The sequence below is a fragment of the Zingiber officinale genome, chromosome 6B, assembly GCF_018446385.1.
Source record: "Zingiber officinale cultivar Zhangliang chromosome 6B, Zo_v1.1, whole genome shotgun sequence".
In the NCBI taxonomy this organism is placed as follows: Eukaryota; Viridiplantae; Streptophyta; class Magnoliopsida; order Zingiberales; family Zingiberaceae; genus Zingiber; species Zingiber officinale.
Window position 1 is genome coordinate 126,518,932 of NC_055996.1, and position 72,089 is coordinate 126,591,020.

Genomic DNA, 72,089 nt, shown 5'->3' on the forward strand with positions numbered 1-72,089 from the left:
TAAAAAAATGGGGATTAAGATGAATCTTATACAAATGAAACAGTATTACCACCCCGTATAGTAGCCTAAAGGAGTTGGGTACTAGTTGATGTAATGAAATGTGGAAGTATCTACAGACTTCGGAGAAAAATGGGTGGATTGGGAAGTGGAGACCAGCATACAATTTGTCCTTAAAGAAAGTTAGGAAACCCTTAGGAGGGGTGTGGGGATGATTGTAAGCATAAGAAATGGCGAGTTTATGGTCAGAGGGAATATGGTATGTGAGGCTCATCTGATCAATCTCGTCACCATTGAAGTCCGACGAGATTGAGGTGTACCATAGGCCTGGTATGGCAGCAGGAGGAGAAGGAGAGCGTGCCATACGGAGGAGAAGACGAAAGATGGAGATCGAAGATTAAAAGTGGAAAGGAGATGGAACTTATTGGATGTGAATCGCCGGCGATAAGAAATAGAAAGCAAAGAGCAAAGAAGTTGATGAAAACGAAGACGAAGGCGATATAGTACAGAGAGAAACAATGACCTTAAAAACCATATCGTTGGCTATTCAGAGCCGCCCGATCAAGAGTTTAGAAAAATGAGACTTAATCTGAGTTGTCAAAATTGGAAAATAGTTGTCACATTGAATCCCAACAGTCGCCTGTCACATTAAATGTTTGGCGGCACGAAAGCGTGACATGTGATAGTCAATCACAAGGTGCATTAATGAGGAATGGGGATTATCAATAGGCGCATGGTGATAAAACATGCTCGGCATGCTTTGCATTAATGACAAAGGATTTAATCGATTTCCAAGATATCAGGATAACATTAGCAACAATTAAAAGTCACTATGAGTATGGGAGATAGCTAGAGAGAAAGATGAGAAAAGAAATAACAAATAGCTAAGTGTCACCAACATTCGATCCGAGCAGTGTCACTCTTGGAGTCGTCCGACCAGAAAGAAAAGAGTTCCCTTAGGATCTGTAAATAAGTCAGTAATCATTTAAGTCGAGTGGCGGCCCAGATAGTAAAGTGCCCAGTTGAAAAGAATAGATGCAAAAAAAACTAAGTGTTCAGTCAGTCGGACTTATAGCCTCCTTCAACTAGACTTAAGAGAAAGACTTGTGATATAATGATAAAAATGGGCCCCTCGAAAAGTGGGTCAAAGCAGCGAGCTGAGGATCGGCTAATGTGGAGGTCAAAGTCGTAGAGTCAGACGAACCCGGAGACTGCTGATCGGGCAAGGTTGGCTGAGTGGGCTAGCAGCGCCAGTCGAACGTGAAGGGCTGGACAGACCGTATGAACAACCATCCTCCGCAACTTACAAGCAAAGTTTAGAGCTAAGTACTAATTTACCCGACCAACCTGTTGGTCCGGGTTGGCTGACTAGAGAGGGTTGAGTTGCCTGAAACACTTAAAATAATATCTTCTCGATTTTTCAACTCAGGTTAGCAGCAATATCAAATAAAATTTTAACAGAAATAATAACTTAAATAAAATCAGTAAAATGCACTAGAATTTACTTGTTTATAACCTAGCTAGTTGTTAATCCAAGACAAATGACAGCTCTTCAGAATCTCTTTTACTGAAGGCGGAGAAGCCTTTTACACTCGTTAATAGCTTAGATTATTGCTAGGAAATCAATACAGAAGTTGTTACTTCTTTCCTAGGTCCAGGGTTTTTTTTATAGCCCCTGGAAAATCTTATTCTCAGGCTGAAAGTGTCTTCCATAGAGCTAGAAGGTGCCTCCAACGAAGCAAAGGATAAAACTTTATCCTTTCCGGCAACGACCAGATTGCCTGATCTAAGGCACCTTCCATAGTCATGGAAGGCGCCTTCCATGGCTAGTTGAAGGTGCCTTCTGCCTGAAGGTCGCAGAGGCACCTTCAACTCCTGTTGAAGGCGCCTCTAGCAACTCCATAACTACATTCTAGCTCTTCCGCTGCTCCAATCACCTGGGTGATTTCGGCCAACAGAATAGGGCTCACCCGAACCCAATTTCCGACCTTCTCCTCGAGCAGGCTTCCGCTCCGACTTCTCGTCCCTCGAACATCGTGAACGCCCTTCTCGTCCACCGGCGTACTCTTCCGCAGCGTCTCATCCCTCAGATGCACCGAGCCCGTTGGCTCTCTCCCGTGCCGTCATTCTCACTAGCTGTGTTTTCTGCTCGACTTCCTGTGCTGCTAAACTCTTGCATACTTTGACACAGGGATCAAAATATAACAGGACCTAACTTAACTTGTTTGATCACATCAAAATAACCTTGGGGTTCCAACACAACCATTCTTGTCGATCGGACCTAAGGGCCGATCAGAAACACCGCGCCTCGCCGACAACGTGAAAGTCGAGTGAGGAACAGGTCGGTTGCTGCATTCTACACAGCCGAGCTAGTGATATACTGGCTGAGTGACTGTCGGTCGGCCTACGGCGAGACCTAGCTACCTATCATATATTACTCATTTAGAAGTTTGGACCATAAAGAATAGAGAATATCCCATCGAAAAATCGTCCTTTAGAAAATTCCAGCCTGTTAAGTCAGAGATTGATGGGCTCGTTTAAGGAAAGGTGTCAAAAGCACTTTATGACCTATCCTTTCTTAGAAAAGCTTGTGGAAATGTGCTAATGCTTTGAGATACGTGCATAACGCAACAATGCCACTATAAAAGGGGGTCTCCATCTACAGATAGTGGTATGTGATGATTCTTATTTGCACACGCTATTTGTTACAGTTCGCAACTACTACTTTCTTCTTCAGAACTGAGCACTGACTTAAACGTCAGAGGGTCAATACCGAGGACCCCTTCCCTGGTCCGACACTAATATTCCTTGTGTTGCAGAACAGCGTGGAGTTTTTGACGAGTCAACAGCAGAATCACATTCTCAGCTCACCATTTTCACCGATTTCAAATAGGATCAATGTTATGGATTCAATCAAATAATTAGTTTAGATATTAATGTATTTTTTAAATCATGGTTTATTTTGAAAAAAAAAAAAAAGAAAAGAGAAGAATGCATGAATGACTAAATGCTATCATTTTTGTAAGTTAAAATGCTTTTAAATATAATAAAAACCTATGAGAACTCCATACATGAGACATAATTTTGTAAGTACTCATTGTGACTTAAACACATATAGAAGAATAAAAAGATCAAAATGTGTTGTTGTATGTTTTTATTTATAATTTACTAGAAAGAGATTTCAACTCATGGAAAGACGTGCATAAGAAAAAAAATAATGCATGAAATGAAAGTCCCACGGCCAACAGACTGCGTCTACATAGTGCATGCCATCAAGCCCTAATTAAGTACAACCTAATTTTTTATCTGAGCCAGTTGCTAAAATTAATTAACGATCGAAGAGACAAGAAAAGCAATGGCAGGTGCAAAGGACCGGCCACATCCGACAGTGTGGGAAAGAAAGTTCATCGAGTATGACAATTCTGGGTGGGTTTTGGTCTATAATTCCACACACTACGCTGCGTCTTGTCTGTGGCCGTGTTTTGTGCTGCAGCAGATTTAATCTCTGAAGGAAAAGAAAAGAAAAAGATTATGGAAGAGTTTCCTAGCAAGTCCCGAGTGGCCAATTAAGGATGATTCCATGGGGTACCAGAGCCCCAAACGTTCTTTTCAAATCAAGCTGATTGAAATTTTACTGTATGAGTTGTGATGATGGAGCCCTGTGATGATGGAGCCCTGGACTATAGTGCAACGGTATAAGAAGAAGAAGAATAAAAAGAGGATAAAAGTTAAAAGAAAATCGGAATAATAATAAATTTTATTATTCATTAATATTTATCCTAAGAACAGTATAACATATATAATATTTAAGAAGTATTTGATCAATTGATAAATTAATAAATAATATAATTATTCTAATAATTATAATAGAATTATCCTAATACTAATTTGATTTGATTTATTAATTTGATCCGGTCAATCTTGTTGATTCTCTTTTATTCTCCCTTGCCGACAAATTTAACGGGAGATCTTTGACGTTGAGTTTACTTGTTAACTTGTTGAAACATTGTCTAGATAATAGCTTAGTAAAGATATCAACAATTTAATTTTCAGCATAAATATAAGAGACAGATTACTGTTAAGTTGTCACAAGTTCACGAGCAAAATGAAAATCAATTTTCATATATTTTATATGAGCATGAAAGATTAGATTAGCTATAAGATATGTTGCTCTAATATTGTCGCACCAAATTTTTAGTGCAATATTTGATGCAAGATGAAATTTAGAAAGAAGTAATTGAAGCTATTTAATTTCAGATGTTGTATTGGTTATAGATTTATATTCAGCCTCAGTGCTTGAACGAGATACCGTAGATTACTTTTTCGAATTTCATGAGATAAAATTTCATCGAAAAAATATTGTATATCCACTTTTAAATCGTCTGTCTTTAGGAGAGTTTGGCCAATTCACATCGCTATATGTATGTAAATCTTGAGACGATTGACGATATAAAAGAAGATCATGTAAAATAGTATCTTTGAAATAGCGAAGTATTCTTTTTAGAATTATCCCAATTTTGCTCAGTTGGTGTTGGTTGCTACTCGGAATATCGTACCGGTTCCTCTGTACAAAAATTTTGTACAAGTCCTGAACCATTCCTAACAACCTATTGTGTTCTTTAGAAATTAAATTCAAACTCGCAAACAGAACTTAACATTATTGATTCCAAATTTAACTTATCTGTTCTTAGAAGTTTAGACTTGGATCGCAAACGATGCTTAACATTATTAATCCAAGTTCACCCATGTTACAAAGTTGATTAAATATTTATTTCTAAAATTGGCTTCCAGGTTAAACATGGCGAGGCACTAGGCCTTCTTGGTTATGGGATCATCCACAACTTCCTTGACAAAGTCTTTTAAAGAAATTCAATATTCAATCTCCTTATAGTAACCCTAGGTTTAACTAATAAGAACAATCGAACCACAAGATCAAAAAAGAAAAGAAATACAAAGTTGAAACATAAATTCGAAACCTAGAATCATTAGCCTCTTGTGTTTGGTATTTCAAGATCAAAACCAAAGAACATGAACTAACTAACATGATGCGGAAACAATTAGTTAGTTATACCTTTCTTTGTAGCTTATGACCTCTTGATCTTCTATTGTATTCTTCTGCTTCTCTTGGACGTCGTGTGGGCGACGATCTTCCAAGATGAAATCTACCCAAGCCTCCTTCTTTCTCCCAAGTTTCGGGCACACCAAGGGATGCAAAATAGAAAACCTTCCTCTCTTTCCCTTCTTCTCCAAGTATGCCGCCGGCCCCTTGAGTTCTTCTCTTCCAAGCTTAGATTCGGCCACCAAGCAAGATAAGAGGAGGAAGATCTAAAATATGGTCGGCCCTAGGAGAATAAGCAAAGGAAAATCTAGAGAGGGATGACCGGCCACAAGGATTAAAAGAGGAGGAATAGAAGAGGTTGTGTCACCTATGAAGGCACCCTCTCCCCCTCTTTTATAATCCTTGGTGAATCCAAAAAAGGAAAGTTTTATAATAAAAATAAAACTTCCTTTTATTTCTCTATCATGGCTAAAAAGGAAAAATTAATACTCCTTTTATACCATGACATGGCCGACCCTCTATTATGCACAAACAAGGAAAAAGATTTCAATCAAAAATTAAAATCTTCTCTTTTAAAATCCTTTTTATGGAAAGCTATAAAAGATATTAAAATCTCTCTCTTTTAAATCATTTTATGGATATCTATAAAAGAAAAGATTTTAATAAATAAAACTTCTCTTTTAAATCATGGTTTCAAAAAAGGAAAGTTTTATCCAAAAATTAAAATCTTTCTTTCACAATATAGATAACTACAAATAAGGAAATATTTCAAATCTTTCTTTTAATCCTTTGTAAAAAATTTATATAAGGAAAGATTTTAAATTTTAAAACTCTCTTTTAAAACCATGTGGAAGTTATAAAAAGAAAGTTTTCACAAATTGAAAACTCCTTTTATTTCCTTTTGTGACCGTTAAAAAAAAGGAAAGTTTTATAATTTAAAATCTCTCTTTTAAATCCTTTTATGGATGTCTGTAAAAGGAAAGATTTTTAAAAATAAAACTTCCTTTCATACCCTTGTGTAGTCGGCCCCATCTTGGACACCAAGATGTGCTTGAGCCGGTCCTAACTTGGACTCCAAGCAACTCATGTGGCCGGCCACATCTTGGACACCAAGATGGGCTAGGTCGGCCCCTTTACTTGGGTAAGAAGTTGGGTTTAGGTGGATACTAGGCTTTATATAAGAGGCTACAATAGGGACCGAGAGGAGGAATTGATTTTGGTCTCCCGATGAGCTTGAGCTTCCCGTGTTCGTCCTGAACACCCAACTTAAGTTCATCAATAATAACTCATACCACTAAAGAGTTATTATTGAACTTCATCAATAATAACTCATACCACTAAAGAGTTATTATTGAACTACCGCACCAATCCCAAATTACATTTTGGGCTCCTTCTTATCATAAGTGTGTTAATCTCCCTGTGTTCAAGATATATAATGTCCACTAATTAAATGAGTTACTAACAACTCACTTAATTAATATCTATCTCCAAGAGTAGTACCACTCAACCTTATTGTCATGTCAAACTAAGTCCACCTGCAGAGTTTACATGGCAATCCTTATGAGCTCCTCTTGGGAACATCATCAACTTAGATTCCTAGGACACAGTTTCCTTTTATAATTAACAACACACACTATAAATAATATCACTTCCCAACTTATCGGGCATTTTGATTTATCGAGCTAAATCTCACCCTTTGATAAGTCAAAGAAATAAATACTAGATATATGAGTTTTTTATTATATCAGGATTAAGAGCACACACTTCCATGATAACAAAGGTCTTGTTCTTTTATTCAGTCAGTATAACAAGAACTTACCTTAAATGGTCCAGCTCAATACACTCTGAGTGTACTAGTGTAATTTTATAGTCAAGATAAACTATTACCAAATTATACTACGACTATTCCAATGGTTTGTTCCTATCCATTTTAGTCGTGAGCAACTGTTTATAATTTATAAAGAACTGATAATATGATCTTCTGTGTGTGACACCACACACCATGTTATCTACAATATAAATTAATTGAACAACTACACTTAGCTTATAAATGTAGATATTTGACCAATATGATTATTATTTCTAAGTAAATGTTTATACAAAAAGTTAGAATTTTAGTATACATTCCAACAGTTGGAGAATGCATAAATTGACATTCATGATTTACTGCAAAGGTAATATCAGGTCGTGTAATAGTGATATATTGTAAGACTCCAACAATACTTCGATAAATCTGTGGATCAGACATAGCAGGAGAGGATGAAGTTGTAGAGTTGTTTATAGCAATTATGTAGAAACTGGACGTGCTCCATCATTTTGGCTCTTTGGAGAAGCCCAGTAATATATTTGCTATGAGAGAGAAGATAGCTTTCCTCATGTGAAATAAGTTCAATACTAAGAAAAAAATAAGTATTACCCAAATCTCGAGTAGGAAATTCTTGATTGCGAAAATTTAATAAAGTTGTGATACCCTTGTGTTCATTATCGATTATTAGGATATCATCCACATAAATAAGGAAAAATATCATAGATCCATCATTATATTTGTGGAATAGAGACGAGTCAGTCTTTGATCCAGAAAATCCTTGAGCTTGTAACCAATTAAATCATCAATGAAACCATGCATGAGGAGCTTGTCAAAGACTATATAAGGATTTTTTGAGTTGACAAACATGAGATGGAAATTATGGATGAATGAACCTAGGTGGTTTCTTCATAAATATAGCTTCCTCAAGATGACCATGAATAAATACATTTAAAATGTCTAATTATCATACAGGTCAATTATAACTAACAACTACCGATAATAAAAGTCTGACAGATGTAATTTTGATGACTAGGCTAAAAGTGTTGGTCCCGGTAGGCCGACAAGAGGGGGGTGAATTATCTGTTAAAAAAAAATTAAACCTTTCCTGAATTTCAACTTAGACTAATAGCAATAGTATAATTACAACAAATAAATTAAACAACTACAAAATGAAAGAAGAGACAAGGAATTTTACTTGATTACAACCTAGGTGGTTGTTAATCCAAGATAAATGAAATGCATTAAAAGTCTCCTACAATGAAGGCAGAGAAGCCTCTTACACTGGTTGAACGCTCAGACAGTTGCTAGAAAATAAATACAAGAGTTGATATCTATATCCTAGTTCCATGGGTCTTTTTATAGCCCCTGAAAAATTCTATACAGGGTTGGAAGGTGCCTCTAACTGTTAGAGTGTATACTAAAAGTCGATCTTTTGTAAACATTTATTTTTGAAATAAAAGAATCACATTGGTCAAATGTCTACATTTATTTGTTAAGTGTAGTTGTTCAATTAATTTATATTGTAGATAACATGGTGTGTGGTGTCACACACAGAAGATCATGTTATCAGTTCTTTATAAATTATAAACAGTTGCTCACGACTAAGATGAAAAGGAACAAACCATTGGAATAGTCATAGTGTAATTAGGTATTAGTTTATCTTGACTAATAAATTACACTAATACAATCTAAGTGTATTGAGTAGGACTATTTTAGGTAAGTTCTTTTTATACTGACTTAATAAAAGAACTAGACCTTAGTTATTATGGAAGTGTGTGCTCTTAATCCTAATATAATAATAAGCATATATATTTAGTATTTATTTCTTTAACTTATCAAAGGGTGAGATTTAGCTCGATAAATCAATAGACCCGATAAGTTGGGAAATGATATTACTTATAATGTGTTGTTGATTATAGAAGGAAACTGTGTCCTAGTAATCTAGGTTGAGAATGTCCCCAAGAGGAGCTCATAAGGATTGTCATATTAAATCCTGCAGGTGGACTTAGTCTGACATGACAATAAGGTTGAGTGGTACTACTCTTGGACTAAGACATTAATTAAAATGAGTTGTCAGTAACTCAATTAATTAGTGGGCATTCGATATCTTAAACACAAGGAGACTAACACACTCATGATAAGAAGGAGCTTATAATGTAATTTGAGATTGGTGCGGTAGTGCAATAATAACTCTCTAGTGGAATAAGTTATTATTGATGAACTTGAGTTGTGTGTTCGGGGCGAACACGGGATACTCAAGCTCGTCGGAAGGCCAAAACCAATTTCTCCTCTAGGTTCCTGTCGTAGCCTAGTTAAAGCCTCAAGTCCATCCATATAAAAGCTCATCTTGGTGTCCAAGAAGGAGGTCGGCCCAAGGCTTGGTGACCAAGCCAAGGGCCGGCCATTATCTCCTCAAAGAGGGTCGACCCTTTTGCTTGGTGCCCAAGCAATGAGGGGTCAACCACCATAATCTAAATAAGGAGAGGTGTTTTGAATTTTTAAAATCTTCTCTTTATAGAAAACTACAAGTTTTAAAAGAAAGATTTTAAAATTATAAAACTTTCCTTATTTGAATTAGACCACATAGTTTTAAAAAAAGTTTAAAAGTTTTAAAACTTTCCTTTTTTAAATATCCTTATGGTTTTAGAAAAAAGGAAGAGAAGTTTTAAATTTGAAACTTTTTATTTTTGTAGCCATGTTAAAAAAGGAAATTTTAGAAGAGAAGTTTTAAATTTTAAAACTCGGTTTTAATTTTTAAAACTTTCCTTTTTTATCATCCACTTTAGGAAATTAAAAGAGAGCTTGTAAAATTTTATAAGAGCTTTCCTTTTTTGCTTATAAAATTTTTACAAGAATTATTTTCTTCCTTTTAAGGGGTCGGCCACCCTTGCTTTGTGCCCAAGCAAGGGGCCGACCAATCAATGATTGAATTAATCAAGAGAAAGGAAAAGGAAAAATAAAAGGGGAAAAGGAAAAACAAGAGGAAGATTTTAATTTTTGTAAAAAGTCTTTCCTTATTTGCCTTGGGCAAGTAATATAAAAGAAGGGGAGGGGAGACCTTGTTAGGATGTATACTAAAAGCCTAGCTTTTGGTATAAACATTTATCTAGAAATAAGAATCACATTGGTCAAATGTCTACATTTATGATAAATGTAGTTGTTCAATTAATTTATATTGTAGATAACATGGTGTGTGGTGTCACACACAGAGGATCATGTTATCAGTACCTTATAAATTATAAACAGTAGCTCACGGCCAAGATGGAAAGGAACAAACCATAGGAAGGTCGTAGTGTAATTAGGTATTAGTTTATCTTAACTATATAATTACACTAGTACACTTAGAGTGTATTGAGTAGGATCATTTGAGGTCGTTTCTTTTATACTGACTTTATAAAGGAACAAAGACCTCAGTTATTATGGAAGTGTGTGCTCTTAATCCTAATATAATAACAAGCACATATATTTGATATTTATTTCTTTAATTTATCAATGGGTGAGATTTAGTTCGATAAATCAATAAGCCCGATAAGTTGGGAAATGATATCACTTATAGTGTGTGTTGTTGATTATAGAAGGAAACTGTGTCCTAGTAATCTAGGTTGAGAATGTCCCCAAGAGGAGCTCATAAGGATTGTCATGTTAAACCCTGCAGGTGGACTTAGTCCGACATGACGATGAAGTTGAGTGGTACTACTCTTGGAGCTAGATATTAATTAAGTGAGTTGTCAGTAACTTACTTAATTAGTGGGCATTTGTTATCTTAAACACAGAGAGACTAACACACTCATAATAAGAAGGAGCCCAAAATGTAATTTGGGATTGGTGCGGTAGTTCAATAATAGTTCTTTAGTAGAATGGATTATTATTGATGAAATTAAGTTGTGTGTTCGGGGCGAACACGGGATGCTTAATTTTCATCGGGAGACTAAAACCAATTCCTCCTCTCGGTCCCTATCGTAGCCTCTTGTATATAGAGATTTATACCCACCACATACCCACCTTCTTACTCATCCAATGGGGTCGGCCAAGCTAGCTTGGAACCCAAGCTAGGGCCGGCCAAGACCAAATGGTTGAGCCAAGTTGGTAGCCGGCCAAAGCTTGGGTCCCAAGCTTAGGTGGCCGACCACTAGAATATTAAAAGGGTTTTTTAAAAATTATTTCTTATGTGGATATCATGTTTTTAAAAGAGAGTTTAAAAAATTAAAAATTTCCTTTTATAGTTTTCTACAAAAGATTAAGAGAAGAGATTAATCTCTTTCCTTATTTGTAGATTAAAAGGATGGTTTTAATTTTTGGTAAAAACTTTCCTTATTTGTAAATCATCCACATGTTTAAAAGAGAGTTTAAAATTTTGAAATCTTTCCTTATTTGTTGATTAAAAGGTGGATTTTAAATTTTAAGAAAACTTTCCTTTTTAAACATGTTCATGATTTAAAAGAGAGTTTAAAATTAAATAATTCTCTTTTATAAGTTTCTACAAAAGATTAAGAAAAGATTTGATATCTTTCCTTATTTGTAGATTGAAAGAGATTTTAATTTTTAGAGATAACTTTCTTTTTATCCACATGTTTAGAAGAAAGATTTTAATTTATAAAATTTCCTTTTTATTAACCACCATGAAGGGAAAAATTATTTGAGAAATTTTTATAAATTTCCGGAAGCAAATTAGGAAGTTTTAATTCTTGTGTGAATTAAAATTTCCTTGATTAAGGGATTAAAGGTGGCCGACCATTATCATGATGAAAAGAAAATTATTTTTAATTAAATAAATTTTCCTTTTCAATGGCAAAAGAATTAAGGAAGTTTTTATTAAATTTTCCTTATTTGCTAAGACCAAGGATTATAAAAGAGGGGGTAGAGGAGGCTTCATTGTGAACAACTCTATTATTTTTCTCCCTCTTTTCTTCCTTGGTGTGGCTGGCCCTTCCCTTTCTCTTCTCTCCATCTTTGTGGCCGAAACCTTCTTTTCTCTTGGAGATCAAGTGGTGGTCGAATATTAGCTTGGAGAATAAGGAGAGAAAGCTTGCATCCCTTGGAGCTTGGTTGGTGGAAAAGGATCTTCTTCCTTTGAAAGTCTTGCTTGGCCAAAACTTGAAGGAAAGAAGAAGAAGGTGGTTTGGTGGTTCTCGTCTCGGAAGATTGTTGCCCACACAACGTCCGGGATTAGAAGAGGAATACGGTAGAAGATCAAGAGGTCTTTCTAAAAGGTATAACTAGTATTTTTCTTTTCCGCATCATACTAGTTATTTTTGGAAATAATACCAAATACAAGAGGCATGCGATTTTAGTATTTCGAATTTGTTTTCGATGTTGTGTTCTTTGTTTTTTTTCTTTTCCTTGTGATTTGATTGTTCCTTTCGGTTAACCTAAAGTTATTTTAGGAAATTAAATATTAGCTTTCCTTAAAAGGTTTTGTCTAGTCGGTGGTGGTTGCTCCCATATCCAAGAAGGTCATGTGCCTCGCCACGTCAGTACTGGGAACCAATTATGGAAATTAATATTTAATGGAATTAATAACTTAGGTGATTTGGATCGAACGTGTTAAGTTCCGCAGGAGATTCAAGTCAAAACCTAAAAGAACAAATAGATTAAACTTTGGATCAAACGTGTTAAGTTCCGCAGGCGATCCAAGTTTAATTTAAAAGAACACATGGTAACTAGGAAAAGGTTCAGACCTTAGTACAAAATTTTTGTACAGTGGAACCATTAGGTTTTCCGAGTAGCAACCAGCAGACCTCATGTATTATCAATTTTATTCTCTTGCTGAGCTATCTATTGTGGTCGGCTCTCTCTCCCTTCCCTTTCCCCTTGCTCTCTTTGGCTCCTTGGTGGTGGTGGTGGCCGGATTTTAGAGAAGGAGGAAGAAGGCTTTGGGCGGTATTCATCTTGGAGGATCGTCGCCCACACGACGTCCAAGGCGAGGCGAGGAATACGGCAGAAGATCTCGAGGTTATTAGCATACAAAGAAAAGGTATAACTAGTAATTGTTTTCCACATCATGCTAGTTACTTTTCTTTGTATGAATTCCAAATACAAGAGACATTAGATTCTAGTTTTTTGAATTTGTAATTCGAGCTTGTGTTTTTTTTTATTTTTCAAATTTGTGATTCGATTGTTCCTTTTGGTTAAACCTAGAGTTATATAAGAAAATTAAATATTAGCTTTTCTTAAAAGGCTTTGTCTAGGCGGTGGTGGATGCTCCCATACCCAAGAAGGTCATGTGCCCCGCCATGCAGTTCTGGAAATCAATTTTAGAAATTAATATTTAATTAAATTTATAACATAAGTTGATTTGGATCAATAGTGTTAAGTTTCGCTTGCAATCCAAATCCAAACCATTAAGAACAGATAAGCTAAATTTGGAATCAATAATGTTAAGTTCCATTTGCGATTCCTAATTTAACTTCTAAAGAACACAATAGGTTGTTTAGGAAAGGTTTAACACTTGTACAAAATTTTTGTACAGTGGAACCGGTACCATCTTCCTAGGACCAACCAACACTAACAAGCTGGAAGGTGCCTCTAGCGAGGCAGGCAAGGATAAGCCTTTATCCTCGCCAACTGCCACTTTTTGCCCAATCTAAGACGCCTTCAAGCTATTGAAGGCGCCTTCCATGAAGGCTTGAAGGCGTCTTCTACCAGAAAGGCACGTGGGCACCTTCAATGGCATTGGGCGCGCCTCCAGCAGCTCCATTTTGCTCTTCCGTTGCTCCGTTCGCTTAGATGATTTTGGCCAACCGGAATAGGACTCACCCGAACTCATTTTCCAGCATTCTGCTCGAGCAACATCCTCCTCGACTTCTCGTCCCTAGGACCGCAGTGCACGTCCTTCTCATTCGTCGATGTACTCTTGAGCAGCACCTCATCGCTCAGATGCACCGAGCCTATCGGCTCCCTTCCCGCGCCATCCTTCTCAATAAATGCGTCTTCCGCTTGACTTCTTGTGTTCCTAAGCTCCTGCACACTTAGACACAAGGATTAAATACACAAGACCTAACTTAACTTGGTTGACCACATCAAAACTACTATGAGGTACTAAAAAAAGGTGGTATTGAAGTTAATATCTAATTGTTGACTATATTTTTTGGCTATAAGTCGATCTTGTATTGTTCAAGAGAACCATCAGCTCGATGATTAAGATGGAATACCCATTTAGAGCCCACATCATTCATAGAGGGAGTGCACGAAACTAGGCTCCATGTTCCATTACGAGAAGTGCATCAAATTCTGTAGTAATTGCACTATGACAATTTGGATCCTTATTTTCTTATATAAAACAAGTCGGTTTAATAGATTTTGAAGAGATCACTAGCGCTCGTGGAAGGGGATATCGAGTTTTCATTGGTGGACAACATGTATAGATGTCACTTAATGGAAGCATGCGACGAGGAGCATTATCATCTGATTCACTTGTTGTTACCAATAAAGAAGTAGATTGACATGGTGATTTAGATAACGAACTTGTGTTATCTGAGGATCCAAAACTTGTGTTATCTTTGAATACTGAGGCTTATGAGATTGGAACAGTAACTTGAGGTGATTCTAATGGTATAGGAAAGTTATCAGAGAGCTTTGAAGTAAGACATAGGATGTCATCACTTTTGACAATGTTAGGTGGCATCAAGAAGGTGTCACCTGTATCTGGAGGAGAGATCGAAGAAGCTACTGAAAAAGAGAATAGAAACTCATCAAAAGTAGCATGTCGTGAAATATAAATTCGTCCTGTTGGTATACGTAAACAACGATATCCATGGTGCAAATTACTATAACCAAGGAAAGCACATTATAGTGAATGAGAGTCAAATTTGTGTTTAGAGTAGGGGCATAAGCACGGATAACATGCGCAATAAAAAAATCGAAGGAAAGTATAATCAGGAGTTTAATTATAAAATTTTTCAAAAGGATAATTATGATTGAGGTATATGGCAGTGCTCCTACGATTGAGGATAAGTTAACCAATCCGAGAAAACCAAAACGGATCTTATGAATAATGCCTCACGAAAGAGAACGCCAGTGAGATGGCTCCAAGGATCAGCAAAAACTCGACGACCAGATGGGTGAAGCGATCTCGTGATCCTACGCACAATGAGACTAACCGACAAAGCGTTAGTGACCTACGACCGGGGTGGGAATCCCTGGTTAGGCCCTCCGACGCTCAAGTTAGCCTCCGGCAAGAGGAAGAAGTAATGTGGAAGAAGATGAAAATTAGGATTTGAGTTGTGTAAGAATGATTACCTCCTTCGGCCAGTGGAGAGGATTCCCCTTTTTATACCACCTCACTTGACCTCCACAATCATGAGGTGGACCCCGTTTGTTGGAGTTCGTTATGAGATGACATAAGTATTACTTGTGAAAATAGTTCAAAGAATCTTTTTCGTACCCCAGATGTACCTTTTTTGTCGTTTAGCATACCTATATGAGCTTCTAGAAGACATTTCCCGCTAAATTAATTAAACCTTCATATAATTACAAAGTATTTCCATATGACTTATGTGTCAAAGTTTATGAGAAGTTTAAATGGCATAAGACTGGGTCAGCCTCTTTCGCTCGATCGGTCTTTACCCGCCGAACTTACACGAGCACTGTTGCGAGCCTAACTACTTCTTTTGCTCGACCGGTTGTTCCTGCTCGGCTTGTCCTAGATGGCCGAACCTAGGCACTCGGTCGGCCTCTTTCGCTCGATCGGCCTCTACCCGTCGAACTTACACGAGCACTGCTGCGAGCCTAACTGCTTCTTTTGCTCGACCGGTTGTTCCTGCTCGGCCTGTCCTGGACGGCCGAACCTAGGCACTCAGTCGGCCTCTTTCGCTCAATCGGCCTCTACCCACCAAACTTACACGAGCACTGCTGCGAGCCTAACTGCTTCTTTTGCTCGACCAGTTGTTCCTGCTCGGCCTGTCCTGGACGGCCGAACCTAGGCACTCGGCCGGCCTCTTTCGCTCGATCGGCCTCCACCCGTCGAACTTACACGAGCACTGCTGCGAGCCTAACTGCTTCTTTTGCTCGACCGGTTGTTCCTGCTCGGCCTGTCCTGGATGGCCGAACCTAGGCACTCGGTCGGCCTCTTTCGCTCGATTGGCCTCTACCCGCCGAACTTACACGAGCAGTGCTGCGAGCCTAACTGCTTCTTTTGCTCGACCAATTGTTCCTGCTCAGCCTGTCCTGGATGGCCGAACCTAGGCACTCGGTCGGCCTCTTTTGCTCGATCGGCCTCTACCCGCCGAACTTACACGAGCACTGCTGCGAGCCTAACTGCTTCTTTTGCTCGACCGGTTGTTCCTGCTCAGCCTGTCCCGGACGACGAACCTAGGCACTCGGTCGACCTCTTTCGTTCGATCGGCCTCTACCCATCGAACTCACACAAGCACTGTTGCGAGCCGAAATGCTTCTTTTGCTCGACCGGTTGATCCTGCTCGGCCTGTCCTGGATGGCAGAACCTAGGCACTTGGTCAGCCTCTTTCGCTCGATTGACCTCTACCCGCCGAACTTACATGAGCACTGCTGCGAGCCTAACTACTTCTTTTGCTCGACCGGTTGTTCCTGCTCAGCCTGTCCTGGACGGCCAAACCTAAGCACTCGATCGACCTCTTTCGCTCGATCGGCCTCTACCCATCGAACTCACACGAGCACTGCTGCGAGCCGAAATGCTTCTTTTGCTCGATCGATTATTCCTGCTTGGCCTGTCTCGGATGGCCGAACCTAGGCATTCGGTCGGCCTCTTTTGCTCGGTCGGCCTCTACTCGCCGAACTTACACGAGCCCTGCTGTTCAACCGATATTATTTCCTCCTTTGCTAGAAAAATGGGTCCCTTCTTCATAACTCATATTAGCCTACTTGAACCTATTTGAACCATAATATGACATTACGTCTGTAAGGATATTATAATTTAATGTGACATGATGTGTTATTCCAGTGTCAATATACCATTATACCATTCTGAAGATAAAAACTCTAGGGGTTTACCATGAGTAGACACAGATGAGAGGGCTTTAGGATACACTTGTGAAGCAGTTGATTGTCTTGAAGTTGAACCATTGTCTACTTATACAGTGTCGGGACCATGATAGGAGGAGGCTTCTGTAAGAATGTCATAATCTGATGTAACGTGACTAGGGGGTCGTTAAGGTAACGGATTTACATTTTTTTTTTTTTGTAAAAATGTCATAATCTGATGTAACGTAATGAGTTGCTCCAGAATCTGGATGTTATCCTTTAGTAAAATTTGAATCAAATATCTTATAACATTGATAAGCAAAATGACCATTCTTGATACAAATCTAACAATGTCTTCATCCTCGACCTTGTCCTTGTCCTCGTCCTCGTTCACCTTGATTTCCTTGATTTTGTTGATGATGGATAGTACTATCAATCTTGTAAGTCATATGTCCCGAAAGAACAAGAGAATCTGAGACCCTTTGAGATTATAATTGTAGAAGTATATTATGTGAAGAAAGCAAGTCATGAAGGGTATCAAGCGACACTTGATCTATGCGAGTAGTTACGCTAGGAATAAAGATGTCATATTGAGAACCCTATCCTGCAAGAACATGTATTAATAAATCTGAATATGAAATTGGATAGTCAATCATAGCTAAATTATTGACAATGGTCTTGATTGATTGCATATATTCATTAATAAAATTATCTCCTCGTTGCACCAATTGTAATTGCATGAGAAGTTGAAGAACATATGCTTGAGAGTGTGAAGCAAATGTTCGAGCAAGAACTTTCCATATTTAACGAGAGCTAACAAGTCCTACAATTGTAGGAAGTATAGGCTTATTAATCATTAAAATCAATCATGTCATAATTAGTTGATCTTTCTTGCTCTATATAGCATAGTTTGAATCGTCTTGTTGTGGTTTAAGAGAAGTACTATCAACAACTCTGAGTGGATCATGAATACGAAGTAGCGATAGAAATTGCATCTTCCAAAGCATATAATTATCATTGTTAAGTTTGATAGGTAAATAAGATTGACATTCAGGGTTAAGGAAAAGAGTTGTGTCGTAAAATTTATTTCTATGGTGGATGGTGGAGAAGAAAGTTCTGACATTATATATAAAAATAATGAATTATGTAATGATAACTTATTTATGATGGATGGTGAAAAGAGGTAGGAGATTAGGAGCAAAGGAGCAACAAGTTCCTTCTTTGGTCGATAGAAACACTTGATCGAGAGATAGGTTGGCTGCTACATATCGCCGACATTGCATGAAGAGGAGGACCAGAAAAATAAGAGTAACTTTGAAAGAAGAGTAACTTTGTCTCTGATATCATATAAGAAGAAAAATAAGAAGAGGACCAGAAAGAATATGAGAATAATAATAAATCTGATTATTTATTACTATTTGTTTTAAGAACTTAGTTAATTGACTAATTAATAAATAATAAAATTATTTTAAGAATTATTCTAATAATTATTACAGAATTGTCCTAATACTAATTTGATTTGATTATGTCAATCCTAGTAATTCTCTTTTGCGGTAATAAATCAAGTTGATTGAAACCCTACTGTATGAGATATGATGATGGAGCCCGGGCTAGAGTGCAATGATAGGATATCCATGTAGTCAAAGACGAAGTCAACAATGTCATATTTGAAAGGTGAAAGATGTGTGTTTGCTTTGAAGGGCGGTCATAACATTGCCCACCATTCACCCCTCATTTGTATGCCCCTTACCTCTTCATTAAAAAATTGAGGGGGAATCTCTTAAGTATTCACAGTTTAATTCCTAACTATAATATACTGTATAGTATTTTTCTCCAATGAAATGATAAATTTGAGATGTTGGACTGTTAGTCCTTCATTCCCAAGGTTAATAAGTTTGAAGGACTGTATACCTTGTGCTTACTAAAAAAAATGTGTGATGATGGAGCCCTAGGTACAGTGTGATTATAAAAGATAGGATAAGCTCTTATACATCATCGAGAGCTTAAATTTCTCAATCTATTATATACTCAGTGTTTAAATCACTCATAATGTTATGTTAGCCCTTTCTTAAGATACATTTGTACTTTTAGATTTATCTGGGTAGTTTATAAGAATTTTTCGTGGAGCTGCATGTGTCATTTCTTAGTCAGTTCAAAATTAGATATCTTAATAATAATAAAAAAAGTGTGTGATGATGGTGTACTGCCCAGCAGTGAGACACCATTACAGTTGGTTTCTGCTGCTGAAAGAAATGTTCTCGGATGATGATTTCCGTAGGTTTTGAAAAGCCTCGAAACATTCGTTTCAAATAAGTTGGACAAAAAAATAAACAGACGCGCATGATTATCTGAATCATTAAAAGAATACTTTAAAAAAAAGTTGAAAGGACGTTTATGCAATTTCTTATATCGAAAATTAATACTTTTATTTAGCATGTAATAGTTAATAACAGATCCAGTTCAACTTATCAAAAAATATATAAAATACTTTTAATGAAAAATATTTTACCAAATTGATTATTATTTTTAAATTTTGATCAAAATCGCTTCACAATATTAAGCAGTCACTAATTAACTGCTATAAGAAGTGCAGCAATCATCAGTTGACTGGCTGTCATCATTTGATTATTATAATAATTGTAACACTCGCAATTGATTATCTAATATTGCAATAATAATGTCAAAGATGAAATCTGTCGTCTCTCACAACTGTCTTATACCATTAAAAAAATTAAAGATAATAATTGATGTCAATATTATTATGGGAATGATTATTACATGAACTCTCCTAATGGAAGTCCATGAGATAATTATACAATGGTTAAGCTCTAATCAGGTATTCAAGATTTAAATCCTAATTATGGTGTATTGTAATATTTTTTTAAAAAATTAATTAAGTTAATACAAAATTATTATATGTATAATATTTTTGATTAATTTGAATTAATTTATTTTAACGGTAAATTAGAGAAAAATCTCCAATCATAATGTTAACTTTGCATATAATTTCCATGTCCAAAAAACTTTGTTTCCACTCCCTGCATGCAAAGTATTACTTGTTTCAACTCACTTATGCAAATATTATTACCTAAATTGCCCCTCAGATTTTTTTAGATACAAAAAGTCCAAAATTGAATATAAAAAATCCAAAAACGAGTATAATTCTTCTTAAAGTCAGCACTTTATATTAAAATCGAGTATATTTTCTATCAAAATTGTCCCTCTTATTTTTTAGGTATAAAAAATCTAAAAACAAGTATAATTCCTGTTAAATTCAGCACTTTACACTAGAATCCAACACTCTATACTAGGATCGAGTATATTTTCTATCAAAATTAACCTTCATATTTTTCGGTACAAATAGTCTAAAAATGAGTATAATTCCTATTAAATTCAGCACATTAAACTAAAATCGAGTATATTTTGAGGTGAAAAAAGAATCGTACTCAATTTGATAGAAAATATACTAGATTCTAAGTTAATATACTCAATTTAAGAGGATTTATACTGATTTTTAGACTTTTTGTACCTAAAAATATTATGAAAAATTAGATAAATATGTTTGATTGGGGAGTGAAAATAAAGATTTTCATAAATGGGAAAATTTATTTGTCAATAAAGACTGCATGCAAAATTACCCTTATTTTAACACTCTGCTACTTTATTATAATGTTTACCTAAATGAGGGTAGCCAACAAAGTTTTCCTTCACCGCCACCTACCTGTATGCTTCTTCTGCTCATGCCATGGCGACTGGTAACCAAATCCAGCCATTAATGTGCTCGGAGAGGCGAACTAGCTAGCAGACGTACGTGCTGCCCACTAACTCTCCATGCATCTTCCCTTCTCCGAGCCTTTTTAATCAGTTCTAACTTCAAATTTGCAGGTGCGGGAGTTCCCAAAAATAAATTAAAGCTACAGCAAGAGCAGCTAGCGAATCCACCATGGCTTGAATATTATAATTTGCTTTCATAAATAACTAGTGATCGAGGTAGACTCACTCACCCTCTATATATCTCACAATTCTTGTCTTCAACACCAGACAAGAGCTTAAAGCTAGCTAGCTAGCTAGAAACATGCTCAAGTGATGGACGTACGCCTTTAAATTAATCTCTATTTCCCTCATAAAGTGTCGCAGGGAACCCTTGTTTCAAGGGTTTAGGTCGTCCACTCGTACTGTTGGCGAACCCGAGATGAGTTTTTGAAATGCTAGTTTAGTTAATTATTTGCAGACGATTGACCTTTGCTAAGAGCTGAGCCAGCAACTGATCAGTTTGATTATCTTAAATTTGAGAGGTTTCGTAGTAGACTTTTCAACCAGTGTATATAATTAATTAAATATATGTCGATCATGCAGTGTGAATTTATTGCCACAGGGCGTGCATGAGATCGTGCAGTAGATAACTCAGTTATTAATGGGAGAAGCTGCCGTTCCATTGCCCTGAAGTATAAATAAAGTGATAATGCTTAGAAAGTGTAAGTTTTTAAGGCTCCTCAATAAATGATCTTACGGTGCACCAGATATATTACAAAAGAAAGTTATCAACTCATAGTAATTGGGTACAATTTTAATTCGTCATGATCCATCAGTGCTTAGTGATGATCATGACCTGCTACTGTATCTTGGGAACGTATGATTCAAGAGAACCTCAAAACACAGTCGGAGATAGGACGATTCTATTTCAAGGAAGAAATTGCGTTAAACACGGGTATCGACGACTCTTCCTTTCTTGACTAAACGACTTTTTCTTTCCAAACTCGGTGACTCTTCCTTTTTCAACTTGGTGACTCTAATTCCCGACTAAGAGGAGCATTCGGCTTTTTCACTTCCCGACTAAAGGAACCACTCGGTGGCTTCCTTTTCGGACTCAACTGCACTACGCATCCAATCAAATGATATGCATCTCGACTTCAAAGCTAACGGCTTAAGATTATCTTCTTATATCATCTCGACAGATAAATTAAAATTGATTTTGAATAATTTTAATTCAGCTAAAATTTCCTAATATATAGGATAGATTGATCAACATAATATTTAGCACCAAAGGGAGTTTTGGAAGAACCAACATAGTTGGAATCTAGCAAGTGTTGAAGTTGTTTTTTAAACTTAGCTAACCTAAGAGGTGCCATGTAATAGGGTGTCATGACCAACAACGGAAGCTTCTCTAGAAATTCTTATAGCATTACATCTTCAGATGCTTCAAGACTCACTCTCATTAGAGTTGGGAATATGTTACTCGTCATTCAATTCTCAACTAATGACAAGTAGCTCTTGGATCTAACTATAAACCTCGCTTGAATTGTAGGATCAATAACACCTTGAACCCTACCTTGGTAACATTCTCTATCGCAACCACACGGCTTGTTTCTACAAGTATGTTGAGAGAGTTAGCTACTAGACGTTTGTCAGAGAACTCCAATCCTAACACCACTTAAAAGGTCATTCATCAACATAATGAAGAAGTATAAGCTTCCACTTCATTGTCCAAGTTGAATTAAAATTGACTTGGCAATGCCAACAATGGGTCTACCTCCATTATCAAATCTTAAGGAATAATCACTTAGTCTTGTCTTCAATAATAGAATTTTGAGTTTCTCCAATATCCATCATGACTCAAATATTTTGTCATTAATGGTTGCCTTTAGTTAAGGAAAAAGTTATGACTTTAGTAGCTTCATCACTACAACATCTAGACCGTTAGGGAAAACTCTAATAATGGTTTAACGTCTCAATAAGATGTCTAATTTATTAAAGAGTGTCAAATTTATTAAAGAGTGTCAGATTTATTATAATAGAATAAGAGATCAATTTCTGATAGACGTATACTCTAAAAAAAATAAATCTCTCTTATTTCTTAGTTAACTTGGCGGTTGGTTATAAATTGACTTCATGATTTACTTTTCTTCACATAATTTGGAGACGGATTATGAGGAATGCATGAGTGAACGTTAATCTCCTAATAATGAGCTTTGTTAAGATATTTGTCTCTAAACTATTACGATGGACTACAACAATCATAGATCAAGAAATACTTTAAAAATAAGATTTTAGAGAAATATCTTAAATCAATCCTAGGAAAGAAGCTATAAGATGGATAATAGGCCAAGTCTATTCTTCTCAATTGTACACCAAGGCCAAAATGTCAGCCCATTTATTATTGGGCTGAATTACTGGAATTAAAATCGACCTTTGTGCCCAAGAATATTTATGGTGGGGACCACAAGGAATTAAAATGGGGGTATCTTTTGAAAACTTGAATCCAACTCGCCAAGATCTCGCTAGGTCTTGCAAGTTGAATCCAACTCGCCAAGAAATTTTCGTGTTGCGACAATTGGAAATTTAATTTTTTTTTAAGTATCAAGATTCAAAAAAACCTTTCAAAATATTTAAACTCTTTAATTCTGAAAATTTTTAAACTTTTTTTTAGGAAATAAAATAAAATGTATAAGGTGTTAATATGTAGGTGGTATTATAATACTTAAATGTATTACGATCATTAGGTATATAATAGAAAATAAGAATAACGATGTATGAAGGGATAGCTAAAAAAATAAATTTTAATATTAAAATATACATGAATGTTTATTAATAAAAAATATTAATATAATAAGTATCCGATTATTTCTATACGAATTAACATATATTAATATATAAATCAATACGGAGGCCAAATAACATTTTAAAAACTACTCACCGTTAATATTTTAAAAAATAAAGTAGATTAACAAATATTGTGAACAAATATTTTAAATGCTATTTTATTTTATAGAAAAGAAATTGATTTTTTTTTAATGAAAAAAAAGGACCGGATCGGCCAGCGAGTAAACCCTAGAGATGGCTCCGGTAATATCTATCATCTCGCGATAATTAGAGCCTTGATCAGGGTCAATCTCCTTCTCCTCGGGGATGCGAATTGGGCGAGAACGCGGCGGCTGGCGATAAATTAGCTGTTGGCGATAAATCTCTCCTCCTCCTTCTCCCGCGTCTACTTCCACGTCCAGGTCCATTTCCTCCCTTCCCTCTTCACAGTTTTCAGTATCGGAGATTTATCTGCATTTGCCGGGGGCTCGGATCGCACAGTGATCCGAGTCCAGACGCCGGAGCTTCTGTTGCCGTTGAATTTTTTTTGTTTTATCACTTTATTTCCCTCACAAAGCTTCTTCCTTTTAGTCCAAAGGAACTTCTTTTGGATTTGGACACTGCACTCTGTTAATGGATTTATGATCGTTATTTTTGGCTGACCATTTGCTCGTTTCGTCATGCTGGTACCTCCATGACTTCTCGACGAGATTTTTGCTAACCTCGTACTGGGACTTTCTGACCGAAGTCGTGATTTGTTCGCTGAGCTACGCGGAAAATTGAAAGTGAAGGGATCGAACAGGAAGACGTACTCGGTTTGGGCTTTCGCAGTGGCTGCTAAATCTGGAGCCGAAGGCATGGCTCAAGATGGTTGACCTTCAAATTTGAGATTGCAAGTTAAGTTAGCTAGTATCTGAAGAAACTACGGGGAAGACTTGGCCTGGTTCGGCCACTAATTCGGCAACAAGAAAACTATTGACACAGTTTTAGTTGTGATAGAAATGTTCAAATCATGCTCTTAGTTTCTGCAAAATGGGAAAACAAATCACCATGTAGTTTATTTATGGCTTTAGTTGCTAAACCCAATTAGTACGTTACAATCACAAAACTACTACTTTGGCACTGGGCAACCACATGCTTATGTGCATCGTTTACAGCTGCAAACATTAACCTGAGTTGCCCCAGCCCAAATCAAACATTTTTTCCATGAGAGGTGAGGAGTCTAAGAAGGTCTATTTTTTCTTTTATGCGCTGTAGACAATGTATTATAAAATTTTATTTTAAGTTTTAAATGTACTATTTGTAGGTACCCTGAGGTAGTTTTGATGTAGTCAACCAAGTTAAGTTAGACCCTGTGCGTGTTCGATACCTTGTGTCTAAGTGTACAGAAACTTAGGAGGGAAGTCGAGCGAAAGACGCAGCTAGCGAGAAGGATGGCACGGGAGAGAGTCGACGGGCTCGGTGCGTCCGAGGAACGAGGTGCTGTGGAAGAGTACGCTGGCGGACGAGAAGGAAGCGCTCGACATTTCCGAGGGACGAGAAGTCGGAGTGGAAGCTTGCTCGAGGAGAAGGCCAAAAAATGGGTTTGGGTGAGCCGGAACGAAGAAGAATCAGGATAGTCAACTTACTGTTGACTATCTGGCCGCTTGGATCAAGTCCAGGCACCTGAACTGTCCAAGCGCTCAGACCCCCGGGCACCTTAGGGGCGCCTCCTCGAACGTGAGGCTAAGCAAGGGCATCCGGGCGTCCGGAACAAAAAAAGTCTATCCTTTGCACCTGGAGCTGCCACGTTAGCAAACGGTCAGATCTGACCAGCATGCTATAAATAGAGTCCTGGTCTCAGTAGTAGATATCATCACTTGTACACGAATTCATTTTCTTTTCTATTCTACTACTTTGACTGTGAGTTGTCAATTCTGTAAGAGGCTATTCCACCTGAAGGAGAATTCTAGTGAGTTTTTCAATTAGCAATCCTTTGATTGCAATCCAAGTAAATTTCGTGCCTCGTTCTTTCATCAATTACTTTATTATTCCTTTTTATAAAAGTGTTTGTCTAACTTAGTTCAAAGGTTCGAGAAAGGTCTGTCTGTATTTTCAAGGCAATTCACCCTCTTTCGTCGGCCGCACCAAAAAGGGGCATACAAGTGGTATCAGAGCCAAGCTTGCTTCAGAAGGACTAATCGCCATCTGAAGCAAAAGAAATTGCCAGATCCCGCATATACCCACCTAAATTTGAGACTTCACAACGTGAAAAAAGAGGTATTCTTCAAGACCGATATTGGAATTTTGCTAATTATAAAATATGGTTTTGTAGCACCTATGGATTAGCACAGGGCCGATAAAGAAGAGTACGCGTGGACGAAGAAGGAACAAGTCGACTTCGTGGCTAATGGAAAAGTAGAGTTTCATCTGCTTAGTGTTCTTCCGCCCTAGGAGGTCAGTTGGTTTGGAAGTTACAACTCCGCCTCTGGGAAAAATTCTTAGAACTTCACGAGGGTACATCGTACTTAAAGAGTCACGATTTGTTACTTTTTCTCCAAGGTTGTTGAGCTAGGTGATCAGATCTTTGATCCTCACATGGAGTTGGGCTACCTTTTCTCCTTTGTTAAGAAATTTTTTATATCTAATAAATTTAATCAAGTACGGGCCAAGAAGAGAAGAGCAAGGAAGATAAGATGCTATAACTATAATGAAGAGGGGCACATCAAGGATGACTGCTCAAAGTTGAAGAAGGACTACAAAAAAGGACTAAGCACAACAAAACATAAAATCCTGAAGGTGACTTGGTATGAGTCGCCATCAGAATCTGATCTGGAAAAGTACGCTGGACTTGCACTCATGGCAAGTCACCAGGAGGAGAGCATAGACGAAGGTGGAGGTTCCTTAGAAGAAACCAGTAGCGAGAAGGAAGAAACTAACTTCAGAGCGGATCTGGCAAGTGAGGTATGCTTACTACCTCTTGATTAATTATATTCAGGTATTAAATTATGACTAGATCATTATATAAGCTTAAGTCTAAAAATAATAATTTGAAAAATAAAATTTTAGAATTGAAAACAATCTTATGGAATACATGTCCTCTAGAAATATATGATAAACTAAAAAATAAAAATGAAAAATTGAAGAACTAAATTGAAAAATCAAAAAATTCTGGATGTGTTAATTCTTATACTTCAAGAAATTATAGAAGCCTAAATTGGTACTTGAAATATTATAAGGGTCAAATTAGAAAAGTATCGCAAAAATACGTTCCAAAGAAATTTCTTATCAATCGTGTAGGTAAAAATTTATTTGGGTCCTAAAATCTTATTTAGTATAAATAAATGATTATGCATGTTTTATGTTTAAGAATATTAATTTTATTCTGTTGCTAGAACGAATAATCTCTTAGTATTAAATTTTATAGAGTTTTTTTCGATTTTAAAAAATTGTTTATAAATTTTTGATTGAAAAATCATAATTAAAAATTTAAAAATTTTCAAATATGTATTTTTAAAAAACCTGATTTTTCGGAGAATTATTGTTATATTTTGAATAAATAGAAAAATATAATAAAACTATTTCTAAATATTCATTTTCGAAAAGCATCATGTCTATTTAAAACATTTTTTGTACAATGTTTCTATTCGAAATTCTTATCTAAATTTTTTTACAACGATAGAACTGTTAAATTTATGTTTGAAAATGTTTTTTTGTAAATTTTATGATAAATAATGAACTTTGTATGGATTATTTACCGAAAATCATATTTTTAAAACTAAAAAGTCTCGAAAACTTATTTTTGAAAAATTTAATTTTTCATTAGTTGTGTATTCTGTTCGCAATACTTAGAAATATTTGGGAGATTTGTTTAAAAAAAAATCAATTTTTAAAATTTAACTTGCAAAAACTATGTTTATGTACAAAATAATTTATTTATGTTAAAATATTTATAAAAAATTCGTGCAAATTTTTTTGAATATTCATATACTACTATTGAACCTTAAGAAAAATTTTAAAATTTTTCGAAGTGTTAAATTTATTTTTAAATTAAATTTGCAAGTGTGATTATTAAATCTTGGAAATTCATATTTTTAGAAAAATATTTTGTAAATTTTTTTTTAGAATTCTGGTTCTTTAACCCTTAGAAAAAGTTTCAAATTTTTATCTAACTTTGTTTTTCCCCGATTTTATTTTTGATGTGATCAAAGGAGGAGAATGAGAGATGACAGTTTAAGTCTAGGCGAAGGTTATATTTGTAATTTTGTAGTTTGCAAAATTCTAGTTTAATTGTCATTTTATTAATTATATGTCTTACCTTAATTCTAACTGGGGTTGATGCACATCAAAAAGCGGGAGATTGTAGATACCTGAGGTAGTTTTTGTTAGGGTCAATTTGTAACTAGAGGGGGGGTGAATAGCTCGTCGCGCTTCGTTGCTTGCTCCTTGATGATGATATGTAGCGGAATGTAACTGAAGTAATACTAACATTAGAACTTACTTGGTATCCACCTCAAGATGAGATGACTAATCCAAGGATCTACACACATGAGCACTCTCCACTAAGAAAACACTCTTTCTCGGTAACTACCGGAGGTGGAGAAACCTTGTACAAGACTAACACAACAAGATACACTCAAACAAGAAGAAAATACACAAGTGTATAAATAAAAACCTTCTCTTGCTTGATCTTGTTAATGTAGATCATCTCTGGACCTTTTGGAAAGTGCAACAACACTTCTCTTCCAAGCTCGAAGTCCGACGGTGAGTGTCGGAGAGAATCGCAGTAAGATCGGGAAGAAGCGTTGCGGAGAAGAAGCTCACCAACAGTTATATACTTCGTGCTTCTAGGGCTCCCAATCGATTGGGCATGCTCCCAATCGATTCCCACGTCAGATCAGCGTCATCCCAATCGTCCATCGCTCGTTATCTGTGCAACGGTCACATCCCAATCGATCGGCTGATCGATTGGGGAGATTGAATCAATCGGCTGATCGATTCAGCCTTCTTCTGTGCTCTCGCGTCTGCGCGAGAAAACTTGCCCCAATCGATTGACCAGTCTATTAGGGAGCATTCTGTGCTCGCGATTTCACTTCTCAATCGATTGATCGATCGATTAGGCCAGCCTTCTTCGCAACACACCTTCAATCGATCGACTGATCGATTGACTTCCCTTTGACTTGCTTAACTCAAGTCTAGGGCCCCCAATTCTAACATTCGGTCAATCGTGACTTGTTGGAACTGCTCGTGCCTAGCATCCGGTCAACCTTGACCTGCGAGGACTTCTTCACCAAGTGTCCGGTCAATCCTTTGATCCACTTGGACTTTTCTCCTTGTGCCAAGTGTCCGGTCAACCTTGACCCACTTGGACTTGCCATCTCGTGCCAAGTGTCTGGTCCTCCATGACCCACTTGGACTTCCAAACACCTGGTGTTTGGTCAACCTTGACCCACCTCACTCACCAGGTATTTCCACATGTCTAGCTTCACTCACTAGGACTTTCCATCTGCTTGGCTTCACTCACCAGGACTTTCACCTAGCTTCACTCACTAGGATTTTCACCTGGCTTCACTCACTAGGATTTTTCTACTGCCCGGCTTCACTCATCGGGACTTTCACCTGCCTAGCTTCACTCACTAGGTCTTTCACCTGGCTTTCACTCATCAAGATTTCCCAACTGTTTAGCTTCACTCACTAGGTCTTTCATCTGGTTTCACTCACCAGGATTTCCGAATGCCTAACCTCAATTTAGGACTTTCCCAGTCAAGTATCTGGTCAACCCTTTGACCTACTTGACGCTTCTTCACATCTAACTGGTTAGTCTTTGACCAGAGGGGAGTAGTATCAATAATCTCCCCAATCGGACGATTGTATCTGCAATCTCTATATATTGTCAAACATCAAAATCCAAACATCAAGACTCAAGCTTGAGTCAACTCGAGCTTAGTCAACCTGATCAACCTTGACCTAAGGATATTACGCCAACAGTTTTGATGTGGTTAACCGAGTTAAGTTAGGTCCTGTGTTTGATATCTTGTGTCTAAGTGTGCAGACACTTGGGAGCACAGGAAGTGAGCGAATGATACAACTACCGAGAAGGATGACAAGGGAGAGAGTCGGTGAGCTCGTTGCGTCTGAGGGACGAGGTGCTAAAGAATAGTACGATGGCGGACGAAAAGGAAGCACACAACGTTTCCGAGGGATGAGAAGTCGGAGCGGAAGTTTTGTTCGAGGAGAAGGCCAAAATATGGGTTCGGGTGAGCCTTATTCTGGATGGCTGAAATCACTTAAGCGAACGGAGCTGGAACGGAGGAGAATCCGGACTGTCAACTTGTTGTTGACTGTTCGGGCGCCATTACAGGTCCGGGAGCCCAAACCCTCTGGCACTCAGGGGTGCCTCCTCAAACGTGAGGCTGAGCAAGGGCATCTGGACGCTCGGACCAGAAAAAGTCTATCCTTTGTGAACCGTTGCAACGTGGATAAAGTTTTATCCACGCCCAAGCGCCCGGGGTCATTCCAGGCACCCGGAGTTACCACGTCAGCAAACGGTCAGAGTTGACCAACAAGCTATAAATAGAGGAGCCCTAGTCTCAGTAATAGATATCATCACTTATAAACAAATTTATTTTCTTTTCTGTTCTACTACTTTGATTGTTAGCTGTCAATGCTGTAAGAGGCTACTCCGCCCGAAGGAGAATTCTAGTGAGTTTTTCATCGTCTTGGATTAGCAATCCTCTTATTGCAAACCAAGTAAATTCTGTGCCTTGTTGTTTCATTAATTAGTTTATTATTTCTTTTTATACAAGTGTTTGTCTAACTTAGTTCAAAAGTTCAAGAAAAGTCTATTTGTATTTTCAGGGCAATTCACCCCCTCTTGCCGGCCGTACCAAAATGAGACCTACACTATTCTCTTGAAGTATAATATATTGTGTTAGTTCTCTTTGTGCATGTGGCCTTTAGATCGAATCACATTACATAACCTATTTTCTTTTTTTTGGCTTGTATTTGTGATCCATCTTATGGTGTTGGAGGTGATTGTCTTCAATTATATAAGTTGTATCACTTCTCCCAATTGAAACCAATGTTTTCTTTTCATGTCTGCATTGTTGAGTGACTTGTGTATTCCAAACATATAAGTGTTGATCTACAGACTGGTTTTGAACAACAAATAAATGCATCTACTTTATTGGAGTTGATCATATTAGAGATTTTTCAATAGTATTGGCCCCACAAATTATAGGATAATTCTTTCAGTTCCACCAATCAGTGCTAAATCTGTTTCACATCCAAGTATGAAAATATTGTTTGCTAAAGGTCTTTATGTATTGCAAATCATATAAAGCCCAAGTCGACCTACAACTAAAATCTGTGAGAAATAAGCTTAAATTATGAGAGGAGGATATGTTGGTTGATTGTAGCCTATAAAAGTTGCAATTATGAATTATCTATATTAGTTTGTGAAGTACTTATCAAGTTATCACCACCATCATCTTGTAAGACCAAACGGTTTGGAGTCACCTAGATAAATTGTACCCCTCCTTTAAACACTGTAAGATTATATCACAAACAATCTTCAAATAAATTAATAACCCATAACTTTTTACTACAAGAGTTTTCTTTGATATTTCTCTCTTTCTTATACCTTCATCTTTCACCAATTAATTCAACGTTTAACTATAAATTCCTTAAGTCATCCTTCAACATGTTCATATCAACTGGCTTGCTTCCTCTTACTTTATCATTTATCAAAGTTATTACCTAATTACTCTATGATATTATTAAGTTTTAATATTTATATTTCCTAGTTAACTCTAATCTTAGCATTCTTGTCTCCTTGATATCAACTTTTTGTACATGTTATTTCTTAACTATTCAACACCTTGATATATAAAGCATGTTGTGTTATACCATCTTCTTTTAGTTCTCTTTTTTATGTGTGTTTTTGGTAACATTAAAAGTTAGAGCATTGGCTTTTTTTATAAATATACTCTCACAAAATTTTTTGTTTAGCATAAGAGGCACTTGATGACCATGCACAAATTATAGACGCTCCTTTGCATTTCATCTTCTCAGTCTTTATCTTCTTTCTAATATTTTCATCAATATCTCCTTTCTATTAAAAATAAGTCAAAGACATCTAAGAGTTAAAGAATTTCAAATCCTTCCCACTTAACTATTCCCTTGATTAAACCATATCTATTTAGTTAGTTTTAGTTCTATTCATGGTTTAAAGTACCGTGCTGAGACGGGCAAAACATCTCGTTCCACCCAGCGACCGACACCGGCACAACCTCGGCACCAAACCTGCAACAGCTGCTACTTGTTGCGCGACCCCGTGGCTACAGCGAAGGGGTCGCATAACCCTTCCGCTACTGTCGCGGAGGCGTTGCGCAACCCTACCGCTGCAGAGGGGGTCAGAGGGGGTCACATGACCACCACGGTAGCGCCAGAGTAGTCACGCACGCAATCCCTGCAGCCATGGCTGAGGGGTCGCGTAACCCGCGGCCGCGCCGAAGTCGTGCAAGCTCGCTAGTGGTGTCGGAATTCGGATTTTTTTTAATTAAACTTAGATTAATTATTTTAATCAACTCCTAGCTATGATGGAGATAATCTAAAGAGACTTTATTAAACCGTAATAAAATTATATAATTAATTTTATATTTCATTTATTTTAATTTAAAAATTATAATAATTTTTTTATTTTTTTATTTATCTATTTTCATATCTTTTCTTTTTTAAAAATATTATTTTTTATATTATTTATTTTTTAAATATTTATGTTAAATATTTTATTTTTTTAATTAATATATTTTATATTTAAAAAATACCGGGCACGGCACAGCACGATACGGAACCGAAATCGTATCATTCCGGTCTAAGACCGAATCTTCAGCACGGGTCAAAATTTTAAACCTTAGTTCTATTTACTTGCAATCTTTAATTTCTTTCTAAAGTTTCTCTTCACAGTTCATTCATGTTTTATCTATTCACAAATATCATCTGTTAGCATAACCTCGTTTGTAAATAAAGCACATTAAGAAGGTCTATTATGAATAAAATTGGTGAACTCATCGTATGATATCAAAAGATAAGAACTTATAGATGATCTGTGCTAAAATTTATAGTTATAAGAAAATCATTTCCTGTCTCATTAATTATTTTAGCTCTAACATCAATGACTACATCATCAAATATATATTTTCACATAAACATAAACTAGATATTTGTTTCGCCACTAAAATCCAACACTGTAATTGTTTGACTTCAACATAAATTTTGCCAAAGTCAATAAAAATATGGTCTCAGCTATCTTTTCCCTATATATTTTTATTAGTTGCCTTGTTATGATTGGTTGTGAGCAAAATACCAAACTGAATTTTTATCATCTGAATTATTCGGTTAATCTCTGATGCTCTCCTCACTGTAATCATTTTTGAAAGTTTTATGGTATGGCTTGTCAATGTGATCCCTCTATAACTTAGAAAGATATTGTAATCACATTTATACTTATAAATTTGATACTATGAAACCTTTCTAGTTTCTACGTTCTTGAGGCATCTCCTTGATTATCACTTTCTTCTAAACTCTTCTAAACTTAACTTGTACCTATCATATTTTTATGAAACTAAAAGTACTCAGAAGCATGAAGTACTTATGAATGTTTTTTTTCCTCCTAGTTATTTGCAGTTGCATGTCAACCAATATTCTCTTTAAAGGCTTGCGAGAAGTAATTATTTAGTAAAAGGAATCACATATAATGACCTTGAACCTCCAAATAATGTGTGGGACTTTATTAGTGGTCAGTGGCCAAAAATAAAATTAGCTTATAATAATTAAGAAGATCAGCATGCTTTTACTTTGTGTGTTGAGTTTCTTTTTTCACTATATTATTTTCAATTTTTCATTCTTTTGTTTCTTTTTTGATCCTGAACATCATGGAATTCTTTTGACAAATGTGTAGCTTTTATCTGAGTTCTGTCATCTTTTATTTTGTACTACAAAATAATTTTCATTTCTACTTGTTGCTAGCAGATTCACAATTACCATCTTCTCTAATGACTGATGATTTATCCTCGGTAAAATATGACGTTGGTAATATTTGTTTATTTTTGTTTTGCTCTAATTTTGCAGAGAGCATATTGGATACTGTTCCACCGGCATCAGTAAGTTTCTTTAAAACTTTCTTAGTTTTATGACGATCATTAAGCGTCATTTTGAGCACTCAAAACATGTTTTGATTGAGATATTGCATCTTCATTTCTTTGGTCTCATCTTTAATGCTGGTCCAGATAATGAGTGAATTTTCAATTACTTTTCACTACTTAGAAATCAAATAGTGATTGCTTATGATAATTGGCTACCCCAGTGGTTCGAGAAAAAGATGTGTGCTGGGAATACTGTGAGAAGATGGACGGAAATAAGGTGAGATGCAAATTTTGCCTCAAAGTACTGAACGGGGGCATTAGCAGACTGAAGTTTCATTTATCCCGTTTGCCAAGAAAAGGTGTACATCCATGCACAAAAGTCAGAGATGAAATTACTGAAAGAGTGAAAGAAATTATAACAATGAAAGAAGAGGGAAAGGATGCTTGCAGCTCCACTGCTAAAAGGCAAAAGCAGATTGAAACTATATTTCCTGCATTAGTTCCGAGTATTAAACCTCTTATGCCCCCGCTAGATATTTCACCTCCTGTGCCAAAAATTCTTACAGGATGCACTGCCATCAGACCACAGTCTCTTGATGCAGAGAGATGCATCGCCGAGTTCTTCTTTGAAAACAAGTTGGATTTCAGTGTGGCCCGCTCTTGTTCATATCAGCTTATGCTGGAAGCTCTTGGTGGTCCAGGATTCAGAGGGCCCTCATTAGAAGCTTTGAGGACAACATGGTTGCAGAAGCTGAAATCTGAGGTCACCTTGCAAATAAAAGAAATGCAGAAAGACTGGGCAGCCACTGGCTGCACTATCCTTGCCGATACATGGACAGACCATAAATCAAGAGCCTTAATTAACTTTTTTATCTCATCTCCTTTAGGAACCTTTTTCTACAAATCTGTTGATGCATCTGCATACTTCAAAAATACCAAATGCCTCTATGATTTATTTGATTCTATCATTCAAGAATTTGGCCCTGAAAATGTTGTTCAAGTTATCGCAGATAGCTCTTTAAATTACTTGAGCATTGGAAATCTTATGATGCAGAACTACAGCACTATCGTCTGGTCTACTTGTGCTTCTCATTGCTTGAATTTAATTCTGGAGGATTTTTCCAGCATCGACTGGGTGAATAGATGCATCTTGCAAGCACAATCCATCACGAGATTCATTTACAATCATAGCTGGGTACTTGATTTAATGAGAAAGTTCACAGGCGGTCAGGATCTTGTTTGCTCTGGCACTACGAGGTCTGCATCAAACTTTCTTACCTTGCAGTCAATGTTGAAGCACAGAACAAGGTTGAAGCATATGTTCAATAGCCCAGACTATTCATCTTCTCCTTATGCAAACAGACCTCAAAGTGCCTCTTGCGTGGATATCCTAGATGACAATGAAGTTTGGGGGGTAGTTGAAGAACTTGCAGCTGTTTCTGAACCTCTTTTAAAAGTGTTAAGGGATGTCTCCGGGGTTAAACCTGCAACTGGTTATATATATGAATCTATGACAAGGGCCAAGGAGTTCATAAGGACTTACTACATAATGGACGAAGGGAAATGCAAGACTTTTCTCGATATAGTCGATACAAGGTGGCAAAACCAGCTTCACTCACCACTCCATGCTGCAGCAGCATATTTAAATCCTAGCATACAATACAATCCCGAAGTGAAATTTCTTGGGATCATAAAGGAACAATTCCTCACTGTTCTAGACAAGCTACTACTGATACCTGAACTGAGACAAGATATCACACAACAGATCTATATATTTAAAAAAGCACAAGGGATGTTTGGGTCCAATTTGGCTAAAGAAGCTCGCAACACCACATCCCCGGGTATATATTCATGAATTTAGCATCCTTTCCTGCTCTTGTAAGTTTAAAACTTAGCATGTTAACTTCATTTTACACATCAGGAATGTGGTGGGAACAGTATGGTGATTCAGCTCCTGGTCTACAGCGAGTGGCGGTGAGAATACTTAGCCAGGTCTGCAGCGCCTCCTCTATCTATGAGAGAAACTGGAGTTCAATTCAGCAGATTCACTCAGAAAAGCGCAATCTGCTGAATAAGGAGGCTCTAAGTGACCTTCTCTATGTTCACTACAATCTTAAGCTTCAACCGAAAGGAAAGGCTGCAGATGCTGATCCTATCATTCTTGATGACATAGATATGACTTCAGGTTGGGTGGAAGAAACAGAAAATCACAATTCGACCCAATGGCTGGATCGGTTTAGCTCTGCCTTGGATGGTGGAGACTTGAATGCCAGGCAGTTTAGTGCTACGTCCATCTTTAATTCAAATGACATATTTGGTTTGTGATATATGTATAAAAAGTATAGCTTTTTTTGTTCCTCCATCACTAGAATTAGTGCTTAGAAATGTTGTATCAAACGTACCTAATATGAGATCCTGTATACGAGTGTATGTATATATTCCATTCTTAGATATATGAACTCTAATGATCTTCTGTAGCACATCCATTTATTTTGATTTTAAAAGAACTCAAAAATATAAATATATTAACTTTGACAATAAGTTTTACCAACTTCATCGAACTGAAGAAAGATTGGAGAGTGAAGTGGGAGGATTGGTTGGCAATGGATTTAGTTATATATATATATATATATATATATATATGAAAATGAAGTAGCTACCACTTCGATGGGCAGGATAATGAAGACAAATTGATGATAGAAGAATAAAACAATTTAACAAAACCCTTCTACATCAAGGAAAATGCTAATATTGGTATCAAAGATTTTACCAGCATCTCATTATTAATTTCCATGTTACATTTCTTTCTCAGCATATGCAACAATCCCATGAATATATATACAGATAATGCGTTCTATCTACTAAACAAAATCCCAATACAGCCAGCGGATAGGTGTGGTATAGGGGTACAGAGATATTTCAGCCCTTTGCGGCACATCTGTAAGCAAAAACTAGGTGAAGAGCTAAGTAGGATCTGATCCATGAGAATCTAAACAACAAGGGCAAGCAAGAAATGCCATTCGACAATGATGTCTCAAAATATGTCGGTTTTGGTGTCGATGGGCAACCAAGCAATTGAATCAGCTTCTCTACAGGCAATACCCGGAACGTAGTTGGTGTATTAAGAGCAACATTGTCCACGCGATGTTCATAGATCTTTCCATTCTTATCAAGTTTGTATTCAGAGTTCCCATCAAACCGGCCATGACTCTCCCAAGGCACCCTAGGAACACTATGAACAATCCAGCGAACCATTATTACATTCTCTGCAGGCTGCCATATACTCACGATATTAATACTTAGAGCTCGGAACAAAACACGCCCAGTGAATCTTATTGCCCAGAATATACGTTTGTAATTGTCAATACCAACAAACGAGTTCAAAGGATCTTTGAAGACAATATCATCCCTGAACCACAACAAAAGATGTATCTTAGCCCGGTAGCTATAAATTATACAGAAAATAAAATGTGAGCTGATTAAATATAAGTTGGCACAGATATAAATAAAATACATCTTCCGATGAGATAAGGAACACTTCATAGTACAAGATTAAACATGGACACCAAATAAATGATTTACTATTGATTGGCAGTCTTCCCTCCGGGAAGGCAACATCAGCAGGATAGTTGTTTAGGAAAAAAATTGCTGGGCAGTACACCAGAATCAAATCTGAATTTTGATATCGTTAAAGATAAGTTAAATCTTATTATGATCTGATGATTTGACTAAGTATAGAGGCTATTTTCTCAACCAAAAAAGCCTTAGTCGTGGCTAGGCAGTAGAGTCCAAACAGATCTGGAGGACCCGATGTTTGGCTAGTAGATTGAGATAAACAACTAGAGTGGAGCAACGGGGAGGTCGTGTCCCGAAAAGGGACAAACCCTAGATCGCTGATCCAACTGAAGAAACCGGCAGGTTTCCAAGTTAAGATCAAGATAGATTTTACTGTCTTTGCCTATTCATGCATTACTACTGTGCTAATTTTGTGTTACAGGAATATTTTATACTACTTTGAAGACTAACTCTGTTTACAGAATCCAAGTGGATCAATCGACCGAACAGGAGGATCGGTCGACCGAATCAAGTTGACATAGTGAGCAGATCAAAGCAAAGCACTTTTGGTACAAGGGGATCAGTCGACTGAACCCATTTTGGTAAACAACCTGAAAGATCGAAATCTCGACAAACTTGGAATTCAAGCAGAACGGTAGACTGAACCCAAGGATCGATTGACCGAACATTAAATAGCATTGATGTCGAAACAGATTCGGATCGCAGCGAAAAAGGCAATTTAAAGGATCGATCATTTTCTATTAATCCTTTAATTGGTATTAGCGTCAAGTTGCTCTGAATTAACTTAACCGTTTTTCGAACACTTTAATAATCGTTTCTTTTCTTTTTTGTTAAAAAGAATTTTTTTATATTTTCTTTTCTTCTAATTAACTTAACATTTTTCGAACACTTTAATAATCGTTTCTTTTCTTTTTGTTAAAAAGAATTTTTTTATATTCTCTTTTCTTCTTTTTCTCGCACTGCTAATCCCAAGACAAGAGTCTTGGAAATTCTTTTTATTTCTCAATTTTTGGTGCAGGAACAAATGGCATTCTGCAGGATACTCCACCGTGCATCCTCCTATATTCGATGGAAGTGATTTCCCATACTGGAAAAAGAGGAAGTTGTTCTCAAAACAGACATTGACCAATGACTCATTATCCGATGCGGTTACACATCACCAGTCAACAACCCGGAGGAATGGACCGAAGAAATAAAGAAGAAAATACAAATTGATTCAAAGGCATTCAACACTTTACAATGTGGATTATCAAAAGAAGAATTAAACCGAGTCGGGCCTTTCGACAATGCAAAAGATTTGTGGGATACGTCAGTCAAACTACATAAAGGGGCAAACGACACAAAGGCAATAAAATGTGATCTTTTATTAAATTCATTACTAAATATTAAAATGCTAGATGGTAAGTCGGCAAGCCAACTACATATCATCAGCCATCAACTAGAGAATCGTGATATTATCAAGTACACACTTAACTCATTCCCTTGAAACTCCTTATGGGCATCTATTGTAAATGCCTATAAAGTTTCAAAGAATCTTTCCATTATTAAATTAGATGGGCTATTTTGCAAATTAACATTACATGAATAGACAGACTTGAGTCAGATCGAGAAAGGGTTAGCTTTGTATTCAAGACCAAACAAGGAAGCTAAGCCCCGATCAAAACCAGAACTAAAGCACCTGAGTCATATAGCATTTATGGCAAAAATTGAAGAGTCCGAATCTGAGTCTAAAGATGAGTACGAGTCAGAGTCCGACAATGAGTCCAAGAGAAGTCACGGATCCGTATCCGTTTTCGAAAGACCCAATAAGGTAACTTTCAATTCGAAGTCTGAAATGTTGAAAGTAATTAAGGCTACGTTTGGTTGGGTGTAATGTAATCTAGCTTGTAATGTAATCAAATTTGTAATGTAATGTAATGTAATCTTGATTACATTACTACGTTTGGTAATGTAATGTATGTAATCTTTGATTACAAAGGTGATTACATTCTTTTGTTTGATATCCATTATTTTTTATAAGGAATGTAATTCATATTATTATAAAATGACAAAAATATCCTGTGACCTCTATCGACGAATGCCACATCTCTGTCGGAGTTTGCGGCAGTCATCGACAACCAGCTACCGCCGCCACCGTCGGTCGCCGCAGCAGGCCACCGTCGGTCGCCGCAGCAGGCCACCGTCTTCGCCAATCGGCGGCGATGGGCGACGGCAGGCGGGCGACGACCAGCGGGCAACGGTGGCGGTGGCGGGCGCCGGTCGACAACAGACTAGGGGTATATTCGGCATTTAAACTTTGGTGAAACAATGACCTCGTAATGTAATCGGATTACATAGCATTTGCTTTGTAATCCAGATTACAAATTTTCACTACCTTTTGTAATCCAGATTACATTACATTACAAGTTTTAAATCAACCAAACAAAATAATCGACTTTGTAATGTAATCTGGATTACATTACAAGGTAGATTACAGGCTACCAAACGCAGCCTAAATGCTTGTTTAAAAAATTTACAAAATCCAAGGAACAAAATACTTACTATTTAAAAAAATTAACCACCTTAAGGAGCAAGTTAGCTTGAATCACTTGACTAACCAAGTTCAAGTTGGAACTTCAACTCAAATTGCAAAACTTGAGTAAGAAAATTCCAACCTTAAAGGTCAAGTGGAGCGACTCAAGAAGATGTTGGAAAAGTTCAACTTGGGATCCCAATGTCGAAACATGATTCTTGGGTCTCAACGAGCCGTGTACAACAAATCCGGAATCAAATATAAACCAAACACAACCAACAAATTATACTTGTCTTTACTTAGTCAAAACATTAGAAAACAAGTCAAGCATGGGTACCGTACCTAAATCATGTTTAACTAAACTAATTGAACCGGATAAATATTTGGTTCCCAAGAGTTAGATCCATCTCTTAGACATACCATATCTAAGCTATGACTCAGGGGAGCGAATAGAAAAATTGTTCATTCTACTAATTGTTCATCCTACTTGATTGATTGAATATGCATGTTTAGGTTTAGATTTACTTTTCTGCTTAAATTAGGAATGGTTAGAAATAAAAAGACTTACCAAACCCTAATAACATAGCATCGGAATGGATTGAGATGATAGTATGCCAAGGAAACCTTATCGAATGCATGTCTAGGTTGAATCATATGTGTTTTACTTGGTGCACTGGACCTAGTAGATATTGTTAGTACCCCGTGGAAATTTCGATGTGGTCAACCAAGTTAAGTTAGATCCTGTGTATTTGATCATTGTGTCTAAGTTTCCGGGAGCTTAGGAACACAAGAAGTCGAGCGAAAGACGCAGCTAGTGAGAAGGATGACACAGGAAGGAAATCGACGGGCTCAGTGCATCCGAGGGACGAGGTGCTGCGAAAGAGTACACCAGTGGATGAGGACGTGCACGACGTTCGAGGGACAAGAAGCCAAGGAAGAAGCCTACTCTAGGAGAAGGCCGAAAAATGAGTTCGAGTGAGCTCTATTCCGGTTGGCCGAAATCACCCAGGCGAACGGAGCAGCGGAAGAGCAAAGCGGAGCTGTTGGAGCTGCTGAAGGCGCCTCCAACGTTGCAAGAGGCGCCCTCGCGCCTTTTTGGTGGAAGGCGCCTTCAAGCCTTCATGGAAGGCGCCTTCAATCACTTGAAGGCGCCTTAGACGGGGCAAGTTGATGAGGATAAAGTCTTATCCTCGCCTGCCTTGCTGGACGCGCCTTCCAGCTTGTTGGAGGCGTCTTCTAGCCCCGGATAGAATTTTCCAAGACTATAAAAAGACCCCTAGAGGTAAGAAATCAACATCAACTCTTGTATTCATTTCCTAGCAATTGTCTGAGCGTTCAACGAGTGTAAGAGGCTTCTCTGCCTTCATCGAAGGAGACTTTTAGTGCTTTTCATTTGTCTTGGATTAACAATCACCTAAGTTGTAACCAAGTAAATTTCTTTGCCTCTTCTTTTATTTTGTAGTTGTTTAATTTACTTGTTATAATTATACTGGTGCTACTAATCGAGTTGAAAGTCGGGAAAGGTTCATTTTTGTTTTCAGGCAATTCACCCCTCTTGTCGGCCGCATGGGTCCTAACAAATATGACCGAAGCTACCCCAGTCAAACATGAGCTAGTTAGACCAAAACCTATTAAGTTCTTTGGAAGAGTCATTTTTGGAAAGTTATCTCATATGTGGTTACTCTAATGATGTCTATTGTGACTCACCACAGTCTAGAGACTTACCTTATAAATTCCTTCTTGATTAACCCAAAGCTAAGTTTGAATCTAACAAGAGTTAAACAACCTTTTCAAGAATTCTTAATAATTCAAACCAATTTAATATAAACTTAACATTAATTAATGAAACAAAATTAACTAAGAAAATTAATAAATTAATCAAATTTATAACCAATAATCAATCAATTAATTTTAAAATTACTAAATTACCTTTTATTCGAAATTAATTTAATAAATTACTTTAATCTAAATTAATTAAATAATTATCTAAAAGTAAACATTTAAATCAACATTAATCATAATTAATCTTCTTAATCAAAACAAATTAATTTAACAATAAATTAACCAAATTTAACTCTCAACTTAATCAACCTAATTAATTCAAAAATTATCTAATTTAATAAGAGTTTAAATGATCTTAATAATTTCAGCTAATATAATTTAATGCAAAATTAACATTAGTTAATTCAAAATTAATCAACTGATTATTACGTTACTTTAATCTAAAATTGATCTACAACTTAAACTAATCATCTTATTTTATTTTCAAATTACTTCAAATTTAACTAATAAATTATTAATCCTAAATTAATTGATAAATACAAATAATAATTAATTAATCTTAATCAATTTGAAATTAGAAAAAAAAAAAGGGAGCCCGGTGCATGAAGCTCCCGCTATGCGGGGTCCCGGGGAAGGATTCATTGTATGTAACCTTACTCTACTTTTTGCAAGAGGTTGTTTCCCTTGAAAATTTTCAGATTTGGTGTTTATCGATACCCCAGTTTTTTGATGTGTCAGAGGAGAGATATTATGGTATAAATTCAGGGGAGTTATTGAGCTAGGAGGAGAGTTATGGAAAAATGTTTGTTTACTTATCCCTGCATATTTTAAATTTAACTGTGAACCTTGGTTGTCAAACATCAAAAAGGGAAAGATTGTTGGTGCAGGGTGCACTAGAATTAAACCCGAGTTTTGATGCTATCAAAGATTTAAGTTAAGTCTTGTTATGATCTGATGATTTAACTAAGTGTGTAGGATATTTACTCAACTGGAAAAACCCTAGTCGCGGCTAGGCAGAAAAGTCCAAATAGATCTGGAGAACCCGATGTTTGGCTGGTAGATTGAGATAAACAACTAGAGTGGAGCAACAAGGAGGTCGTGTCTTGAGAAGGGACAAACCCTAGGTCGCTGATCCAACTGAAGAAACTGGCAAGTTTCCAAGTTGAGATCAAGACAGTTTTACTGTCTTTTCCTATTCATGCATTACTACTGTATTAACTTTGTGTTATAAGGATATTTTATCCTACTGTGAAGACTAACTCTATTCTGCAGAATCCAAGTGGATCGGTTGACCAAATAGGAGGATCGGTCGACCGAATCAAGTTGACATGACACAGAGGAGCAAACTAGAGCACTTTTGGTATTTAAGGAGATCGATCGAGCGAACCCAAGGATCAGTCGACCAAACCCATTTTGGTAAACAACTTGGAAGATCAAAATCTCGACAAACTTGGAATTTAAGCAAATCGGTCGATCGAACACAAGGATCGGTCGATTGAACATTAAATAGCATTGACGTCGAAGCAAATTCGGAGTGCAACGAAGAAGGCAGCTTAGAGGATCACTTGACCGAACAATTAATGCTCTTAATTATGCAAAGATTCAGATCTTGTCACCGAAGGAAAGAACAGTGCTCAGTCGACCGATAAAGGGTTCAGTCGACCGAATGGTTTTTCAATCGACCGATCAACACTTATAAAAACAAGCTTCAAGCACCAAGCCGAAGTAATATTCTGCATTCCACTGTCCTACTGCGTTGCTGCTAGTGCTACTTCAGATCTTCCACTCAGCGTGCAAGCTACATCACTAAGAAGCTCCGACGATCTTCGTTGTTGTATTGTCAGTATTTTTATTTAGCTTGCATTCTTTGTATTAACTTCACTGTATGCATTACCTCTTTTCCAAAGTTTTCAGAAGAAGGAATTTTACTGGATTACTCAATGGTGCAATCAAGGATCGCGGATCTTGAAGTAGGAGTCGCCACAAGCTCTGAACCAAGTAACCGAACGAGTTTACTTGTTTTCATTTTCTTTCCGCTGCTACTTTGATATTTCGAATTGAAAAGAAAAGTTTTTAAAACGAATGTCCTTTAAAAACGACCAATGGGACTGGAAATTGCTGCTAACAATATTTGATTGCTAGTCATAAACACTAATACTAAAGATAAACAATGTGTTTGGAATGGCATTGAAATGATGAATAGCAATAGAATAAAATGTTTTCCCAAAAACTATGTAGATCGTGTCATGTGGAAGGACCTAAGTGTTATCAGCAAGATGCATTTAGTTTTAAGTTTCAATGTCGTCTTTGCTGGGAAACCTCCCAACTCATGCCAAATTCTGGAAGGAGACAAGCATTCCCTATATGGCAATTAGATTTTCCACTATCTCTTTTCTGGAAGCATCTCAACCATTGCTACCACATTTGGCAGCCAGCCTTGGGACATTTCTAATGATGCAGCATGTGCAGTTCAAATCTCACAAGTCATAGCCCTATATAATAGTTACTTGAATATTTGGCATTCACCAGAAGTCTTGCAACAACAAGACAATTTCTTGCTTAAGTCACTTTATCTAACTAGATCATGTCAAAATTATGCATGATATAACTGAACTAATATCAACCATCTCAATGATGTCATGAATAATGATCTTCAGTTGGATCTTTCTCCATTATAGTTTACCAACGAAGATGTAAGAGTTTATGATCTGGTTTATTTTATTGCACTGATTTATTCAAAAATAGTCTGTTTTTGTTGCACCAAAACCTTACTTCAAATGGTTCTTTCACTCCTTATGAGGAGGGCAGGTCCATTGCAAACTTCAACAGCAGAAAACCCAAGAGCTTATTAAAGTGGAACTGATCGATCTGGTTAGCTAGTACTTGGTTTTTGAACCAATGTTCTAAGCAGATCTCCCACAATATTGTATAGCCTATTCAGATAGAGCAGAGGTTCTGGAATCTTGATAGTAACTTATGCATTCTAAGCCAAGGCCTCTATCTATATATACTGTACTTAGTTTGGAGATCCATCTCTTGGAGGAAGGTAAGATCTTCAAGACTTACTTGTGCTCAAGTTCCAGTTCTCTTAAGGTATATCTGGCTCAAAGATCATTTCATCGAAAATATATCAACCAGTGAAATTGCTTCAATTGGATTGCCTATTAATTTTTGCTATCCCCAAGCAAGTATTTGGAAAATTAGTAAGATATGAGTAATTTACTGGTTCACATCTTTTTACCTTCTCTTAATATAGTTTTGATTATAGAGTTATGGCTTTATACTCCAGAAGTTCTCAGATAGGACTGTTGTACAAACTAAATGTCATCATAAGTTCAATTTGTGCCGCATATCCAATTTTGTCATGATGTGGGCAAAATTACCATCTCTGAGGACCACTGAGATGTTGACGTGTCCATGATGGGGAACTAAGATTTTGAACAGAGCTGAATTCACATTTAGTATTGCAATGAATGGGGAAGTTACAAATGTTTGGTCAGATCAATCAGTGGATTACCCACTATCTCCGTGGATTGCTAAGATGTTGTTGTGTATCCATGACGGGTATCGAGTAGTTTGAATACACTAATAGCGTGTATTCTAGATGCAAAGAATGTAGAAAGCATACACATCTAGTCAAGCCAGTTAAAGATCAAGGTCCCAGGGATGGATAGGATGTATTAAACCTAAAGGCCATAGATACATGGGACTCTACCACTGGATGGTCACTGACTCTAAGACCCACAAAAGGGGCCCATGCAATAGTAACCCTAGAGGTTAGTGTGATTCCAGGCGACAACTTGTCGTCCATCTCCATTTCAATCTACTTTTGATCTCACATTACTCAATTCTGTTACTCACCCGTGCCTTGAACCTTCTTCCCTCATTGCTGAACCTCCAGGCTCCAGTTAAACAAAATCACAAGCAATCTTCCAGGCCATTTGGTCCCGAGCTTTTCCCATCTCAGTCAAGCTAGATCCATCTCATCCGAATGGCACTTAATTCTTACGAACTAATTCACCTCCCTCTGTTCAAACTCATCTTGACCTACCTACCTTCAACCAAATTCCCCAATTGAGGTCCAAATTATCTCAAGTATTGGAAGACAGTTTTAATTTGCATATAACAGAAGCTTCTCAGAGGCTCTTATAAAATCAAATTAATTCCGACAAATCAATCACTTAATTACTAAAAAAATCATTTTTCTATAAACCAAAACCAGAAGAAAAGAGGGATAGCGAACCTATAAATGCTGAAGTTGGGTTCCCGCTGGAAGATATCAGGACAGTCCTCTCTCAAGGATCGAATTGCATACCCCATGTTAACATAATACTGCTGCTTCTCCTCCTCCTCGTCCCTCTCCTGCTGCGGCTTGAGTGAGGGAGACGGAGGCGAAGAAGGCGAAGCGCTACCGAGGAGTGGAAAGGAAAGAATTGGAGACAGGACGAAGCTGCTGCCGGCACCGCACAGAGGGTCACAAACCCTAATCACCCTCCCCAGGGCCTCGTCCTTGACCAGACCACGGGCAGGGCACCGGGCCGGGGGTCTCTTGCGGGAATCCACCGCGCCGCTGATCGTCCAACGAAAGGGTCGGGGTTTGACGACGGGGTTTGCGCTTGCGTCGGTGAGAGGGAGAAGAAACGCCATGAGGAAGAAGATATTTTTTTAGGGCACAACGGGAAAATACCCATTTTTAGCAAAGAGATAGGAATCGGATTTGAGATATTCCTCAACGAAAACAACGGTGGGAATATTATAATAATAATTATTATTATTATTATTATTATTATTTTAAATATTGACTCTAATGGAAAATGAAAGTCTAAGCGTAAATAGGGCGATTTAACATGTCACTGATTTTGTATATTACCAAAAGGGTGCTTTTGTTGGGGTTATTTTGGATAATTTTAGTTATTCATTTAAGGTTATCAATAAAAATTTTATTTGGTTTAGGTAATTGATGATTCGCGAGTAATATTTTATGCCCAACACGTCAGCAAAATGTTAATTAGAACCCTAGAGCCAATCATTTGATGATTGTTGTATGGACTCATTGTATCATATTCTTATATATAAAGGCATTTGATTTTTTGGTTATTATGCTTACTTGTATTGGTGTCAAATAAACTAAGTATAATAGCGTCCTTAAGTAGAGGGTTCTTACCTATATCAATCGGTTAGTTGAACCGATAGTGAGATGATATAGGGAACACTTCTCTTAATCATTCTTAGTCGAGTATTAACATTCAGGGACAATGTTAATGCGACGAGACTAGCATGTAGGTCAACTCGATGACTTGATCTCACAAGTCATGGATATAGAGATATCAAGTTGACACATGGGTATGCATTGGAAAATGTATACTGAATGACCCGCCATGAAAAAGTATCATGGATCGTTATATGAGTATCATATACTTTCTCATGTGGCTATTAGTATGACTACTAGTCCTTGGACCTGAAGTCACCATGGATCCTTACATAAGGAGTTACGTACTTTGGTTTCGTTAAACGTCACTCGTAACTGGGTGGACTATAAAGGCAATTACTGGGTATGTAACAAATTATGCGGAGGGATGTGAGTGATGTAGATGGGATCTATCCCTCCTATATAACGAGAGTGACATCGATATTCTTGATAGAGTGAGACCACGAAGTGCATGGCCATGCCTAAATGAGTCAATATGAGATATTGAGCTCATTTGATTTAGTGAGTCTACTTGGAGTTCAAGATTTAGATTGATTAGAGAATGACACGGTCTATGCCTCACATTGATCAATTTAGATGTCTAGGATAGAAGGACACTTGTCATATATTGTGAGGAGTCACAATTAGTAGTCACAAGGTGATGTTGGATCTCAACATTCTTGTAACTTGCGTAGTAATGATGTGTTGCTAGATACCGCTCATTACTTATGCTCCTAAATAGGTTTAGGGGCATTGTCAACGTTACAAGAACCTATAGGGTCACACACTAAGGACAATTAGATGGAAATTAGGTTCATATGATGAACCAAGAGGATTATATTCATGTGATGAATCAAATTGGATTAAGAGTAATCCTAATTGGGCTAATTGAGTTGGACTCAAGTTGATTCATGTATTCAATGAGTCTAATTTAGATTATGACTCATTGAATCAATTTAATTAAATGAATTAGATTCATTATATTAAATTGGCTTGAATCAAATGGTTGGATTAGATCAACCATGGGAGTTATAATGTCAAGTTTGACTTGACTTGAGAGGAAAAGGAAAAGTCAAGTTTGACTTGACTTTATGCCATATCATTTGTGAGTTAGCATTAAGTGGTCAATGATGATGTGCCACATCATCATAGTTAGCACAAGTGTGTGCCACCTAATGGAGGTTACAAATCCCCTCTTTAATGACCACATTAAATATGAATGAAGGTTACAATTCCATTTAGTGGCCGGCCACTTTTGTGATGAATGTAATTTTGATTTCATTCAATTCATTCATTCCATCATCTTCTTCCTCAAGCTCTCAACCTTTCTCCCTCTCCTCTCTTGGCCGAACCTTACCAAGGTGCTAGCACACCTTTGTGTTAGGTTTCTCCACCTATTTGTTCATGTGGATACTTCTAGAGGGTTGTACACTTGACAACCTCGAAATCCGGCATCATTTTGGAAGAGCGGGATACGCGAAGGGCTTCGCATCAAGGGTAAAGATCTTCTCCTAATGTAGATCTAGATGTAAGAAACTCGTACTCATAAATTTTGTTTTATTTTACTTCGCACGGATCCGGTGGCATGGGGGTTTCGGGGTTTCCGCGACGCGAAAAAGCGGTTTTCGCGGCGCGAAAAAGCGGTTTTCGCGGCCCGAAAAACCCAACACAAAAGGGTCATGCAACCAGGAATTGAAAAACTTAGGGTGTGTTTGGTTTGCCCCATTTTCATTTTCATTTTCTGAAAAACGTGACTTTTCCGCGTTTTTCGTTTTCTTACAAAACGCTCTCTCATTTTTAAAAAAAAAATGAATGTGGAAAACGCAAACCAAACGCGTTTTCCATTTTCTCAGAAAATGAAAATATAAAACAGTGTGGAAAACACAAACCAAACGCCCCCTAAGGTTTTTCTTGATTCCGGGGTTAACGAATTTTGTTTACCCAAAATACCCTGAGATAAGAGAAAAATGTGACAAAAAAGAAAAACATAAAAATATATATATATATATATATATATATATATAAATAAAATTTAAAATTTTTTTAAAAAATAAAAAATATTAAAAATAATTAAAAAATAAAAAATTGTAAAAAATATTTAAAAAATAGAAAAACATTAAAAATAGAAAAATAAAAAATGAGAAAAAACATTAAAAAATAAAAAAACGTAAAAAATTTAAAAAGTAAAAAAAAATTAAAAACGTTAAAAAACATTAAAAAAATAAAAATAAAAAAGCACTTAAAAAAAAAATTAAAATTAAAAAAAAATGCAAAAAAACATAAAAATTTTAAAAAACAAAAAATAAAAAACCTTAAAAATTAAAAATTAAAAATTAAAAATTAAAAATTAAAAATTAAAAAAAGTAAAAAAAAAACTTTAAAAAATAAAAACATAAAAAAACAAACAAAATATATATATATATACATATATAAAGAAAAAATGTGAAAAAGAAAAAATTAAGTATAATTGATTTTGTGACTGAGAGTAATATAGTAAAATATTAAATTAAGTTATTCATTAAAATCTTCCAACAAATAAATTTTTGTTACATTATCTATATTGAATCAAACAACATTCGATTATGTTTTATTTCTCATAATCTTGATTATGTGCCAAAATTATACATAATAATTTATATCAAACACACCCAAAGGATATTCATTTTGGAATGGATAAATATCTCTTTCCATTTTCTTTTCCACGATACTACTCATCCTTTTTATCCTTTTTAAATTAATCTCCTTGCCCTCCTCTTTTATCTTTATTTCGTCCACTGTTATGACATCGAGGCGGTTGCCCGTCATCATCATTTGCTTCTATCCAACAGCAAACATGAGAAATCGACGATAATTTAAGATCACTGTTAAGTTTTGTATCGATTCATGGTAGTTGACTCCATCTATTTTAAAAGGACACCGGAATTATCTTTCCTCACCATTCATGCCAATTTCATTTACTTTCTTTTTAGCAGTTTAAAGGTAAAGTCCAATGAGTTGGAGAAATCGATCATGAGAGGAGGAAAATAAGCACTTTCGGAGGATAAAATTGACTTCGTTGATTTTTTTCTGAAGAACAACTCTAGTCACGGGAGTGTCAATGCATCCTCGACGGCCAAGTAAGCTTTTGATTTAGGATTAAATATCTAAATTTTATATGTTTTAGGATGATTCTATTTTTTGATTGGTAGTTATTTAATGAAATATCAAGACGGATAATAATGGAGAAAACTCATCAAAATGGAGATGAAAGAGGATGGATGGGAGATTAGATTTTCTTAGAGGAAGAAATAAGACTATGTATACATTAGAACAAGCTTAAGCTTACTTAATAGTATGCATATTAAATTACAATGTCACTAGCTTTTATGAGTAATAAAGTATCAATAATTAATTTATCGTGTAAAGTAATAAATTCTACTTGTCTTATCTAAAATTTATATAATATTCAAAAAAATTATCTATTATGATATTCATAACAATAAAAAATAGTCAAATTTTTATAAGCGAAATAGCATTCTATTTTTTTAGTTTTTCTCTTATTGATTATGAATTTTTCTAGTGAGTTATTTCTAGCTTCATTATGCTTTTGTTGCCTTTTATATTTTTAGGTGTCATCTTTGGCTACTAAATTTGCAAGGGCATACTAAAGAGGAACACTTGGGTATCTTACTACTAGAGGTTGAATCAAAAGAATTCATATATCTCTATAATGGTATAATATTATCAATTTTAGGTATAAACCCTCATAATTTTATTTTTTGGCTCTACCAAAAAAACCTCGTTACAATGGAGATATCTTCATCTTTTTTAACTCATGATCTTTTCAATGTTTTTCCAATGTGAGACCTTAATTATATTTTCAATAATCCTCCTCTCAAATAAAAAGAACACTATTACTCTTATGATATGTGCATCTTTGCAAGTATCTGGTAACTTTCGACTTACTTTGGGTCTCTCTGCAATCATCTGGTCACTCTTAACCTGCTATGAGCTTTCTCACAAGCATCTGATCACTCTTGATCTGCTCTAGACCTCCCCGTAAGCATTCGACCAATCTTGACTTGCTCTAAGCCTCCCCGTAAACATCTAGTTATCTAGGTCTCCTCGTAAGTATCCGGTCACTTTTAACCGACTCTGAACTTCCCAGTAACCATCTGATCACTCTTGACATATTTCGGGCCTCCCACAAGCATCTAATTTAGACCATGGCTCTAATACAATTTGTTAGGACCCAAAAAATTCACATGTCTCCACAACACTATGATATTGTTCATTTTAATCCTAAGCTCTTATGATTTTATTTTTAGGCTCTACCCAAAAGATCTTATTGCAATAGAGATATCTTCATCTTTTTAAACTCATGATCTTTTCTATGTCTTTCCAATGTGAGACTTTAATTATATTCCCAATACCAGAATATAATCATCTATGATACTTGAAATGATTGGAGAACTTAATTTTTTATTGGATGATATGGATAACTTTGCTCTTCCTAACCAATATAATAGCAAGCATGCTGGTTTAATTTGCTATGGATTTTGAAGAGAAATATTCACAATATTTTATTGTTATGATTATTATTATACATAATTGTTATTGATGTATACTGCTAATTGCTGTTTTGTCTAAATTATTGTGCTTTCTTGTATGTTGTTCTTGTAATATGTGTTGTTATAAAACTTAATAAAATTATTGTTGCTATCATTGTTGTAATTTTATGGTATAACAATTATAAATTGATACTTTTTATAGTGTGACAGTTATTTTTTATTGAGTTTGTTTGGAATCATTTGGACATCTCTAAGTCGATTAGCTACTTTTGTCCAAAAAGTGACTAATGGAAAAAGTTATCAATTTGAATTGGATCCATCAACTTGGACCGCTCCTACTAAACAATTTAAGCAGGTTAAATTGAAGTTTTATCAATATATTTTAAAGTAGATCCAGACAGGATGATCCACCTGGACTCGCAACTCATGCACGTCAGCCTGTAGCAGGCTTGGGTTGGCCCGCATGTTGAGAAACATATGTATACCAAGTTTTATATTAGTTTATTATTTTTCTTTATTACAATCTTAGAATAAAAACAACACTTTTTCATCAAACACGAGTGCCCTTTTTATATCCATTTATATTTAAAATTTCTATTTCTAGAATATATTTGATTAAAGCTATTTTTTGAAAAACATGCTTAGATGGAAATTGATGCTATATTTCATAAGTAAAACCATTAAGATATGAAACCTTTTTTATTTTTGATGGGCTCATGAGTTGGCATGCCTAACCCACAAATCACCTTAGGCTGGGTTAGATATTTTCCAACTCGCCAAGAAGACGAGTCGGCTCTCACTGCCTCGCCATGAGCAAACCTGCCTTGTAACGGGTCAACTCATCTAACAGCTCTACAGATGAACCTAAGATATTCTAAAAATAAAAATTTTATTTTTTTCTTATATAGGGGAGTCATATTTATTTGTGATGTCGGATAGTGAGTATCATCATTATATCATTTATATTGAGCTTCCAATTGTTGGTGCAATCGACCTCGATTTGATCGGTACAATCATGGTTTTAATGTGTGTCAAAGAGTTTAAATTAGGCTTTCATATATATTTGATATATGTTTGAGTCATGCAAGATTTGGTGAAACACATGAGGGACTTGGTACGGCTAAGTTTGGGAAGCTCATCTTAGGGCTCGGATCCTTGAGTCGGTGAAGGATGGTGTGGAAGACATCCAAGAGACCGCCGGACGAGGAGCAATGGAGTGGAGCCGAGGGAAGCGGACTTCAAGGCAATGTGAAGGATGACACAGAGAGAAGCTGAGGCTCAGGTGCATCTGAGGGACGAAGGCCGAGGAAGAGGACTTCAAGGGCGACTCCGGAAAGGATGAGTGTGAGTGAATGTAATGTACCAGTCGATTGGTACTTGGACCAGTTGACTGGTCTAAATTCACGAAGAGCACAGAAAGGTTCTATGCTCGTAGGCTGTGAAGACCAGTCGACTGGTGTTGACACCAATCGACAGGTATATGGCCATTGGCAAAAAATAAGTTCTGCAGAGAGTCGTTGGTTGTGTCTAACGGCTACATCAATCGACTAGTGCATGGACCAGTCGACTGATGCCAAGCTGAGTTGATATTGTGATCAACTCTCTCCTCTTATTTATGGGGAGCTTTGGGGCATGAAGGAGGTAACTCATGCTTGTTGAATAACTCTTAAGTCTTTGCCCAAAGCTTCCAAGTCTTCTCTTCTTCTCCAAACCATAGTTTCATCTTGTAAAGAGAAAAAGACCATTGTGAGAGGTTTGCTCCACCGAAAAGGAGAAAGCTCTAACCAAAGATTACCGGGGAGTAATCCACCGAAGGATTAAGGAATCGTCCACCTCAAGGACAAGCTGTGGAGTAGGAGCAAGCAATCTCCGAACCACGTTACATCGAACGTGTTAGCGGTTTATGTTCTTTACTTATTGCTTTCATTGATTTAGTTTGTATTTCCGATTGCGCACTAACCTTGTAGAGAAGTAATCGACTTAGGGTCGACCTGGCTATTCAACCCCCTTCTAACCAGCCACAAGATCCCCAACACCAACTTTATTTATAGTGAGCAACTATGTGTTACTGATTTAAATTTTAAAAGACCATAACTTTTAACTTAAATTTAATCATGAGATGCACAACATATCAAATCAAAGATCTCTGAATAAACTTCAATTTAATATATTATGCGTCATGTGGTTCAATCTCAATCAAAAGTTATAATCTCCCAAAGTTATGAGCAACAACATTATTGTTGATCTTCATGTTGTTGATCTTTAGAAACTAGCAACAACGTATTTCTATTCTTCAAAAAAACTAGCAACATCGTTTTGCTGACTTAAAATTTGAGAGACCATAACCTTTACTTGGATTGAACCTTGGGATGCACAATATATCAAATCGAAGATCTCTAAATGAGCTTCGGTTTGATATATTATGCTTCTGTGGTTCAATCTCAATCAAAAGTTATGGTATTTCAAAGTTTAACTTAGCAATAATGTGTTACAAATCAAATCTTTAGAAGACCAATAACTTTTCATGTTGTTGATCTTAAGAAACCAATAATAACATATTGCTGGTATTAAGAAATCAATAACAATGTGTTATTGATCTTCAGAAAACTAGCAACAATATGTTGCTAACTTAAACTTTAAAAAATAATAACTTTTGACTCAAATTGAACCACGGATACGTAATATTTCAAATCGAAGATCTTTTAACGAGTTTTGATTTGATATATTGTGTATCTCATGGTTCAATCTCGGTCAAAAGTTATGGTCTCTCAAAATTTAAGTCAGTTACAATATTATTACTGGTCTTTATATTGAAAAAAATTATCATACTTGAATCAAGTTGAAGACAAATCGTTGCTCTTAATATAGTGAATCATGATGGTTTTTGACCGCATGAGTGTAATAAGGAGATTGAGCATAACACATAAGACTTTGTTTAGAGTGAATCAGACATTTCTAGGTCCATCAATCACGTTTGGAATGAAATTGGTTGATGGTTGCTGGTCCTCAGAAGACTATGTTGCTAGTTTTCATAAGATCAACAACACATTGTTGCTAGTCTTCTGAAGATCCGCAACACATTATAGCCACTACAAAATTAAAGCTGCTACAAGGTGTAATTTTGAGAGACCATAACTTTTATTCGAGTTGAACTATGGAATACACAATTTATCAAATTGACGCTCATTCAAAGATCTTTGATTTGATATATTGTGCATGTCATGGTTCAATATAAGTTAAAGGTTATGACCTCTCAAAATTTACCCAGTATATACATTATAGTAGCTACAAAATAATAGCTATTATAACTACAAGTTTAACTTTAAAATGCCATAACTTTTGATTCAGATTAAACCATGGGACACAATATATCAAATCGAAGATCTTTGAACGAATTTCGATTTGATATATTGTATATCTTGTAGTTCAAACCGAATTAAAAGCTACGCTCTTTCAAAATTATAACATATAGTTGTAGCAACTACGATTTCATAGCTCTTACAAAGTGTTGTTGATTTCAGAAGACCAAAAGATCAGCAAAAAGTTATTGCAGCTATGAAATCGTTGCTGCTACAACTATAAGTTATAACTTTGAGTGGTTATAATTTTTTATTCGTGTTGAACTATAAGACACACAATATATCAAATCGAAGCTTGTTTAAAGATATTCAATTTGATATATTGTGCACCCCATGGTTCAATCTGAATCAAAAGTTATAACCTCTCCAATTTTATCTAGTATACACATTGTAGTAACTACACAACCGTAGTTATTACTGTTGGTGCAGTCAACACTAATAATCAAACTTAAGTTTTGATGTATGACAAAATGTTAAAGTTAGATTTTGTATAATCTAATTTGTTTACTAAGTGTGCAGGCTAAAATATTTGACGATCAAACACTAGGCTGAAGTCCAATTAGGTTAAGAGGACCAAATAATTTGCAGGAAGCCCAGATAAGTCATAGAGGACTTGATATCTGATAGGAATTCCAATAGGGTTAGCAAGACTTAACAGCTAGCTAAAATCCAGATGAAGCATCTGGCAGGAAGACTTGGTGGATCAGACATCGAGTTAAGTGATTCTGCAAATGGAAAGCAGAGGTAAACAACTAGAGGAGAGAGATCCAGTAAGGATGAGTCTCAATGGGATTGTAGGCGCCGATCAAACTTAGATCCATTTTAAAAATTTAAGTTGAGTCCAAGACCAAATTTTAATAATGTTAGACAGAATCTAATTCATAATTTTATTATGTGTGCTAACTCTATTTTGTAGGTATTTTTATTATTTTAGACTAACATGTTTTATAGGAACTTCGAGCAAAAAATAGAGTTCGGTTGAACAATACTCGAGGCTCTTCAGTTGAGTGGAGGATGCACTGAGTGAGAGGTTGGAGGTGCCCCAAAAAAAGATAAACTTTGAGGATGAAGTTTCAGTGATTGAAGGCGTCTCAGAGCTGATTGGAGGTGCCTCAGATCTGAATGGAGGTGCCTCAGACCTAACTGGAGGTGCTCTCAGCTGGATGGAGGCACCCCAAAGTGGATAAAGGCCGAACTTCTCGAATCAGATAGCTTTCATTAGAGGTGCCCCGGATGAACTGAGGCGCCCCAATACTCTTTAAAAGCAGTGTTCAACCACAACATTTGATAACCAATTCTACTATTCATTCCAACTCGACTCTGCTGCATCATCTCTTTGCTACTGTTGTGCTACGACCTTACTACGCTGGATTGACGTTTGTGCAAGCTTTTAGGTCAAGAATCGAAACAACTTAAAGCTACAAGTGTTGGTAATGAGTTAAATTAGTTATTATTGGTGTTGCATAAGAAAGTGTAGTGTGTAGCACTTTCTTCACCTCTATACTCGACTTCTTTGCCTGAAGGTTCTTCAGGAGAGATTTTAGTGGATTGCTCAATCGAAATGGTCCAAGGGAACGTGACCCTTGGAGTGGTAGTCACTGAACTATAAACTAAGTAAAAAACAAAAAGCGTCTTTCTTTTTTTGCAATTCATAATTTTTTCTTTTTCGCTGTGTACTTAACTTTTTGAAAAGATTTTAAAAGGCTACGTTCATTATGATCCTATAACTACAACTACAAGTTTAACTTTAAGAGATTATAACTTTTGATTCAGATTAAACCATAGGACGCATAACATTTCAAATTAAATATTTTTTCAATGAACATTGATTTGATATTGTTGGTGCTGGAAACACCAGCTAATCAAACTTGTGTTTTGATATTGGCAAAGGTTCAAAGTTAAGCTATGTTGTTGCTCTAACAAGTTGAACTAAGTGTGTAGAAAAGTCCTAAGTGATCTTAGACAAAGTGAAAGTCCTAGTTAAGGCTAGGCAAAAGGTGAAAAGTTCTAGTTGCAGTTAGGCAACGAAGTATTGGTCCGAGGGACTGGGCAAAGTCTTAGAGAGTCGAGGACATTGGGCGAAATCCTAGGGTCAAGGATGCTAGGTGAAAGTCCAAGGGGTCACAAACACCATGCGGAAGGCTGGACAGGTCAGGGATCAGACGTCCAACGGAAAGCCCTGATGTCTCAGATGCTAAGCAAAAGTTCAAACGGTCTAGATGACCGATTTGAGAAAAGGTAAATTCTCCTAAGAGGAGTAGGTGAGGGCGCGTTCCCCGAAGAGAGAATAGTAGGCGTCAATTCGATCTAGAGTTTTAGCGAAACTTAAAGTCAGGACCTGATGGTCCGAAAACTGTCAAAATTATTCTTTATATATATATTTATTATTGTCTAGACTGACTCTTTTTCATAAAGACAAAAGCTAAAAAAAGGTGGTCCGGGTGCTCGGAAGGGCACAAGGCGCCCGGAGTTGCTCCAGGAGCCTGAGTAAGCTTCGACAAGGGAACGCCCCCGGGCGGGTACCTGGCCAGGTACCCGGGCGGTTCGGGCGCCCAGAGTTGCTCCAGACACTCAGACAGGTGAAAACTCATCATCACGCTGAGTTGGAGCGCGAAGACTGGCCGACCCACGTCAACGGTCCAGGTTCCCAGAGGAGGTCCTAGCGCCTGGACATGTATAAACTTCCAAGATGAAGTTTTTGTTGGTGCAGTTAGCACTAACGGTCTAACTCAGGTTTTGATGAATGACAAATTAGGTTAAGTTAGGTTTGTCGTTGTCTAACACTCTGATCGAGTGTGCAGGCGTAGTCCAGACAGGTCGACGGGCTGACCGGACGTCTGGCATGAAGCCAAGATAGGCCAACTGTAACGACCCAACTCCTAGGTACTAAGCTGTGAGCCGGATCGCTACATTAACTACTGATGCTACTGTGCGGAAACTGGGTAAAATAAAATTTCACTAGTTGACTCTATTAAACTGACAACTGGTACACCCATGCTGTTATAAGGAAGGGTTCAAGACCTTTCCGGTTGGGGTATATGTGCTAAGGAGGATACTTGACCTCTCATCTGAGCTAGAACTCGAATCTAACTTCCCAGCTAGCTGCTGTTCGATCCACGGATCGATCAAACTTGCCCTGCTTCTGTGCCCTGCTGGATCGGTCTACGGACCGATCCAGCAGAGCCTGGATCGGTCGGCCAGACCGATCCAGGCACCTGGAGACGCTGGGATACCTTCTGTTCGATGCTGGATCGGTCGGCTGACCGATCCAGGGAGATACAGTAGGCTACTGTATCCATCTGGATCGGTCGGCTGACCGATCCAGGAGAAGGAATGGCACTGGATCGGTCTGCTGACCGATCCAGATTCTGATAGTCTGAAACAAAATCAGAATTTCTGATTTCCAGCACTGATTCGTGTCGAAACCTCTCACTACCACTATCTAATGCATAATAAACATTCTAGCAACATGTAGTAACAATTCTAAACTTAAGCTAAAGCAAGGTTTACTAGTTCATGACATTTTAACAACTTAAAGTGCATGAAGGTATGAATTTCTAAAAATTCTAATTGCTTAAAACATGAAACTAAACTAATAAACTGAAAAAGTGCTAAAGTGAATGCTAAATCCCCAGAGGGTCTTTTATTCCAGTTCCTTCCACACACATCCTCATCTGCATTGACCTCCAGCCTCCACTGCTAATCCATTTTCCTTTTTCCTGTATCTGCAGTATAAGGAAAATAGTATCTGTAAGCTTTAAGCTTAGTAAGAAACCATCTACCTCACAAAAACATGCAACGATGCATTTCATGACTTTTTAAAACATGCTATTTGAAAACCGAGCTGAGCATGACAACATGGCATGGCATATAAAAGCATAAACTGGAACTGAAACATGGCATAGCATATAAATTAAACATGCTTTAAACTGAACATGACATACTTATAAACTGAGCATGAAACTGAACTAGTCATGCATATATCTAAATCTGTACATGAACTCAAATCATGTAAACTGAACCTGAACTGAACTGAAAGCTAGTGTTCTCATCACTGGTTTCAAATTTGAAAACTATACATATAATAGATGAAAATACTAAACATGTTGTTGGGGCCCTGGCAACTGTACTTACTGTGCGCGCATCCCTACGAGACCCGGGATTGCAAGTTCCGAATCCAACAGGGTTACTAGGTTATCTGAACCTAGGGACGACTGTGGGAGTCCAGCCCATGGATATCTGATCCAAGTACAGTGCCAACTGAATAAAAGTAAAATACTGAATACTGTTTTATTTTACTTTGCTGTTCTAGGTTATCTGAACCTAGGGCTACCGTGGGAGCCCACCCAATGGATATCTGATCCATATAGCTATAATAACTGATAATAAACTGAATAAAATGTTTCTATTACATTTTACATGCTGTTAGGACGCCTACTGGTGCATCCTTCTGAACTGAGTATTCTACCGAATGCTTGGTGTGCACTGAGAGCACACCTTATAACTGAAAACTGTAAAACTACTGAACTAACGCCGAAACTAACAAGCGAGAGCAATTATACTGCAGGTGAGGGGTTTCTTACCTCAATCGCAAGGTTTTCTTACGATTCTATCCGCTAGGTTTTCCGGAAAACTGCTCCGTTCGACGAACCGCTTACGTCCTCGCGTTCCTCTCGCGGAGAAGAACCTTTTTCGTGTTGGAGTCGTCGCTGGAAGATGTTCCCTTGACCCTTGGCTTGGTGTGCCGTGCGTGAGGAAGAGGAGAAGAAGAGAGGTGCGGCGGTTTTAGGTTTCGGGTGAGGAAAAACTACGGTGAGAAATAATCTAAAACTTCTCACTTAAATCCTTATTTATATTTACTAATTAATTCATCCAAAAATCAATTATAAATATAATTGATTCCCTCTTCTTTCAGCACGGCCCTGCTGGGTTCAACTGGTTACTAGCATTATCCCTTACACCATAGGTCTCGGGTTCGATTCCCGCATAAGCTATTTTTCGGTTCTAATTATTTTTGCTACTTCCGCTACTCGGAAAAATTCCGGAAAAATATCTAAAAATTTCAGAAAAATCATAGAATAATTCTAATGCAAGTTTGAGAATTTTCGGGCGTTACACCAACGGGTCGATCGGATAGTTGGCACGAAGTCCAAATGGGTCGATGGGTTGACCGGACGTTTGACACGAAGTCCAGCTAGGTCGATGGTTTGACCGGATAGCTGGCGAGAAGTCTAGACGGGTCGAAGGGCTGACCGGGCGTCTGGCAGGTAAGTAAAGGTAAGTCACTGGAGGGGAGTGACTGTGAGGACGCGTTCCCGGGAAGGGAACTTAGGCGTCGATCCAACTTAGATCCATTTCGGAAATCTAAGTTGAGATCGTGACTAGATTCCGGTCACGGAAAGACGGAATCTAAGTCATACTCTTTATGTTAAAATTATAAACTGTGCTAATACTTTGTTTTGCAGGATATACATTATATATTTGCCTTGGACTAACCTTGTCTTGCAAGAGAAGGAGTTTCTGGAGAAAGGTAGGTCCGGGTGCCCGGAGGCAAGTTTTATCCCCTGACGCGATGTCGACACGTGGAGTTCGCTGGTTGGGCCTGCTACGTCACACCAGGGCACCCCGAGCATCCTATAAAAGAAGGGTCAGGGGTGGAGCCTCAATACAAAACTCAGAACTCTCAGACTGCTCTCTTGTGCTCTTGCGATGCCGCGAGCCTACTCCGACAAAGCACTGTCCTCAGTTTATTTCCTTTCATTTTGTCGGTATTTATTTTCTTATTAGCATTCCTGTAATTTATTTTTGTAATATTTTTCGAATTGCTAGTGAATTGCCCAACGAAAGCACCCTTGTGTGTGTGCCTTGGAGTAGGAGTTGCCAAAGGCTCCGAACCAAGTAAAATTCGTTTGTGTTAGCTTTGTCTAATTTTCGTACTTTCCGTTGCGTACTCGTTCGAAATTTTAGATTGATATTCACCCCCCCCTCTCTATCAAAATTCACGATCCAACAAGTGGTATCAGAGCCGGTACTGCTCTGATTTGGTGCAATCATCAATCAGGCAAAGGGGGTGTTTTTTAAAGAAAAATTAGATATCGTTAGTTTTTAAAATAAAACTTTACGCCTTTCATTTTTTTCCCTCCAAAACTATTTTTGAAAAATACATCGTCATCCTTTCACAATTGTTTAGTATTGACAAAATATTACATTTTCAAAAATTTGAAATAATATTTTTTTATTAATATTTTATTATTTTTTCGAAAATAGTGAAATACTATTTTTTTCCAGCACTGCTAATCCAAAAGGACCAAAACCAAGTCTTGGGATTTTTTGTCTGTTTCTCTGTGTGCGAGAATAATGTCTCTTCAAGAAGGATGGAGCCCCCACGAACCACTATTATACGATCAAGAAGATTTCAACTACTAGAGGAGAAGAATGAAATGTTTCTTAGGAAGCTTAGATTTCGACAATGTGCTAAGTTTGAGAAAACCTTCTCATGAATCAGAATTGAATGAAAATGTAAGTAAACTTATTTGTAGTGTTTTACCTAACAATATTTTATGCAGACTAGGAAAGTACAAGAATGCATATGAGCTTTGGACCTAGTTAATCAAAATTCACGAGGAGTCGTTGGAGTTAGAGGATCAAGTTGAAATCGAATCCAAACTTGAGTCAGATCCAACAGAAAAGCCTACTAAATTAGGGATTGCGCTCAAGGTTAGTAATATTTACCAAAATACCCCTGCTAATAGTAGTTTAAATAATCAACATGATGATTAAAATAAGTATGAAATTATTCCAAGTATGATGCATAATAATCTAGATATAAATGATTTAAATTCAAAATCACAAAACAATCTAGACTCTGATTAAGTCAATCAAGACTCTGATCAATTTGGCATCAACCTTGACTTGGTCAAACAGAACAATGACCAAATCAATTCAAATAATTTAATTAATTCAGAAAATTTAAAATTAAGTGAGCATTTAGACATAAATAAGTCAAACATTAAAATAAATTCGAATTTAGAAGTTAAAAATGAGAAAATGGATAAAATCAATAATTACCTTAATAAAGTACTTAATAATCAAGATAAAATCTGTCTAGAAAATGCTATCCAAAACCAAGATAATATAATTAACAAAAAATTAACTTTTAAAAATAAAACTAATCGAATAAATTCAATTAATCATTTCAATTTAAAAGGCAAAGAAAATATAAGATCAAATCAAACATTTTAACAAACTTAAAATTGAATGTTAAAGATAACATATTAAACAAAGATAATCTAGAAAATTTAAAATTAACAATTAAGAAAAAGCTAAAAGATAAACCTTTAAAGAAATATAATTCAAACAATTTAATTAATTTAAATTTAAAAATAAATAAAAACTTAAACTTTAAAAATAAACTATTAAAGAAAGATAATTCAATTAACCCAATAAAATTGAAATTGAAAGAAAATTTAAATATTAAATATACTCTTTTAAAGAAAGATAATTTGAATAATTTAATTAATTCAAAATTAAAAACTTAAATTTAAATTACAAATTAAACATTAAAACCTAACTAAAACCAACTCTAATTATACAAAAATCTTAAAATAAAGGCCAATAATTCAGGGGGAGACTCCAAAATAGCTGGCACCTCCAAAAATAATTTACCCGGCAGGGTAACCGAAACCAACCTACCCAGCAGGGTAATTAGGACTAGTTAAAAAGGGACAAAAATTTTAACTTGACCTATGGTATTGGTGAAGTTTTGGATGATAATACGTTAGGGAAGCTTAGTCTATGCATGTCTAGGAAGATATGACTTCGACCTGGTGCATTTGTCTAAGTGAAACTAGCCAAAGCTACCCCTTACGGATCCTAACCAGTTAGATCAAGGTTTTGTACTAAGTCCAGTGGATAGGACTATTTGGAAAACCTCGAAGGCATGGTTACTCTAATGATATCTAAGTGACTCACCATACCCTAGAAGTTTATCCAGAGAACGCCTATCAGTTGAACCCAAAGCTAAACCTGAATCTAACACAAGTTAAAATCAAACCCTAAAACTAAACCTAATTCATCTCACAAAATTATAAGATTCCTTGATTGAAAACATAGATCGGGTGAGATGACTAAGGGCTCAAGTAAATTTAAATTTAAATTAAAATAAATTAATTTAAATGAAAATTAAACTTAAATTAAAATTGAATTAAATTAAAATAAAATTAAACTAAATAAATTAAATGAGAATTATATTAAATAAAAATTTAATTAAACTAAAAGTAGATAAAATTAAATTTAAATTAAGGAAAATTAAATTTAATTTAATTCTATTTTTAAACTTAACTTCTTTTTAACTTAAATTTTTTTTTAACTTAAAAATTAAACTTAAATTTTTTTTACTTCAAAATTTATTTTACTTAAAAATTTATTTTAAAAATTTAACTTAAATTTGCTTTCTTAAAAATTTATTTTAAAAATTAACTTAAATTTTTTTTAACTTACAAATTTTATTTTAAAAGTTAACTTAAATTTATTTTTTTAAAAAAATATATTTTAAAAAATATTTTAAATTAATAAATTATTTTAACTTAAAAAATTATTTTAAAAATTAGTTTAACTAAATTAAATATTTTAAAAATTATTTTAACTTTAAAAATTATTTTAAAAATTATTTTATTTTAAAAATTATTTTAACATAAAAATTAATTTAAAAATGATTTTAACTTTAAAAACTATTTTAAAAATTAGTTTAACATAAAAATTATTTTTAAAAAATTTAAAATCATTTTAAAAGTTCTATTAAAAATTATTTTAAAACCTTTTTAAAAATATCATTTTAAAAATTCTTTTAAATTTTTTTTTTAAAAAAATACTTTTAAAAAATCATTTTAAAAATTATTTTAAAAACTTTAAATTAAATCATTTTAAAAATTCTTTTAGAAAATTATTTTTTAAAAAAAAATTTTAAAAATCATTTTAAAACTTATTTTAAAAACTTTAAAAAAATTATTTTAAAAAATCTTTTAAAATCATTTTAAAAATTATTTTAGAAACTTTAAAAATCATTCGAAAAATTCTTTTAAATATTATTTTAAAAGCTTTTAAAAATCATTTTTTTAAAAAAAATATTTCAAACTTAACCTAAAACTCCACCTAAAATAAATTAAACTAGATTAAACTAATTAAAATTTTATCAAATAATTAAAATTTGATTAAATAATTAATAAGTAAATAATAAAAGTAAAAATTTTATACATTAACTGTACTTTAATGTACTTAATTAGCCTTATATTAATCCCACTTAAAAGGAAGGAAATAAAAAGTTAAATTATAACTAATACTTTCATTAATCAATTCAATTAATTAATACAAAGGTTAAATTATTTTAAATAAGTATTAAATTATTAAATCAAGTAAAAGTTAACCAATTAGCGATAACAATTAATTATTATTGAATTAATAAAATCTTATCTTATTTAACCTTGAACTAAAGCTTAAACACCTGGATATAAAATTAATTATTAATCAAACTCAAATAAACAATTATATCAAGGGTACAGAGATAATTATGTAAATAATATAAGTGTTACTAAATTAGAAAAATGTATTAGGGCTTTGAAATTTTACACATCCAAACCTTAGCATTATATTAAGGGGGAGTAATAAAATAAGGAAGATTAATAAAGGGAGAGTAATAAATTAAAGAAGTATCAAATTCAAGGGGGATTTATTTTTTTCTTAAAAAATTATCTCCTTAAGTGTTTTTCAAATTTGTCTTTAAAATCTCTTTAGAAAATTCTACCTCAATTTATTTAAAAAAAATTACTTCAAAAATCTTATTTTTAGAAAATATTTTCAAAAGCTTTATTTTAAACAATTTTCGAATTCAGGGGGAGGACTTAATTATTTATTTTAAAATCAGTATTTGAAAAACATTCTCTTACTTTTAAAAACTAAGTTGTTTTTAAATTTTAAATGTTTTTACTTAGTTTCTTTCAAAATTAAAATTGAACCAGATTTTACAAACTTAATTTTACAAATTGAATTCTTTTTCTTGGTTTTGAAAATCAGAGTTTACTTGCTTTTGAAAATTTAATTTGAAAGTTGAACTCTACTCTGTTTTAAATATTTTAAAATATTTTAAGTTTGCAAGCTGTGATTTTGAAAATTCCTCTCTAAGTTATCTTTGAAAAATTATTTTAGAAATTAAATTTCTCAAAATTAGATTTTCCTATTTTTTGAAAATTCCAGTCTACAAACTAGATTTTGGAAAATTAAGTTAATTTTATAAAACTACTATTTAAAAATTAATTTTGAAAATTTGATTTAACAACTTAGTCTTGAAAATTGAACGTTACAAACTTAGGTTTGAAAAATTGATTTCACTCAGTTTTAAATTTTTTTTTAAAGAAAAACTTACTTAACTTTGAAAATTGGATTTTACTTAATTTTGAACATTGAATTTTACCTGGTTTTTGAAAACTTTACTTGTGTAAAATTATCTTTATAGAACTTATATTCGAAAGTTTCAAGTTCAAGTTTATTTTGAATAATTAAATTTTGGAATATATAAACTTATGTTTTGAAAGTTTGAAATTTTAAAACTTGGTTAACTTTAAACTTATACTTGAAAAATTAACTTTTATATTGCAAAAATTATCTTTTGAAAAATTAATCGGCAAACTTAATACTAAGTTATGTTGCTAAATTAGCTATCTTTCAAAACTTAGTCATTTTACAAAAGTTAAGAAATAAAAACTAAATTGACTATGTTTTAAAATTTAAACTCCCCCAAGTCAACTTCACCTTATTTCGTGCAATGTTTACATTGGTTGTATTCTTGTATTTGCATTTTTTTATCTATGTTCATGTTTGATGAATGTCAAAGGGGGAGGGATAGGTGGTTAAGTTAGTGCAACAAAATATCGAATTTAAAATCTAACTTAAAAAAACCCTATAAATGCTTGTTTTTACTTGCATATTTTTTCACTAACTTAATCAGGTTGTCATTCCATCAAAAAGGGGGAGATTATTGGTGCGGTTAGCACTAACGGTCTAACTCAGGTTTTGATGAATGACAAATTAGGTTAAGTTAGGTTTGTCGTTGTCTAACACTCTGATCGAGTGTGCAGGCGAAGTTCAGACAGGTCGACCGACTGACCGGATGTCTGGCACGAAGCCAAGCTAGGTCAACGGACCGACCAGATAGCTGGCACAAAGTCCAAATGGGTCGACGGGTTGACCGAACATTTGGCACGAAGTCCAGCTAGGTCGACGGGTTGACCGGATAGCTGGCGAGAAGTCCAGATGGGTCGAAGGGCTGACCGGACGTCTGATAGGTAAGTAAAGGTAAGTCACTGGAGGGGAGTGACTGTGAGGACGCATTCCCGGGAAGGGAACTTAGGCGTTGATCCAACTTAGATCCATTTCGGAAATCTAAGTTGAGATCGTGACTAGATTCCGGTCACGGAAAGACGGAATCTAAGTCATACTCTTTATGTTAAAATTATAAACTATGCTAATACTTTGTTTTACAAGATATACATTATATATTTGCCTTGGACTAACCTTGTCTTGCAGGAGAAGGAGTTTCTGGAGAAAGGTAGGTCCGGGCGCCCGGAAGGGATTCGGGTGCCTGGAGGCAAGTTTTATCCCCTGACGCGACGTCGACACGTGGAGCTCGCTGGTTGGGCCTGCTACGTCACACCAGGGCGCCCCGAGCATCCTATAAAAGAAGGGTCAGGGGTGGAGCCTCAATACAGAACTCAGAACTCTCAGACTGCTCTCTTGTTTTCTTGCGACACCGCGAGCCTACTCTGACAAAGAGCTGTCCTCAGTTTATTTCCTTTCATTTTGTCGGTATTTATTTTCTTATTAGCATTCCTGTAATTCATTTTTGTAACATTCTTCGAATTGCTAGTGGATTGCCCAACGAAAGCACCCTTGTGTGCGGGCCTTGGAATAGGAGTCACCAAAGGCTCTGAACTAAGTAAAATTGGTTTGTGTTAGCTTTGTCTCATTTTCGTACTTTCCGCTGCGTACTCATTCGAAATTTTAGATCGATATTCACCCCCCACTCTATCGAAATTCACAATCCAACAGTTTTAATGAGAGCTCATCACATCAGCACAGTCCAGGCACTCGGGAGGGGATCCAGGGGCCTGAACGGCTATAAAAGGAGGGTTTGACCAGAATCTTCGACACAACAATCTGAACAACTTTCTCTCTTGCACGCTACTCCAGAAACGACTGTACAATGCTGAAACGCTGCTCCATCAATCGAAGGCACGATTCTTCAAATCTATAGTTGTCGGTACATTTAAATTATTACAGTTCTTTAAATATTGTAAATCTCTACTTGTACTTATTCGAATTAATAGTGATTGCCCAATGAAAGTGAATGATGATTGTGGGTTTTGGAGTAGGAGTTGCCACAGACTCTGAACCAAGTAAAACTTGGTCGTGTTAGCATTGTTTGTTTTTCTTTTCTATCTTTATTTCACTGTATTTATCTCTCCGAGTTTTAAATGAACGTGAAAGTTACGAGCGCTATTCACCCTCCCCCCCTCTTCTAGCGCTTTCGATCCTACAGATATATTATGTGTTTCATAGTTCAATTCGAATTAAAAGTTATAACATCTCAAAGTTATAACTTGTAGTTGTAGTAACTATAATTTCATAGCTGCTACAACGTGTTCTTGATCTTCAGAAGACCGACAACAACATGTTGTTGATCTTCTAAAGACACAATCTTCTATAGACCAGCAACCATCAACTAGTTTTGTCTCAAAAGTGGTTGATGGACCGAGAGATGTTTGATTCACTTCAAACAAAGTCTTATGTGTTCAGCTCAGTTTTCTTATTGCATTCATACCGTCAAACACTATCGCGATGCACTATATTGAGAGTAGCGGTTTTTTAACTCGATTCAATTATGATAATTTTTTTCAACACAAAGACCAACAACAATGTTGTTACTAACTTAAAATTTGAGAGATCATAAGTTTTGAATGGATTAAACCACATAATACATAATATATCAAATTAAGGTTTATTCAGAGATCTTCGATTTGATATATTGTGTGTCTCATGATTCAATCCGAGTTAAAAGTTATGGTCTCTCAAAGTTTAAGTCATCAACACGTTATTGTTGGTTTTTTAGTATCACTAACACATTATTTTTGGTTTCTCAAGATCAACAACACGAAGAGTTGCTAGTCTTCTGAAGATCAGCAACATATTGTTGCTAACCTAAATTTTAAGAGATCATAACTTTTGACTGAGATCTAACCACAAGGCACATAATATATCAAATTGAAGCTCGTTCAAAGATCAATCCGAGTCAAAAGTTATAGTCTTTCAAAGTTTAAATCAGCAATACATTGTTGCGGAATAGAAATGAAGTTGCAAGCTTACTATAAATGGTATGACGATGATACTCACTATCTAACGGCACAAATTAATAAGACTCTCTTATGTTAGAGAAAATTAATTTTTATTTTATTTTTAGAATATCTTAGGTTCATCAATCACTTTTGGGACAAAAGTGGCTGATAGACCTGTAGATGTCCAAATGACTCCAAATAAACTTAATAAAAAATAATTGTCATACAAAAAAATAATTAATTTACAAATGGCATATCATAAAATTACAACAATAATAGCAACAATAGTTTTATTGAGTTTTACAACAATAATACACATTACAACAACAACGCATAAGATCACAATAATTTAGATAAAGTAATAATTTCTTTATGTATTAAGTTTTGTGTTCGGATTTTTTTTGCATGTCATGTTAAGTTGATTATATGTTTTGATCTCACCTTGATACTTTACATGTCATTCCATGTTTCGCATGTTTGTGACTTGGCTACTACTAATCTATGCAATGCTAGCTACATGTTTCGATGATTTTATTATATGTCATGGAGCATTTGATACATGTATTTTTTTTTTATTACATGACTTGTATATTTTTTGTTTGTTGTTATGCTTAGTTACAAGTTTCATGTATGTATATGTTTCATGCAATTAAGGATGAATGACATCTTTAGTATCCAAGGTCAAAACCTTGATTACATCTTACCATAATTATAAGATTAACTTGTTTGTGTATCAAAATACATAGATACAAGTGATATGTTATAATGATCAATTAAGTTTTGCTTGTTAGCACATAGATACAATTGATAAGTTAGGCATAAATGTTATTTTTAATTTGTTTATTTTCTAATGCAGGAAAAGAAGAAAACGGGAAGAAGGAGAAGGAAGTGTTTATCAAGGTAAAAGAGGTCAAAGACTTATGTTTGTATCTTTTTATCATTTTTTTAAGTATCCTGGATAAGTTTTGATGTTCATCAACTGAGTTAAATTAGGTCTTGTCGATTTGATGTATTGTGTCTAAGTGTGCAGAGACTTAGGAATACAAGAAGTCGAGCAGAAAATACAACGAACGAGAAGGATGACACGGGAAGGGAGTTGACGGGTTCGGTGAATCTAAGAGACTAGGAGCCACGGAAAAGTACACTAGTGGAGTAAGAAGGGCGCGTGAGATGCATCCAAGGGATGGGAAGCCAAGAGAAAGCCGGTTCGAGGAGAAGGATTCCGGTGAACTCAATTTTAGATATCCAGAGCATCACCCAAGTAATTGAAATGAAGAATGATCAACTTATGAGTTGACCATTCCAAGCACCTAGATTTAATCCAGGCACCTAGATTCCAGCCATTGGATCCATTCTAGGTGCTCTGAATGGGTGACCACGTCAGCAAAGCTATTGTCGAAGCGAATCAGCACGGAGTTTACATCAGCAAACTCTAAGCACCCAAATCTCTTCCAAGCGTCCAAAATGCTCAAAGCCTTTGAGCGACCCATTACCAAATGGATCGACTCGATCAAGTCCAAGTGTTCGATGGCTTCCAAGCACCCGAAATATGTCACGTCAGCATACAACTATCTCAACCTGAAGGCTACAAAAAGAGCCCTTGAGCTCAAAATTAAACAACACACCCGTTCTTAATTTTCAAACTCTGTTTTTTACTAGTCTAGTATGTTCAACTTCTGTAAGGGGTTTCTTCGCCTCCAACTATTATAAAAAAAGAAGCTTTTTGTTAGTGCACTCCTATCGCCTTGGATTAATAAGACCTAGGTTGTAACCAAGTAAATATTTTGTCTCCTTACTTTCTTTTGCATGTTATTATTTAATTAAGTGTGTATTTTTTGCTAAGTAGCAAGAGAATGCCTAATTCATCTGTAAATCATTCACCCCCTCTAGCTGGTCCACCCAATCCAATACTTTTGATATCATTTAATATGAAACTTGTTGAACTATGATATGTGTATATTGATGGATCTCTTGTATGAATATGTTTGTTTTTGTATGATTCCATTTTGGATATTTGGACTTACATGAATGACTTGTTTCGATAACTTGTGTATATATAATAATATGATATGTTGGATTGAATATTAATATAATTTGTTTGGATGAATTGTGTATATAGGATGTGTTAGATTGTTTAATTGTTGTATAAGATGTGTTGGATTGTTTATTATTGTGTTTATATAAAAAAGGATTGAATATGATTTGCATACACGATAAAATGTATACATGAGTAGGGTATGTGTAAAAAATTTACATTTTGTGATGAATTTTGAGATGAAACTGTTTGTCGCCAACTTATCTTAATTTTACATTGTGTATCTCAATTTTGTGATAAAAATATATTTTCGTCGTAGATCATCACAGAATTGATATTTTTTTTCCCACTCAAATTTGCAATGACTACGGCGACGGAAAGAAATTTTCGTCATAGATTTTCTGAATCTACAACGAACCCTAGATTGTCACAGATTTGGGACGAATCTTTAATTATCCTAAATCTACGACGAACATTTGTTCATCGCAGATTTGCTACGAATATCCTTGTTCGTTGCAGATTTAGGATTATGAAATTTCACGACGAATTCTTTTTCGTCGCAAATTGGCAATGAACTTTGCAAACAAAACATTCATCGCAGATTTTGCAATGAAAATCCCTTTTCGTCGCATAATGAGATCATGAAATTTCACAACAATTTTTTTTTATCGCAAATTTGTAACGAATTTTGTGACTAAAAAAATATTCGTTACAGATTTTGTGACGAATATCCTTTTTCATCGTAAATCCCTTTTCGTCGTAAATTTGAGATCATAAATTTCATGACGATTTCTTTTTCATCGCAAATTTTACAATGAATATACATTATTTCGTCATAGAATTTGGCGACAGCTCATTTGCAACTAAAAATTTTTCATTACAAATTTCATCGCAAATTAATTTTGTGATGATTTTTTTAAAAAAAATATCATCATAAAATGATCCCTTTTTTTGTAGTATATATCATTTGGTTTTGCATATGATATCAATGATTTTTTTAATCTAAGATTAACATTGTTTAGGGATGAGGTGCATATATATTAAATAGTTTTTATAAACTCAATGAGTTAGATGTTGGATGGAAATAATTGAATAATATCAATAAGTGAGACTAGCGAAGGCCAAAGAAGCATCTTAGAACTCAAAGATCTGGGCGAACACAAATAGTAGTTGCCAAGCCTTTCTTAGAGGTTAAAAATTTAAAGTAAACTAACGTAGATGCAATTAACATTTTTCTAGAGTATGAAATTTGAAATGAGCAAAGGCTAACGGACCTTCCTAAAAACTCAAGATTTGAATGACTATAACCAAAGACCGACTAGCTTTGAGCTTGGAAATCATGAGTTGGCACTAGTGAAGGTCGAGAAACTATCGTAGAAACTTAAGGTTTTAGTGAACATAATCAGAGACTATTTTAAACTGAACATTAGTGAAGGTTGGAATGAACTTAAGTAGAGACTTTCAACTACTTGCTTAGTGGACTTGATATTTTGATCGATGAGCGCATAATTAGAGACCATAAAAACTCGTTTAGTGCCTGTTTGATTCTCCATAGAGAGCAGAGCACATCGTCCTTTCTACGTGGGCGATTCAACTGCATCCTTTAGTTCCAAAACGATAAAAAAAAAAAAAAAAAAAAAAAACCGTGAAAGAAAGAATCTAAGGGCTGATCAATTTCATTAAACTCCTGGGACCTTGCACGCAAGCAGAGTCCCAGAAGGCTCTTTCATTTGGTGGGCTAGTGCTCTGTGAGGAGGACAATTCCAAGTAGAAACTCATGCAAAAAGTCCATTGATTATTTGACGTCGCCGTCCCCTTGGCATGCGCAGCTCAAAGCCACCATCATCATGCTCTGCTCCTTGTCCTCGTGCCAATGACGATGTTTCTAGGTCGATTCTTGCTGTTAAGTGTTGGAAAATTGGTTTGATGATTTTTAAGGATAAGATGACTATTTCATGAGTACATTGTCGTAAATTAATTTCTCAAATGAATGAAAAATTAATGATTAATGAAAGGGTTGTTTCAGTATGATTAGATGAAAATTTGATTCGCATACAAGTTGTATTCATGAATGGACGCTAATTCGAGTACGTGCATGGAACTATTGAGGAGGTGTATGAAATTATAATTAATTTCATTGATTAATTTATTTATTGATTAAACGATTAATCATTATAATATTAATTAATATTTATAATAGATT

The 72,089-nt window shown here is 35.7% G+C and overlaps 2 protein-coding genes across 5 annotated transcripts; one reads left to right on the top strand and one right to left on the bottom strand.

Moving 5' to 3' along the window:
* The first annotated feature begins 23,633 nt into the window (after positions 1 to 23,633).
* LOC121989395 lies at positions 23,634 to 35,975 on the top strand. 4 transcript variants are annotated; one of them, XM_042543420.1, is made up of 5 exons: positions 23,634 to 23,800; positions 30,216 to 30,287; positions 33,489 to 33,520; positions 33,724 to 35,343; positions 35,424 to 35,975. In XM_042543420.1, coding segments are annotated over exons 3-5 (2,025 nt in total). In that variant the 5' UTR covers positions 23,634 to 23,800; positions 30,216 to 30,287; positions 33,489 to 33,519; the 3' UTR covers positions 35,828 to 35,975. The 4 variants fall into 4 exon arrangements, with proteins under 4 accessions (XP_042399354.1, XP_042399352.1, XP_042399355.1 ...); XM_042543418.1 differs by lacking the exon at positions 30,216 to 30,287; XM_042543421.1 differs by lacking the exons at positions 23,634 to 23,800; positions 30,216 to 30,287 and adding an exon at positions 23,822 to 24,274.
* Positions 35,976 to 36,235: 260 nt separating this feature from the next.
* Positions 36,236 to 46,080, bottom strand: LOC121989396. The gene is made up of 2 exons (XM_042543422.1): positions 45,616 to 46,080; positions 36,236 to 36,911 (listed from the first exon to the last, which is right to left on the bottom strand). The coding sequence occupies exons 1-2, from the start codon at positions 46,017 to 46,019 to the stop codon at positions 36,422 to 36,424; spliced, it is 894 nt and encodes a 297-aa protein (XP_042399356.1). The 5' UTR covers positions 46,020 to 46,080; the 3' UTR covers positions 36,236 to 36,421.
* Positions 46,081 to 72,089: the final 26,009 nt, after the last annotated feature.

Bases quoted from the DNA above. Each gene is read 5' to 3' on its own strand.
- LOC121989396 (XM_042543422.1), bottom strand. From the start codon at position 46,019: ATGGCGTTTCTTCTCCCTCTCACCGACGCAAGCGCAAACCCCGTCGTC. The intron at 36,912-45,615 runs GTTCGCTATCCC...GTTGTGGTTCAG, and splicing joins CCCAACTTCAGCATTTATAG to GGATGATATTGTCTTCAAAG.
- LOC121989395 (XM_042543420.1), top strand. The intron at 35,344-35,423 runs GTATATATTCAT...TTTACACATCAG, and splicing joins TCGCAACACCACATCCCCGG to GAATGTGGTGGGAACAGTAT.